At 36.3% G+C, this 63956-nt stretch overlaps 1 protein-coding gene across 1 annotated transcript; it reads right to left on the bottom strand.

Annotated features, from left to right (window-relative positions):
• Positions 1-4621: 4621 nt before the first annotated feature.
• Positions 4622-47770, bottom strand: LOC114616626 (cadherin-8-like; the record flags this gene model as incomplete). The annotated part of the gene is made up of 5 exons (XM_028762052.1): positions 4622-4831; positions 9523-9812; positions 16106-16293; positions 20006-20173; positions 47651-47770. Coding segments are annotated over 5 exons (976 nt in total), but the record flags the coding sequence as incomplete, so codon positions are not given.
• Positions 47771-63956: the final 16186 nt, after the last annotated feature.

Below are 63956 nucleotides of genomic sequence, written 5' to 3' on the forward strand. Positions count from 1 at the left end.
TCTCTCTCTCTCTCTCTCTCTCTCTCTCTCTCTCTCTCTCTCTCTCTCTCTCTCTCTCTGACACTAATAGTTTATCCTTCCATTTGTTTTCTCTGATTGTTTCCTTTCAAAACTCTGATTTTTAACATATCTTATATCTCAATGCTCATCTTCTGGACAGTCTATTGTGTGACAGATTGGTTACTGGGAAGAAGAACATGTTCAATTCCCAGAGTTAATACAATAAAGCATAAATAAAACACTAATGAAGTTGCCACTACATAAAGGCTAAATGTCCTTAACAAAATATCACAATGTCTCTTGCTGAATGCATACTATCTTACCAGTGAATGCATTCAAGTGTTTACTGAATTTACTACGGAAAGAGTACTCAGCATGAAAATTGTTTCATGCTTTTAGGTAGACAAATGCAAGAATAATCAGTGCATTTATCAAAATCATAGAAAAGATGAGAATATGACAAAGGTGATCATCAGGCTGAGTCCCACAAAGTGCTTAGAATAGATATAACTGAGGTCAGGAGAAAGGGTAAAGCAGGAAAGAGATCAAGGTTTCCATATCATGAAACCAAGTTATGAAGGAAAGCCTCATTGTTAACCAGTTACCTCCACAGCATTCTTCTTTCATGGTTCATATAGCAATTGTGAGTTTTCTCCACAGCTAAATAAGGAGGGCAGCTTTGGAGGTAAAGTGGGACCACAGTGCATAGCACACTTGCCACAAACACAGGAAGTCTTGACATTGAATCCCAAGAAGTCATGTAAAGCTGTGTAGTCTTCCTACTGTGTGTTGATGAGTGATGATAGGACAATCCTAAGGGCTTGTGGGCTGGTAACTCAGGTGTACTTAGCAGTGAACAGGCGACATGCTGCTTCAAACAAGATAGAAGGTAAAAACCAATGAAAGACGTTGTTTTGTTGAGATACCAGGGTCCCCCTCTGTACACCTGGCTGTCCTACAACTCTCTATTTAGATCAGGTTTGCCCTGAACTCACAGAATATGTCTGCCTCTGCCTCCTAAGTGTTGATGCTGAGTGTTCTTTCTTTATGCATGCCAAGGCATTCAGGTGGGACCAAAGGGAAGTAGCAACCCAAGGCTCCATGGCAATTCCGATTCTCATCACATGTATCTGTGCTCATTCAAAACTAACTTAATTTATTATAAAAGTTTAAGGAAATATTTTATGGATCTTAGCTGAAAAGCATTACTGAGGGCCATGGTATTTATTTATTTAATTGGAATCATGTGAAGCTAACTCCATGTGTGCTAGTATGGTAGTCTGTCAAGTTCTTTAGAGTAGGTGTTTTCAGGCTTGCCATCCAGACTGTCTTGGTTATACTCTATAGTTTTAGTCAAAGACTTCAATAATGCTCATAATTATTCTTCCTTTAATGGATTTATTAGCTATAAAATCACGGAGGGACTAGTCATGTAAAAAGACGATACATAGCTTGTCAAACCAAGTATTATATTGATAATCCTTAGGGAATGATGACCTAGAACACAGAGGATCTTAAAGAGCTCAAGTGGCCTCCCTTCAACATGGCAAGTGCTGTACTCTGAATGCTCTGCAGAGTTCACCAGTGGCCTGCACTGTGTCTCTCATCATTGGTGGAAAACCCCCATCTCCTTTCCAAATGAACTTTATGGGAGATCCTAGAGCACAAAAAGTTGAGTTCAAACCCATTTGCCCACAGTCCATGTGTTATTTAGAACACACGAGAGAACGGCTGTCCTTGGAGAAAGGTAATGTGGCTGGATTTTTCAAATTTAGCAGGAACAAATGTGCTTTTGTAGTACAAAAAAAAAATGCTTTGTTCCACGCTAGTCTGCAGTCTCTCTCTGGAAAATGTACAGGAGGGTACAATATGAGCTGACTGCAAGTGAAGATGCTATTTAGAGCCACACATAATGAAATAAACCCCTTAGTTATGAATCAGTTATTATATTTCACTGAACTCCAACTGTTTCCTTCTCACTGCTTAATTTCATTCTCACTTTTGTTATTATGCCCAAAGAAAACATTTTAACATTTTTTTGCATGCACTTTGAGAATCAAAAATTCCATCTACAAGTTTGCTGCTTTTTGAGTCTAATTTCTCCACAGGTTGCTCTGGCTGCTTTAATAAATAATACTGTCTGAATTCTTCTAGTCCCAGAGTTCTGTTTATTTATTATTCTCTAGGGGGAAAATGTCTCTTGTTGGGGGAGGAGCAGAGAAAAGAAAAAAAAAAACAAAGCAATAAACAGAGTCCACTTTCCAAGTTAGTGCAAGGGCCTCTAAAAGATGACATAGTTGCAGTTAACTTCATTAAACAGCTATAGTTGCTTCCACTCAGATTATATTCAGAATCTATTCTTTCCCCTTGACTTTAAAGCACTGACTTTATCATAGCAACATAGCTTAAATTAAAGGACAGCTAAGTTAAAAGCTAACTATGTATTGCTTGGTTTTCCTGTGGTTATTCAGTCAGATTTCTTACTATAGAACACAAATACCAAACCATGGGACGTATCTATTGGTTTGGTTGGTTTAGTTTGTTTTTGGAGGAGAGCTTATGTATTGAAATAGAGGGGGTAGATTATATAGCTGAAGTCATGGGCCACAGTAGGAGAAAGACATGGATGGAGGTGCTATAGAAGAGATAGGGGTCTTCCAAGGAATGGATCTATATAAGAAAACTTCCTTGAAAATGTAAGCTCAAGTTTTACAATAAGGAGGACAAACTTCAGTGTGAATGGGAGACTAAATATTGTTATAAGTGTAAATGAATGTGTGACTGGGCATAGATAACACCGTTTGAGGAATTGGTTCCAGCCAGTGTAAACAGGAATTGAGAGGCTTTGAAATGGTACTGAAAGAATTGGCGCTTTAACTGAGGAGACAATGAAACTTGTCTTTGGGAAGTGAATTTAGACATCAAATAAATCAAGTTTTAAATATTTCAAAAGATTAGATCCTTGGCCCCAGACCATGGTACATTTAAGAGAGGAATGAAAGATGGTGCAGCCTCTTGGAGAAAAATCATGGGATTCCCTCAAAACCTTAAAAAACAAACTACAATGCAATCTTGAGGTACCACTTCCTGTTATTTATCTGATAAAATTGAAGAAAGCATCTCAAAGACATATAACCAAATTCAGTGAGACATTATTCAGTTTTTAGGAGTGGAATCATGTATATTGATACTGGTGATGGATGAGTAAAGTACAATATATAATTATAATGGAATATTATTCATTCTGAAAAACAATGGACATGATAAATTATATAAAAAATGTAGGTAGCCCTCACAGACATTGCAATAAATGAGATAAGCCCATCACAAAAGGAAAAGACTGCATTGTTTGCTTATTTAAAGTATCTAAGATAATTAAACTACCCTAAAGAGATGATGATAGCCGTAGGAAATAGGAAACAAGGAACTGCTGATGAACAAGCAGGATTTCAGTTACATGTGGCTGTGTTCACAGGCTTCAGCACTGATCTGTGCTCTAGACAATACATGAGGGGTGTATTACACTAATCCAGGTACATGTACATGCAAACACACATACACACACACTGTGTGTCTTTTTTTGTGTCTGTCTCTGTCTCTCATATTATCCTCTGTCTCTGTGTGTGTCTGTCTGTCTGTCTATGTCTCTTTGTTCCCCGGATCTCTGATTCTGTGTCTCTGTCTCTGCCTCTGTCTCTTTCTGTCCCTGTCTCGGTCTATGTCTCTGTCTTTCTCTTTCACACACACACACACACACACACACACACACACACACACACACACACACGATGGGGTGTTATTGCAAGATTGACGAACAAATCAGCGACTGTAGACTATTATTTCAAATTAATGAGATGTTTTGTATTGTCAGAAATGCTTCCCTTTCAGTATCACTGGTAATGCGGAGAGTGAGAAGTGTTTTTATGGAAAGAGCTCATTAGCAGCCAGCCTGGTTACCAAAAGGAGGTCCAAGGATGCCATCACACCAGGAGCAAATAGCAGTGTGCTGATCTTGTGTTGAGTGGACACTTACGTTCAGGCTAGGAATCAGGACAACAAAATATGTGGTCACTGTGATCTGGAGTCAATCACGTATTCTCTTACTAAATGGTCACTGGTATGACTTTTATTTTAAACAGCTTGTGTAATTTTATTCAAGGTGAATATTCTGAAAGGAGCAGAAAGCTGCTACACAAAAAAGCAAAACAAACAAAAAACAGTCTCCTTTCTCTTCAAAACCGCTGTGACTCCCAATGTATATTTTAAATAAATTTATTATAGAAGAATGGGGAATAAATGAAAGCTTATACATAAGGTTTGTATAAAAATGTCCACTTATTTTTAAAACTCACTCTATGTTAGAAACCTTTTCATCTTAAATGTAATAATTCTTTACATTTTACATAGTTTTAGTGAGTTTGTCACTAAATATGGCATTAGCAAGCATCAGTTGTCATTGTTAAATTCTCATGCAAGTATCTGAGACTAAGCAGGCCACTCATGAACTTAGTGGTTAGTGATTGGAAACTCTGGTTTAGACCCTGCGCCATAATGATCTGACACAGTCTCACATCCTCACACCTTGAGTTTCAGCTTTCCTTCCTCAAAATTAAAGCCTTACCACTTCTCAGCACTTTGGAATAATGTTAGATTCATGAATAAGCCTCCCATATTCATCTTCCAGAACACACTGCAGCTCACAGCCAGTAGTAACATAGTATAGAAAGTAGCAAGGCAGATGCGTGGGGGCCGTCCCACACAGACTTGGCTGAACACCAGAGACGAGTTATTTTCTGCTTCCCTTGTAGACTCCTTGGATCTGGTGAGGCAACTTCGATAATGACGAATAAGTTAAAACTTACAGCTGCAGCGATCATAGATAAAGACAGGAACTACATCATATGGGGAGGGGGGAAGAGTATCGAAATAGCCAAGTGAGAGAACTCAGTCTAGAATGTCCCCAGTGGCTACTTCTCAGTTGAGGCAGGCACTACCAGGAGGCAGAAATGAAACTTTCACTATGCAAGGCCCTATCTAAGTTAATTTGCCTGTGACAAAGGAGTGAACAAGAGGGAGGGTTTCCCACCTCAGTTAATCCTTTCTGAAAAGCACCCCATAGACACCCAGAGAATTCTCATGGTGGTTCTAGTTATGAAGTTGACAATGAAGATCACACATCTGTTCACATGAAGCATGAATTTGTCCTCAGCACCTTCCTACATTAAATGAGGATGCTGATTAGACATATCCTCTCAGAAAAAAAAATGTTATCAGCGTAAACTAGCATATTGACACAGGCCTTAAGAAATTGATCACATTAGTGACAATGTATAAACCAGCAGCATGAGGAAATTAGAACGGATGACATTATTTGCATTATTCATACTCTTCAAAATATCACTTAACCAAGACAAACAACAAAATAAAATAAGCCAAAAACTATCATGTCATTCCACATAGATTTACACAACTTTACTAGAAATCTCTTCTCATGTACCAAATATTTAATTTCCATTGAATTTTTAAAATTGGTGTGGGGAGTCGAAGAGTTGGCCCAGTAGTATCGAGAACCTCTTATAGATTACTCTAATTTAATTCCTCATTCTCATATGGTTGCTCACAACCATCTGTAACTTTCAATCTAAGGAGTCCAATGTCCTCCTAGATTTCTGTGTGCACTAGTAACATACGTGGTGCACTAATATACATTCAGGCAAAACACACATACAGGTAATGTAAGTAAATCTCTAAAACATTAAAATGTGTTACGTCTTTCCCCTTATGAGCTAGTAATGCTAATATATATGTCATCTAAGAAAGGAACTTCATCTGCTCAATACCCTATGAGGAAAATCACATCTTATACAATGAGGAAAGAGAGAGAACTCTAATGTAGACAGCTATGCTGACAAAATAAACAGTAATATGATTTTTTTTGCATAGGCTGGCTATGTTGAGAAACATAATCTTTAAATGCATTGTCAGAAATAACTCGATATTACTGCCCAACATGTAATAGAGAAGAAAGAAGCAACTCTTTAATTAATGTTCCCAGGAAGAAGACATCGTGATCACAGATTTTAAATGTCTTTTTTGTGTTCATTTTCCCCAGACTGGAATATGGAGACATACAGATGTGAATATAGATCTAAATCTAGGTATAAGTATTTCAAAATGCAGGGTATTTCTGAGTAGGAGCAGCATTCAAAAATGAAATCTAACAGAAAGTCAATGAGCCAGCAAATGACTGCATGCTTTAACATGGCAGATGCCACAATAGCTGACTATTTTTTTTTTTTTTGCTGGATGGCAAAGCAAATATTATCCTGCAAGATGGATACATTCTTGTCAGCATATGAAATACAATAGCTCTAAAGAGAAAATAATGCACAGCTATTGGTTGCCCAGAGATTCCCTGTAGTTTCACGTCCGCTAGATCTATTTTGAAAGAAAAAGTTGTGCTAAACCCATCTGGTAGACTTATAATACCTATCCACTGACCTGGTTGGTCAGAGAATTTAATTTTTACATCAAATTAACCATTTGTGTACAGACATGGGGAAGCTACTCTGTGAGCCATCTGGCATAGGAGGGCTGCAGAAATGCAGAGATGATATTGAAAGGGTGGGTAAAAGCACTGGTTCACTGTAGTGTCACCTCCATAGGCCAATCTACCTGCCAGCCAGGACTGTGTGGGGCCCACATTATCTCTGACATATCAAAGTCTACCATACATGCTTTCAAACAGTATCTTTTTCTTCTTTGTAAGAGACTAGAGATGCTGAAGAACTCACACTTGCCTGGCATATATTAGAAGCAATGATATGTCTGTCACCAAATCACACTTGATCTGTCCATCTTTTCCCAGTCCCTCCCTATAGCTGGACTGAAAAATGGCACAGTTTAAAGCTGGAGAGTTGCTACCCTAGAGTCCCCAGCTTCTTTTGAACAGTCATTAATGTCACTTTCCAGTGGTAATAATAGATATGGCTATAATAAGTTACAGTGAGACTCACAGACTGACTACTTAGGGGCTGCAGTTACTTCAATAAAACTGGTTTCCCACCAGTACAATGGAGAGATTTTAAAATCCGTACAATGAGAGAGGTAGTGAGCTTGGTTTATCCCGAGTTCTGCAATTCAGCTGTTAATTTCATTTTGAGTCACTAAGTTCCTCAAACCTAATCTTGATTAAGAACATGCCATTCCATAGTGATACCATTGCCATTGGTGTGATGGCCACTATATTTGGAATACATATATGGACAATGAGAAACATAGATATGCGTGTGTTTTAATGTATATTTTTCTATGTCTATGTGTGTTTGTGTCTGTGTGTCTGTCTGTGTGTGATCATATGCATATCCTTTATTCCTTAGGGATCATAGTTTATTATAGTTGCGAGCATTTATTTGTTGTTGCTTGTAATAATTGAAATGCCATCACATCACGGTATAAAATTATTGTCATAATGAGGCTTCAGCTGCAGCCATTTCACTCACCCCCTTCATTTTATAACTCATGCATGGGCTTATGAGTAAAGTAAAAATATTTCCTAACAGAGAACGTGGGAGAAACATGAAAACAAGGTCACATATTCTTGCAATAAATACAACTGTGCTCATGCCTGTTTGATCCCACCATAGACACTGTACAACTTCACAGTGTAGCCAGGAAATGGATGCCAGTGAAAGTGTCTTATTTTGGATTCTTCTAATTTTTACATTTCACATTTGACTTTCTCACAGATAAAATTCTCTCAACCTGATGAAGAACATCCTGCATGTCTTGGCTTCTAGGCCATCAGGTCATTAGTCAAATCTTCACCCAGAATGTTAACTTCTTAGTTGTTATCTCTAGAAACTTTTCTGTTTTATCCTCAAGGGGTGATTTTGGTCCAACATTCTGTCATTTGCAGAAATGATTGTTCTGAAAAGTTTCACCTCAATTTCATAGCTTTGTCAGTGTGCAAGTATTGGGAACTTAACATATTTTTAATTTCATAAGAAAATATTGATGAAAAATAATATATTGAGTAATTATTCAAATTGTGCTTTCTTTTCAAATTTCACATGCAAGTCTGTGTTTATATTATTTCCCACCCTCCCATTAACACTCCAACTCCTCATGTTTCCTCAGCTACTCAAATTAATTACCTCTTCTTCTACAATTATTATTGTTTTATATATATATATATATATATATATATATATATATATATATATGTGTGTGTGTGTGTGTGTGTGTGTGTGTGTATGCAACTACAAATTACAAACAATCATAAATGGTTTCTTGCCTCCAAAGTCTATATTTCTTAAGATGTACAGTAGCTGAAGGACATGAAAATTCTAAGGCATAAGAATATAATGACAAAAGCATATGGAACAGCTTATAGCATCTATTTAAGAAATGAAACAGTGCTATAAATGTTAAAATGTATACACATACAAGATCCAGAAAATTACTTTTCTAGAGTTTATCAGAAAAAAAAAACAATCATTGCAAAGATGACAGCCCTAGATAACTATAGCTTAGAAATTGAAATGTTTAGTATTTGTATAACCCCTCTATTTCTATCTGTGTCTCTCTCTGTCTCTATGTCTCTGTCTCTGTCTCTCTCTCTCTCTCTCTCACACACACACACACACACACACATACACACATACACACACACGAAAACACATGCACACATATTTATCAGGCCATATTTAAAATCCAATGTCAAGCACATCATCAGCCCACAGTTCATCCCTGGAGACTAGCACAAAACATAATGGGTATTGGGTATGATTTTCCAAGAAACTTATTTAGCTTAATTACCTACCCTCTCCTTTGTTGACTTCTAAATGAGAAAAAAATGTCTATAAATCAACATAAAAGGTAGAAACAGATTTGACCATCATTTCTTACAGCAAGAAAAAAAATAACATGAAGTGATTAGCTATCATCCTAGGAAAAAATTCTGAGCAAAAATATTATAAACACAAGACATTTTCAAAATGACACCGAAATTTTTTTTTTTTGATAAAAGAAACTGGTCTAGATATGCTGACTTATCAGAAATTCTCAGAAACTGAGAATAAGGTAATTTCAAAGCCACATTCAGAAACAAGATAGGGACATCCGAATGCAGTGACACAGTGGTCTCATACTTCTGAATTCTAAAGTCTAATTCACTGTATATGTCAGAAGCGACAAAATAAAAGTGGCAATGCTCATGCAATACTAAAAATATAAAATATATAAAGCATGAAATGTAAAAGATTCTTCCCAAAGAGAAACATTTGTAATTTTTCTTCTCCTTCAAGCTTTCCAAGAGCTGGAATAAGTTGACTTATTTTGATTTTCCTATTCCTAGGCATTGTCTGTGGCTTAGTAGACTGTGGGTGTACACCAGAGATGAGAGAGAGAGAGAGAGAGAGAGAGAGAGAGAGAGGAACAGAGGATAAAATAATCGACAGTCCTTCATCACGAGGGCAGAGTTCCAATGCTCCTTCTCTTGTCCAGTGAAGCAACACTTACTGCAGGTAAGTGAAAATTTTAAGGTAAATGAAATACCTTATTGGACTGGAAGTGATATCAGGGTCACGAGCTGTCACTTGGCCAATCACAGAGTTCAAAGCAGCATTTTCATGAACTTCGAGGAGGTAAGTCGGAGAGGAGAAGACCGGAGGTTCATCAGCATCCTCTACAACAATTTTGACTGTCGCTGTATCCTTAAAGGGTCCCCTGCCACTGAAACGTGGGTCAATGTGGATATTGGCTGCCTCCACCTTCAGAGTATAGGATTTTTTTGTCTCAAAGTCCAGAGGCTGTTAAAAAAAATGACAAAGATGAATTCTTCTCACTAAAGCACCGCAGCAAGACCAAATGAGTATAATGTAGATGGATGGAAGTTATTCTCATTTAAGCCAGTTTGTGACTCTTAATGGGCTACATTCCCCCTAGATTCAACCTGTAAAATTTACAGGCATTCACTGATACCTGTTTATTATACAAGCTCAGAAAGTCTAAACTCCTATTGTACTGTTGTGTTTTGCTCATTTCACTCGGAATTCACAAAAATATTTACAGTCATGAATTGTAACATCAAATTTTCACTTCAGAGTCATAATAAAATTTTACAAGCGATGACATGACCAGCACGCTAAACATTTGGTTAACCAAGCTCCTGCTGGTGGCAGATAAGGCAGCACTGAATACAGTCTCTCTCTCTGGGAACAATATTTTATCGTTTCTGCATAGTGTGTGAAATGGAAAGACTAGAAATGATCATTGTTTCACCCAAAGAGACATTACAAAGCATGATTTAGCACTAAACCTAACAAAGAATGTTTTATATAATTTCCCAAACATTTCTACTCTGATTGTGTGACTAAAATGGGGTTTATTTCTTCTTAGAACATTCTTAGGTCTCTGTCAAAAGTGCTGTGCTATGGAGCAGGTAATCAGATAAAGTGATATGCTTGCACATGCAAACCTATTTTTGTTTACATTCGGGAAAAATTGTGAAAGCAAATAAATAGACTTAACTAGGTCTGACTTTGCACAGCAACCACTTAAAAATTGAAATCACACCATTTCTCTGTTCCTGATGTTATTTCTGAGAGAGTCATCATTCATTCCTTAACAGTCCACAAGATTTTTGTCAGTGACTGGTGTAAATTGAGCAAGGTAAGTGGCTATATTCCCCTCACATACATCAGAAAACATCTAGGGAAATTCTTGGCAAGTTATAAGAGTCCAGATTTTAAAAATGTAAGTCTGTCAAGATTCAAATAGATAGTTTATATATGCATCACAATTTCTCAGAAGAAACAGAATTTTAAATCTGCAATGCAGATTTTTAGAAAATGGAAGCTGAAACAAAAGCTAGCACAGGAGCAATTGTGCAAGATTAAATATATATTCTTATTTCAATCTTCAATGTTGGCTTTTATATTTGAATTCAGATATAATGGGAATTAGCTTTTCTCCTCAATATTTTCTGATAAACAGTGCTTATGTACTTCCCTGCTGATTATGAAATAGTAATGTGTATGCATTAAGATTGGAAGAAATAATTTACGATGGGATGAAATTTTACAAATCATCCACACTGTAATAGTTTTGTTATTCTAGGCACTTCACAAAATATATTTAAAATATGTTCTGTGTAATATACTAATATTGTTTTTAATTGACAAATAATAATTTTAATTTGATAGTAATTTAAGAGTATTAGTCGACATATGTATAATTTAAGGTACAATAATAGGCTAGCTAGTATATAAAGAGAGAACTTGATCAACTCAGCTGACATATCCTTTACCTTACTCCCTTATCAGTTTTGGTGGAAATTAAGATTGTACTGACTGGTTTGTGTGTCAACTTGACATAAGCTGGTGTTATCACAGAGAAAGGAGCCTCCCTAGAGGAAATGCCTCCATGAGATCCAGCTGTAAGGCATTTTCTCAATTAATGATTAGGGGTGAGAGGGCCCGTTGTGGGTGGTGCCATTCCTGGGGTGGTAGTCCTGGGTTCTATAAGAAAGCAAACTGAGTAAGCCAGGGGAAGCAAGCCAGTAAGCAGCATCCCCATGACCTCTACATCCAAGCCTCTACTCCTGCCTCCAAGTTGCTGCCTCATGTGATGTGCTCTGAATTCCTTTGACGATGAACAGAAATGTGGAAGTGTAAACAGAATAAACCGTTTCCTCCCCAACTTGCTTCTTCGTCATGATGTTTTGGGCATGAATATAAACACCGACTAAGACAGAGAGTCAATTCTTCATTTTTAATAGCTGTGTAGTATTCCATTGTCTAAGTATACAACAATTTTCTTTATGTTATCTGTGGCAGAAAGACATCTATGTTGTTTCCATATTCTGGCTATTATGAATAAATTTCCTATGAACATAGTTAAGTAAGTCCCCTTATAGGATGGTGGAACATATTTTTGGTTATATGTCCAGGAGTGGTATAGCTGGGTCTTGAGGTAGAGCTAGTCTCAGTTTTCTCACAAAGTGCCAAATTGATTTCCAAGTGGTTATATAAGTTTGCACTCCCACCTTGCTCCATATCCTTACCAGCATATGCTATCACTTGAGATTTTGTTTCAGCCATTCTGATGGGTATAAAATGGAATCTCAAAGCTTATTTGGATTTCCCTGATGTCTAAGTATATTGCATATTTCTTTCAGTGCTTCTCTGCCATTAGAAATTCCTCTGTTATGAGTTCTCTGTTTAGCTTTGTACCACAAAGAAATGCAGACCTAAAGACATGTATGATGTATACTCATTTATAAGTGGATATTAGCTATAAAGTGTAGGATATCCATATTGCAATCAAAAGACCTAGAGCAGTTAAGTAACAAGGAAGGATCAAGGGGGGGGATATTTGAATCTCACTTAGAAAGAGATATAAAATATACCTGAGAAGTGGATGGAGCAGGGAACTGGCTGGGAGAGCAGGTTGAAAGAGGAACAGAGGTAGGAATTAGGTATGCGGAGAACAGGGAAAGAGAGAGCTAGGAGACTGAATAGAGATCAGTGGAGGGGGCATATCTGGAACAAACTGAAAACCTGGAACTGCCATACTCCCGGGAGTCTATGGTAGTGACCGTAGCTGAGACTCCTAACGGCTGGGGATATGAAGCCTACAGTTATCACTTCCTGTAGCCACACGGGACTTGCAGTGGAGGGAGGGGGACACAAACCCAACAACAAAACCTTTAGTTCAAAATGTGTCTCGCCTACAAGTTGTTCAGGGATAAAGATGGAGCAGAGATTGAGGGAATGGTAAATGAATAAATGGCCCAACTTGAGACTCATCCCATGCAAGAAATTCAACCCCTGATACTATTAATGATACTCTGATATGCTTGCAGACATGAGGAGCATAACTGTCTTATGAGAAGCTTCATCTATAGGCCTATTGAAAACATGCAGAAACCCAGAGCCAAACATCAAATGGCGCTCGGAGATACTTGAGGAAGAATGGGGAACAGAACTGAGAAAGTTAAAGCAGTTAAGGACATCACAAGAAGACCTATACAGTCAACTAAGCTGTGTCCATGGGGTTTCAGAGAGTCTGAAGCACCAACCACATGCATCCATGGGCTGGACCTATAGATCCTAAACATATGTAGCAGATGTGCAGCTTGGTCTTCATGTGAGTCCCCTGACCATTGGAGTAAGGCTGTCTCTGACTCTGTTGCCTATAATTGAAACCTTTCTCCTCGCTGAACTGCCTTGTCTGGCCTCAGTGGAAGAGTGTGGGCTTAATCCTGCTGCTAGTTGATGTGCCAGGGCTGTTTAGTACCCTTGGGGGACCTCACCTTGGAGGCAAATGGGAGGGTGATATTGGAAATGGGGTGTAAAGGTGGGACTTGGAGGAAAGTAACAAAAAGGACTTCAATCAAGATATAAAAAAATAAATTAAATAATTAATGAGAAAAAGTCCTCACCTTCAAAATTAAACAAATAAAATTCGATTCTTGTGGAAATGCTCTGGCCATAATGTTGCACGAACTATCACTAAATCTTGTCCAGTTCTGTATTTTGAAGTCATTGATCAATATCTTCTCTTTCCCATCACCTCAGGCTCTTACAAAGCCGAATATCAAAAAAAACCCTCTGTAGGCATTCTCCTCATAGTTTCTAGATTCTTTCATAAAACGATATTGTAGACCACTCTGCCCAAATGGGTAAATAGGTTCTGTTTACCTTACTCCATGTTTTGCTTCAGTTTGAAAAAAAAAGCAGTTCCCCACAGACATTTTTGGTTGTTGTTTGTTTGTTTGTCAGGAATTGTCAGCCAAGCTTAACTATAGTGTGTCCAAATATCCTCTAGTGTCCTTAGGATTTTATCAGTTAATAAACAGTAGCCTAGTGGCCTGTTGAAATGTGATCCCTTAAAGACAGACTCTAAAAACAACTTTTGTGTTTCAAGGCACTAAGTTCATGGCATATGCCTCCAGGTTTATAAATATTAGTGGACAGAATCACAATGAACAACTAATTGTCTCAATTTATAAAACCACCAAATGGGAACAATGGGTATCAGTTAAAGACAATAAACATGTCATTAGAAAATTTTAGGCAAAAAAAATTTGGTTGTGGGTTAGTCAGTAATTGACTTAAACATAATTACATAGCCAATGGTGGTCTTTAAATAATTTTTGACTCTTGGCTAAAAGCTCTGAACTTGGATTCCGGCACCAGAATAATGTTGCTCACTGAAGAATTACAATAAATGCAGCCATTTGTTCCCAACATTGTTTGTAAGAATTTCATTTAAAAATAGCCAGAAAATTCTAGGTTTCCATTGTTAATTCCTCTTCAATATAAAATTTAGAGCAGTACCATTCCACACGTATTATTCAGCGGCCAAAGATAGAATTCCATGGTCTTGCTCATGATTAACAAGCAGATCCCACTGAGCAACATCTCTAGCTGACTTAGATTATCATACAACATGATAGAACAACATTGCAGGTTTAACACTGTGTCAATTTAATGCTAATAAAGACAGCAGCATAAAAATTACTGGTTCCCAATAGAGTGTATTATCACTTATTATTCATCAATCAGAAAATCTATTTAAAATAGCACTTGTATGAAAGATGTGAAGAATAATATTGAACAAAGTATCATGGCATCCACAGTGATGCATCTAGCGTGAGTAAAAGTTTGTATCACTCTTTATGACCTCTTTGCTGCATGCTTTATATGAAGATAGAGATCATGATGAAGAACACAAATTGAAAACCATATAGAGTGATTCACATATATCATCAAAACAATGCAAAAACAACAACAGGAAAAAAGAGACTCAATCTCCAAAATGGGTCAAATCTTCATTTTCCTTAGAAGGTTGTCTTCCTGTCTAAACCTCTTCATGTCTAAACCTCTTCTGTTGGGAGCCAACTCCTAGCCGAAAGTGGCTATCATCTTTGCAGCCATCTCAGGCCATAGACCCTGACAAGAGACTTGTTTTCAACAGCCCGAAACAGCTGAGCACACTCTGATAAACATCTTGTTTTTCTCACATATCTTGTTTTGCTGTTTAGTGCCACCAGCTGCAAGGCGCACGTGACATCCACGCTGCTGAGTGCACGTGGTCTCCTCACTGCTAGCTAGGTGCACGTGATATCCACGCTGCAAGGCACATGACATAGTGCCTTCAGCTGTGCTTGTCCACGAGGGCAAGGCACGTGGTAAAGGGTATAAATACCCAGGATTTCCTTCCAATAAACGAGACTTGATCAGACTCCCTGTCTTGTCTCCATTCTTCGCGTCTCCGTCCCCACTCTCTCTCTTGCTAGGCCCTGACCTGTGGACCGGAGCAGCAGAACGGGCGGTTACACTCTTCAACAAGGACAGCATGAGATTTATTTTCCACAAGGCTTGGACTTTTGACATGTTTAAAGTAATCAGTGGTAGGAGAGTTACTCTCCATATTGAGCTTCACAGCTACATAGGATGCTGGAATCTGAGCATCTTGCTTGTCACTGAGTTTCTATTTAAGCATAATTTTTAAGAAGCCCAGGGAAAATGCCAATGTATTTAGAGGGAAATCTAAAGGAACTAGATCAGAAATATGAGAGTTACACAGAAAATATCAAGAATTTATTGAACTTGTTACTCCTGGGGTTCGATTGACACATGAATTCCACTGAGAATTCATTTAAACTGAAGGTAATTGTACCCTGGAGTAATTTCATGAGTCAGTAGTAACTGTCTATCCATCTTTTCTCTCCATTGGTTGAGAGTTCCCTTCAGGGCAATGACTTCAGTGCCCTATGTAAAGACTGAGTGACCATTTTTGTGTTTGTTTTTTCCCCTAGAGAACAACTCACTGAATCATAAATGTGGAGATAAGTAGTGGGACGCTAGCTACAGAATGGTGGCTGTTTACCGGGGGGACATCTGAAACGTGATGTGGCCCTAAGAGACTGGCAATCCTGAATAGTTCTGTTACATATACATTTCAACCCACTATTCACCTTAAAGCTAAATATCTACCAATTATAGGTTCTATCTGTCTACTCAGCTCTCAGAGATTTCAAAAGTAGTGTTTTTCAAAGATATTTAGAAAATAAGGAAAATACTCCTTAGCTTACCTTTCTTAGTCTTATAACACCATCCTGGGCCTGGGTATCAGAAGTGATTTCAAATAGTGCTGTCCCATCTCCATCAATGATGTCATAGGATGATTGTGCATTTTCACCAATATCCTGATCATTAGCTTTAACCCTTCCTATCGCAGTGCCAAGGACCACATCTTCTGGTACTGAGAAGTGATACAAGCCTTTAAAAAGATGAAGAACACTGAGTATTATAGAAACACTATCCATTCACTAACTAATTTAGCAAGATTAATTGGACATTTTCTATATTCTGAAAGTCTCTAGAGATACTACCAGGGTAATAGTAGAAATGAAAAAAAAAACTCTTCTATAAAATGTATACTGATTTAAACAAATATAAAACAAGCATTTCCCAGAAGTATTGAGTCCTCTTCATCATTCTTCATAGACAGAGAACTTACTTATTTGCTGTATGGTTATTAAGTATTTGTTTGGAGAAACTCTACCAGAATATTAGTGTGTCTATGAGAATTTCCTTTCCTAAATTCTGTAAAATCACATTGCCTGCCTGTGGGAATATTCATTGTTGCCCCACATAAAATATTAAGCTAATTTCAGCATAGAGAGATGCAATGTGTAATGTGTTGAAAGTCACTTTTGAACTTACTTTTATATTTACAAACTTGTAGACCGCTTTTGATAAAATCCAATTACTAAACTTCTGCCATGCCCTGCAGCAAGCTATCCAGATACATGAAATACTCCTCTTGTCACTAAATTCTTCATTGCTCTAAAGACTAGAATCCTACCTTCAAAACTCCCTAGGCAAAATACAATTACAATGTGTTTTCATTCTCCTGTGGGGACAGTAAAGCATGTCTAATCAGTGGCATTTGTCCTATTTTTTATTCCAATGTCTTCATTGTGATGTTGGTTGCAGTTATCTTCATTGGTATAGTGGAGTCGTGTGGTACTGGAACACTCTCCCTGGCCATTAACACATTACTGCTCATCTGCCCTACATCTGTCTAGCTGTTCCTATATTTCTTTGCCTCGGGGTTTTATCTCGCCTTCAGATTCTATTTCATCCATTGCATGTCAGGCTGGAGGAACTGTTCAAGCATTGATTCATGCCATGGAAACAGTCATCAAAGACTCACAGGAGTTAGTTTATGAAATAGTAGTAGACTTTTCCCCCTCTCTGGTAGGATAACTTTGAGTTGTTACTATTTTTTTTATATTTCCAACAGATCAGACATTTCTCAGTAGGCTAAAGATACACTCAGCCATGGTATTAAGTGTTTATATCCTGCACACCTCTGGATTTCTAGCCTGCCTTTTTTACTTCCCTGCTTGTGCTCCTTGTGGGAGTTAAATTACATATAATAAGATTCTTGTCTCAGAGCCTGCTTCACGCAAACCCAAAGTCAGATAACCAGGAAGACCGAGTCTACAGCAATCACAACAAAATGGAAAAAAAAAAAAGAAATCTACAGAACACTACCTAATGTTAGTTTAAGACCAAACACTGAATCCCTGGATAAGCATGATATGCTTATCCAATTGAATTTGATTGGTTTATTTGATGAGCAGACTTCCTTAAGTTCTCATTGTTAAAAACAAAGCAAAATTATTTCTTGAGATTGGAATTCCAAGAAAATTGTGTATTAGCACAAATGTAATAAAGTAGGCAAAGACAATCTTCCTGCTCAACACAAGCCTCCCAGTAATCACAAAATTTATATTCCAGGTAAAATTGGAGGATATTCTCTTGGTGTGCTTACAAAATAAATAATCAGTCATTGGACCTCATCTTCCTGTCAATCCTACATCATGGTGCCTTGAAAAGCTAAGTAAATGCAACATTCCTTTATCCACTGCCATTTTGAGTTTTCTTGTCTACTCTATATGGGAAAGCACAGTTAACAATTATTACTTTTGCAAAGGGAAATTGCTTTAGAAGCCCACCTACAACTGTTGAATTGAAATAATCCCCTTTCAGTAAAAGATAAGTTGCATATTAATGAGTGAGAGTAGCAGGAAGCCAAGTAAAAAAAGATAGAATAGATAGAAAAGATAGAATAGATTATTTCAATATAAATCCTTAAAAGCTTCATAATTCAAAGAAGGGTAGATATAAAAGTGTACATCTCTAGGTAAAGATATATTTCTATACTTTCTGCCTTGGAATTTTTATGAATGAATTCTCAATTGCTTATCAAATGTGTCATTTCAGACCTCCACCCTGCCCCACCTCTCTCTCCTTGCCTTTTCTAGTTCCTCTCAATCTTTTCAAGAAATAGTTTTCATGTGGTGTTTTCTAAGCTAGGAGGAAGCTCCAGCAGGTGGTTAGCTGCTGATATCAGAAATATGATAATCTATCTCCTTAAATTCGTAAAACAGCACCTTCTTAGGCTTCCATAATTCCAACACCTAAGTATTTAGAGGCTATCTATGTACTTTACTCTGCTTATGCCTGTACCAACTTTATATCCCAGTACTTCTAACATCTTTGAAAATAATGTTTGCAAACTTATTGTTGTTGAGCTGTAATATGGTGAAGAAATCAGAAATCTTTAAATACTTATTTATCTGTTTATTTATTATTTCTCCTGAGAAAATCAGTGAATTCACCTATAAGTAAAGACATTTTAATAACTTCTTAATGATTTTAGACTAAACATCATGGTATGTAACATGGTAGACTAACTCAGTAGCTGCTTATTTGTCTGTAGCCTCATTTTCCAGGGCCTTCCAGTAAATCTAAGTCACTGGTTTTCTGAGTTTCAATGGCAGCAAAAGCTTTATCATTTTTGTATTGTATGTATTTAACAATACAAAAAATGTTATATACATGCATGTGTATGTGTATACACGCATACAATTTCCTAATTAGTGAATATATATATATATATATATATATTACATACATAAATATATATTGTACGTGCATGTACAAATTTAGGGCAATGCTCATAATACAAGCATGTACGCATATAAGGCCATATTAGTTACAATATCTATAACATGGAAATAATTTTGTACCTATCAATGAAATATTAAACAAATAAATAATGGTGCATATGACTACAGCATCTGTGTATTTTTTCTAACATAAATGAATGTCTTTTCATTGATAACACGGTTGAACATAGAGGAAATTACATTAAATCAAAAAAGCTAGACAGAAAAACAGTATCATCTAACTTACTCCTGTTCAGAATCTTTAAACGTGGATATGTGTAGGTAATATGCAAACATAGTATTATGGATATATGTCTTTGGCTACAGATTTTAGCCTCAGTGTCTATAATCCCTCTGTTGACTTATTCATTACATCCTGTTCCATGTATTTCCATGCATCCTTCATTTCTCAATTCAAGAATCATTCTGCTATATCTGAAAAACTTTAATGAATTACTCCCCCACATAATATTACTTGGTAAATGCTCTTAAGATGTGTGTCCTGCGAGGATGAAGATGTAAGGAAATAGTGATCATCTCCAAGGACCACTAATTGTGGTTACCTGAATTCTGTCGAGATTGCTGAAGCTGAACCTACCCTTAGTAGGGAATCAATGATTATTGCTCTCTCTCCCACCATCAAGAAGGAGAGTGTCTGTACGGAAATACCTTTAATGTATAGTTTCCTTTCCTACTTGAGACTTAGTTTATTTTCGACAACAATGAGATTACTAATGGATCAATATCTGAGCTGAATTTTCATCACACAAGTTATTTCTTATTCTATTACCTATTACCATTGATATTTGGGGTTTTCTACTTGTCATTAAAGTTATGAAAATGGATAGAAATTACTGTTAGGTAAAACTTGGAAGTAAGCAATCTCTGACTGTTATCAGGTTCTGCAAAGCTAAGGAAAATTATAGTTAAAATGGACATGATTCTTGGCTAGTGCAGGAAATCACTTACTCTGAGCAAATTTTGGAGGATTGTCATTAACATCAGTAAGGGTCACTGTGAGTGTTGTGGTTCCAGACAGACCACCAGAGTGTCCACCCATATCTTTGGCTTGAATTACGACCAAGTATTCCTCCTTGGCTTCTCTGTCCATGTTAGGAAGGGCAGTTTTTATAATAGCTGAAAGAAACAAAATAGAAGAATGAACATTAGTAGAACATTCATTAGGAAATGAACATGTCACACACAAACACATAGATCCACAGGCACACATATGCATATAGCAAGTGCTACTAGGAGAAGACTTTTGATTCTGTTGATATTTATTCTGTTGATTTGTCTGCAAAACTAATGTTGAGTCTGAATGTAGACTTAAGCATTCATAGATAATCTTCAGAAACACCTTTTGTAAGGTAGAGGAAAACTTGTAAAACTATACTTTGGAAAAGGAACTGCCTGCCCACACTAAAGTATAAATCACAACATAGCCTCATCTACCCAGGAAAAGCCTGGAAGTGAAAGAATCCTGCCATTTATCATACACACCAATTCCCCTAGAAGACGAGTAGATCAACAAAGAGCTCGGAGGCTCTAAGATCAAAGATGAATTATTCTTTGGCTGACAAATTCATTAATAAAGTGAACAAAATGAATGAATTATTAGAATCAACTTCACAGGAGTAAAACACCAAAGAGAAGTAAAGCCGACAAGTATTTAAATCCGAAGGTAATGTTATTCATTTATATTTTGTTTTAACAGTTCACTTGTATAATCTTTTCTACTATAAAAGTAACAATTGAATTAGAAAGCTGAGAAGATAAAGAAAGGAAGATAAAAGAAAAAAGGAGGCGAAAACACATTAGTACTATGTGGGGCAAGTAGAACCCTGTCACCAGCAAAAACTGAGAAGGTTCAGGAGATTCAGAAACCCTAGCAAATTCTCATATCTGAGAGTGGTAGGTGTTTCATCTACTCCTCAACTGGTTCCTGTCCTGGAACACATGACAAAGATACACCATGGAGAGGACTGTGACAGTCAGTCATGTAGGACAAACTCTGAAGCTCATCTACATGCAAATGAGACATCCCTCATATTTCATACCAAGCCAATAGAAAGCATCTGCTTTTAGATCCAACCCACCCCAAAATGTATATAAGACCCTATACACCAGGAATAAAACACAGGAGTTATTTCCTCAAGGACCATATGAGAGTGTCTGTCTTATAGGGCTGTAACACTATGGGGAAAAGAATTCTTTCTGGAAGCTTTTGTCTCTGCTTGAGCCTACCACAGTCACTTCCAGCTCAGTGGCACCAACCTTGACTCCTACCCTGCATGGACTCCAGAGCAGCAGAGGCCTTGGAAGAGACAGGGCAGCTTGCTTTGATCTGACTTCCCTTCTTCAGAGAGCCCAACTCTTTCGCCACTTCATGTGGATCTCCACAGATAGTGTCTGACACACAGATGGGCACGGCTAAGTTCTTTGTGGAGATCTTAAAGGTTATTGAAGGTATGTCTATTTACTAGTAACTTTTCTATTCTCTTAAATATTCACAACCTGCTTGTATTCCCCTGAGTTTGATTTAAAAAATCTTTACATAGCCCTCTGTCCATTCATATGCATTTGGTCATTGACAAGTATTGTACATGTTCTATACAAATTGAAGTTTATCATGCATTTAGTATTTACCTGTATCTATGCTTATAAACATGCAATCACAATTGTACATGGAATACTAGCATTTTATCACATTTCATCGTTTTCACACAGTGAATGTAATTTACAGGTACACAGATGTTCATATGAATGTACCATGTTAGTTCACAGTCTGACAGTAACACATATCCAGACTATCAAGTTCTCTCACCTTTCCAGAACCTAATAGTCTTGACATCATGGTCATGTTGATAACCATAATACATCTTTTGCTCTTTTCCCTTTCATAACCTTTTCCTCTTCCTCCTCCTCCTCATCTTTCTGCAGCTGTTATTTTGTGTTTTTCCCCTGATAGGAACACCCAAGATCTCTATCCTTCTAGGCAAGTACTAATACAGTACCCAATACTCAGCTTGGTACTACGCTTTTCTGTTGCCTGTACATTTGTGTCAAAGAAATGTTAAGTTCCACAAACAAAATAGTAATGACATGGGTTTCATTTCTTTTCCCTACTTTACAAATATTGCTATAGAAAAATCTCTGTCTGATATCTCATTGTCTTTTTTACTCGCTCAAGGATAAGTTTGTTGATGGTACTTGCTTTGAAGACCAGTGTTCTCCAGGAACCAAGTTACCTTTTGTCATCAAATATAGTGAATATATTGTCACTTTCTAATCCAATGGCAAAAGACATTGCCAAAATGCCATTGTTTTCCAGAGAGAAAGTTCAGAAGTACTTGCTTTGTAGTTATGAGGCTGGGTCACTGAGAACCAGAGCATGTATGTACATACCAATACAGTGAAAATACTGCCTTATGTGAATAGATGAATAATATCAAACTGGAAAGTTTTATGTCTAGCAGCTTTGCTCTTTATCTTCTTTTTAAAGATGTTGGGAGTAACATTCCAGATTGCTAAAGCAAGTGGGAATTCCCTGTAAGGTTACTTCAGGACACACAATACAAATAATTGGCTTTGGTTCAGATTGCTGAAGCCCACTGCCTCCAATCTTAACCCCAGTACTAGTAGTAATTCATTACAAGATCCAAGATAGAATTTCTAGAACTTTCTTTTTAGCTACCCTGTGGCTATAAAGGCAGTGTAGTAGAAACTGCTAGTGCCTTTTATCTACCAAGTTTTTCTCTTTGTGTTGGGACCTAGCTATAAATGTTACTTGAGATTTTTATTCCTACTCAAAGGACAGGGCATTTCACTTCCACAGCGTTGTGAGACATTGATAAACTCCTAAAATAGAAGACTGAAATTGCATTAACAGTCTCTGCTTTTTTGGCCCACATTTTCATCACAAAATCAGCAGCTTTGGGAGGATTAAAGACAAAGAATCTTTCTTAGGAAAAAAGAAAATATTGTGCTATCGTTTAATATATCATTTAACATAAAGTAGAAAAATGAGTAATTAGAACAGGCTGTATTTCTTTACATATTTGTAGCTCAACGTGTTGGACATGTGAACACTAAAAAAGACTTAAATCATCATTTCACTGGCAATTCTTGTCAGGTTCCAGCATTGATTATAATAAGGGAAATAAGAGCTTCCTACCACCATTGTTAGACAAAGTAATATAAAAATGCTTCTGTGTAGCCAAAACGCAAAGTACATACCCCTTTTTATCATATTGACCAAAGAACGTTAGTGCTTTTGCATTCACTTATGTGCTAATAGTCAAACATTTGCTGTGCTCAGTTGCATATTCAAGAGGTCATATATATTTAAGATTATATTGCAACTTGGAAACAAATTATAAAGTTATAATTTTTTCAAAATGATGTTTGACAATTTTTTTTTAATTTTTTTATTTCCGGGCCAGCTAGTTACGCTCTTTGATGTGATTTTTTTTCCCTTGAATATTTCTTCTAGTTGGCATGCGAGGTAGTGGGTTCAGTTATGATGTTTTCATATATGTCTACTACTTTATTTTGCACTTACAATTTCCTTTGTTCCTTGCCCTACCCTACAGCTGTTATACTTCTTACTGTCCCCTACTTCTCACAGATGGTTCATCCTTTGCTTACTTGTCATGATGTATTTAAGAAATAGTTTCATAATAAATAAAAGATAATTTTTTCTCACTCTAAACATTCTAGGACCTCTGTGAATTAATATAATAATTTTATTGAACTTTGCTCCTAATTTTTATAAATTTTAGATAAGTATCATTTCTTACAATTTAGTTTTAGACTCTTCTGCAGTTTTCTAACCTTGTTTAAATCGCAAGACATCCCCAGGGTAAACTCTTCTCCTTGAAAAAATGAAGAACCCTAACATCTCAAACGTTTGAGAAAGGTCAAGAATAATTGGGTTTTTAATTGAAGAAAACAAGTCGGTAGTTAAAGCTAGGATATAAAATACCCCCTGTATATTCATGTGTTATGTTCCTGGTTCCAGATGGTTTTACTCTTTTGAGAAGTGGTAAAAACTATAGCAGTTGGGAAGTAGTAGGGCACTACGCTTTCCACTGAAGCTTATATATGGGCTAAACGTCCTTCCTCTTTCTATACTCTCAGTTCTCATTGAGAACAGTCTCCTTCTATCCATGCTTCTGGCCTGAAACCATTCATATATTTGGCCAAGTAATCATTTAATGAACCTTCTGAAACATGTACCAAAGTTAGTGATTCTCCCTTTTGAGTTGTTTCTGTCATGTATCTGATCAACAGAATAGAAATTTAAGTAATACATGGGTCCTGAGCCAATCTGTAACATCACGTTTAAAGTTCACAGTCGAGGCTGAAACTAGTATCTTTTAAAAGAAATTCCCAAGAACTCAATTTAAGAAATCTAATCTAATCAGAAAATGAATGAGAACATTTGTTCTTCATGAATTAATTCAATGCATACTTGGAACTGACACTGGGGAGTATAGGTAGGGAAGGTAAGGGATTTGACGGAACCCTGGCAAAGGGAAAAAAGTGAAAAGGGGATCCTCTCCCTTTTCAGTCTGCACTGATCACCTTCCTATGAATAGACCCATGTGCCTCTTTCTCTGGTATTTAAAAGACGTAGTTTTACCTTTGCTTTATTCAATCAAATAGAGATTTCCCTAGTGTAAAATTTCAGAGTAAAGAATCTCAGACTGGCCTAAGTTCCTCCCAATGTTAAACAGCTGGGTTTTATGGCTAAGCACTGAGGGAGTGCTTCTGATTAGAATCCTGTCTCAGACATCTCAGAAATAAAAACTTATATGCGCTTCCCCCCTTCCATTGTCTTTAACATTATCATTGGAGAAGCATTTTGTATCCATCTCGACAACATCTTTTTATAATTTCTGTGATCTCACCAGATTGAGAGGCTTCATGAGAAAGGCAAGGAGATGCTGATTAAGTCTTTTGTCATATTGAAGGCTGATTACTGTAATTCACTCGTCGCGGGTCTCCCAGATTGTGCCGCACAGAGATTGCAGTGGATAGAAAACGCTGCGCTAGACTCCTCTTCTGAATGTGTCTTGTTGAACACATTATCTCAGTTATGAAACCCCTACCTTTGTTATCCCCAGAAGCCCTTGCTGATTCAATGTGCAATTATTGTCTCACTGTCTCTGAAAGAGGGTCTGTCACATAGGAGAGCAAATGGTACAGATTCCTGAAAGATAGGGTCCTGCTGGAGGTCCTGTATCGCACTGTTTCTTCTTGCTGGGTATGTGATTGGTGCTACATGCTACTAGTTATGAAGGTCAAAAATATACAAGGGGAGATGCATCCTACTTGCCTACCATAGCACTCAAAACTGTTTTCATGAGAGTGTTAAATCTGCACAAAGAAATCATGAAGAAAGGGGACACTGACACAAATAACTTAGAAACTGAGTCAGCCAGCATAGTTTTTAAAAGAAGCTGCATATCTCTTTCTTTGTAAGCAATAGCTTCCAGAAAATAGATTGGCAGATAGATGATAGATGGATAGATAGAGTGACAAATAGATAATAGATTCATAGATAGATTCAGAGAGAGAGAGAGAGAGAGAGAGCGAGAGAGAGAGAGAGAGAAAGAGAGAGAGAGAGAATAGAAGATAAAAAGACAACAGGCAGTTAAATAGGTAGACATAATCACTTAGATCTTTCTTTTTCATTCATTCATTCATTCATTTGCTTTGTATCTAGACTACAGCTTCCTCTCCCTCCTTTCTTCCCATTCACACCCTCTGACCTCCCCTCCTTTCATGCCCACTCCCTTTCTCTTCACAGAAGTGGAAGCTTCCCATGGTTATCCACCCACCTTGCAGTAGGACAGGTGCACCTTATCCTATTGAGGCTAGACAAGGCAGCTCAGTTAAGAGAAAGGGAACAAAAGACAGGCAACAGAGGCAGTGACAGCCCCTGCTCTTGCTTTTAGGGAACTCACGTGAAGACCAAGCTACACATCTGTTACTTGCATGTATGGGACAGTATGTCTGTCCCATCCATGCTCTCTCGTTGGTAGTTTAATCTCTGGGAGTCCTTATAGGCCCCGATTAGCTGACTTGGTGGGTTTCATTTGGTGTCATTAACCTCTCTGTCTTCTTCAATCATTTTTTCTCCTTCTTCCACAAGGTTCCATGACCTCTGCATAAGATTTGGCTGTGGTTATCTGCATTTGATTCTATCAACTGCATAGATTTGATCTTATAACTCTATATTTATTGACACTAGTTCTGCATTTATAGATTCAATAATTGTGAGTTAAAATATATTTTAATTGGGTGTGTAATGAATGCTTAGAGACTTTATTTCTTTAGTACCTAAGCTGTACAATATAACCTCTATTCACATAGCATTTACCTTGCAAATTGTTTATAAGTAATCTAGTGGGAGAGTATGCATATGAGGATGATCTTTGGTAGATTTTGTTATGTATGTACAGTAAGCTGGGTAGTGAGAAATATTAAATGTATCTAATACAATATGAAAAAGTAACAAAAATATTAAAAATCAAAGAAGTCAAATGAATCAGGAATCAAAAATTTACTTTACATTGTTTAACTCAGATTTTTGAAACTAACAAGTATCTAAGAATATTACAAATGATTCAAACTTTTCAATCTTCTTGTATTTGTATTTTCATATTTTGTAAGACATAACTATAGAAGTAAAATTATTTAAATATCAATACTAGATAAACGTTAAATCAGTGGTAAAGGCATATAGTATCATGCCATCATTAACAACTCCATTATAAAAATTCTTTAGCAACATAAAAAATGTATATAAAAAATTCCCAGATTTCCTTAGACATAATATATGCCATGTTTGATGTATTTTATAATATGCATATAAAATTTGCCACTGAAATACACACAAAGTTAGCTTGATCTGTTCTGTGAAGGTGCTTTAGAGAACTGAGCCCTGCTTCTCAGTACTCTAAGATAGACAACAGAACTTCATGCTTTAGAGAATGGGCTCAGGTACGAATGCAGGAGCGTTTGTTATGAAAGAATTATGTGTTATGTGACCTTGGAAAGATAACTTCCCTCAAATCTGCATATCACTCATACAGAATATTGTATATTTTCAAGTAAGAGCTTAGGTTTTGGTATTATAACATGAGCTATAAAAACCAAATTTTTCCCTGAAACATTGAACACACACAAACATACCTGCACATACACACACACACACACACACACACACACACACATGCACACACACATACTTACACAGACAGATATAGGTAAGGTATGTATAGTGTGCACTTTTAACAATAAACATGCAACACATTACAAATACACTTTTAAATTCACACATATTATTGTTTGTATTTTACAAATGTAAACTTAAATATATAAAAATTTAACTTTAACTAATTATTCTGGGATTGTCATGAATAATAACTCTTAATTAACAAAATAAGACACCTCAAGGTATAAATGTGCCCTGTTAATGTTAAAAACAAATAAATAACAGAAGGATTTTTCTCAATCAAATTTTCGCAAATTCCATGTTCCTAAACATGAGTCTGTGTAATTCTCCTCACAGCCTATGGCTCTTAGACTCTGTTCTTGTAATTTTTTGAGAACTGGCACAAATTTTAGTGTATCAACAAGTGTTTATGGATAATGCAGCAAGTCCATTTTTTCACCTTTACTGTACCTCTTAAAGTGCATTAATCTTTTCACAGTCTGCTCTGATGTTTCATCAGTAAGAAGTCCTTTCCAGGTAGAACTAATTGCTTTCTTCCTTTTTATCTTATCCATGTTTGCTAGGAACTTTCTTACAGCAATTAATTTTCTGTTTTGTCTCCATTTCATTACCGCTTTTACTATTTCAATCTGTCCTGAGAGCAAATTACCATATGCAAAGCCACATCTCATTCACCTTCATCTGCCTAACACATAACAAAATCCCTGTCGCAGAATAGGTCTTTAGTAATTGTAAGAGAGAAGAAATTAATACAAAGAGGAAGAAAATGTAGGAAGGAAGAGAAAGCCAAACGAGGACTATCAACTTGAAAAAATGCCTGGAGATTCATTTATGAATATGCAAACTTTGACACATACTAATCATCCTATCTCCAGAGACCAGAAATATTCATGCTGCTAGAATGTCACTAAGTGTCTCCGAGGTCAAACACTTGACCTTGTCATTCCATGAGAACACAGTCACAGCTTCAGTTTGTGTGACCATTCAAGATGAAAGAGAGTGAGATGTAGACTGTGACACTATTTTTCTCTTTGTTTTTCTAGACACCTTTAACTATTTCTTGACTGGCATTAATTACTGGCTATTAATTATCCATGTCCGTGTATATGGTGTGGTGTTACAGTACTGCATATGTGCTCAGCCATCCTCAACTTGGAGACTGGTACTATACAATGGGTTACATATCATAGTAATACTTTTAAAAATTAATTACTTGGGCATGAATTTATGAAAAAAACATGTTGAGATATATACACTTTATTAACAGTTATTTTAATCCCTACATTTTAATCCCATGGATGTTTATCTATCTTACAAAAAAAACATAGTTATAACATTCAAAAATCTCCATCTGCAGCTTATAAAAACAACAATTAACTTTTTTAGAATTTGAACATTTACTGTCTTCTGGATCTTAAAAATTTGGTATGGGATACAGCTGGAGGAAAAGTCTTTAGCAAGGTTGTACCTTCTGTGGCTGAACAAGAAGCTTCATCTCAGGCTCTAATCCTCTGATTATGAAGCATGAACAAAATAATATACTTGTTTTTTGGCAAAAACATCTTCACAGTATTCTCAGCAGGATATTTATCTAACCATCCCTTCCTAAGCCACCGAAGCATTGCAATGAACTGAATATGTGTCTCTTTTTTGTAATCTTTGACCCTCTCTACCACGTGTCACTGAGTTTGAACGTTTGGGAGAGAGCATCAAGCTAGAAATCTTTAAATAAAACTAATGAGAATCATTTAAGTATCCTGGTGTATAAAATTGCATTCCACCATGTAAAATTCCAACGTTATCATGCAGTATATCCTTCGATAAGAAGGATATGAAGCCATGGCTTCTTAGTCATCCTGCTGTGTAGATAATAGCAATGTCTGAGTCCACATTGAATAGCAAACAAAATCCTAGCAAATGAATTAACAAACACAACACATTATATAGTGTTAAATACAGCAAGCATCATGAGTTTATGGTATGGTTTGTCTCTCTCATAGATGTTTGAATTCTCTGTTAAATAAATCTACACTCACTACAATCTCCAATATCAACTCATGACTAGCCAATGACTAGCCAATTGCTGATGCTACTTAAATGGCTAATTTGGAGTTATATGGAGATACTAGCAATTACTCCTATTCAGAATTAACGTGAAAATTTCTTTACTCCTAAATTAAAACATTTCTACGGACTTGTCAATCAAGTAGAGTGATTTTTTAAAGACCATAATAGCTTCATTCTTTCCTTAAGCCATGAGTTCAATAATGAGTTGTAGATTAAATAGGTAAGGTGTACTTCATAAAATCAAATTGAAAGATGCTATGAACTGGATGCTTTCTCCTAGACATTCTGAATGTACACTGATAAGAACAGCAGGAGTGTACACAAGTTAAAAAAAAAGCATTTTTTGGACTCCCTTACAAATAGGTGAACCCATGATTAAAACATGAATCTTGAGTACATTTGGTGACTATTTTCAACTCTTATATAAACAGTTTCCATCTTCCTGGGAATTGGAAATAGAATAAATATCAAGTATGGACAGGAGGCAGGTATGAATGGGAAGAGGAAGAATCTGGATTGGAGATTGGAGGAAGAAAAAACTGGAGGGGACTACCAGAACTTGGATGCATTTCTAGAGCAAGGTAGAAACCTAGTACAATGGAATCCTCATAGAATCTATGAAGGTGACACTAGTGAAGATTCCTAGTAATGGGGCACATGAAACCTGAACCGATCATCTTCTCTAACTAGGCAAGGGCTCCAGTGAAGAGACTGTGACACAAATACAACCACAAAACATCCAACTTACAGATTCTCATGCCCGAATGATGTGCTAGGACCAAAGTCTAGAATAATTGTCATCAGAGTGATGAGACAGATTTTATCCGGCAATATCCAGCAATCTTGTTGCCTGCGTTCTCTTTTACTGGCAAGTCCATTCCTTCCCTGGCATTACAGCCTGCTTCTTCAGGACTCTGGCATATACTGAAGACCAAATGAGACAGCCAGCCTTGCGGACTGAGAAACGACTGCAGTCTTGGACCTTTCTGTGGTTGACAGCCATTGTTAGCCAATACATATATACATGCATATATACATATGTACATACATACATATATATATACATAAATACATACACCTGCATATTATATAATATACATACATATATACATATTAGATTTATACATATAAATATTATAAGCATTCTCTTTATTTAGAGAACCCTGATTAATATAGATTTTTGTCCCAAGACCAGGGTTTTCCTGGGCCAGACCTGACTGTGTTATTTTAGGAAGGATCTTGGAAGGAATTTTGGACATTGAGGTATAAAAGCCATTGAGTGCTGAGAGCTAAGCAGACAGTTTTGTAGGAGCTTAGAAGATAAGAATGTTCAGGAAAATGCGAATAATGGAGGCCTGGCATGTCAAATTTCAGAAGGAAGAAAATACATGATGGGGATATTTATAGGTAGAGTTTGTGGTGTCTGGTCAGCTGGAGCTGGAGCATTGGATGTGATTAACAAAAGACCAGAACCATTAAAGTGAAATTTTTGCCTTTCTGGGATAATCAATGCACTTCAGCTGGACCTGAGAAATAGTGGTGCTTAAGGAAACACCAACATCATTGAGGAGAAATCTTCTGGGAAATGTTTTCTGAGAGTCTGTGCACAGAAGCTCCGTTTCAGATGTAACCATGGTTGTACCTCATTTTGCAGTCACACATGGTAGTATAAGATTTGTCAAATTGGTACTGGTTTGAAGGAAGGAAAAGCTTATCAAAGCAGCCAGTCTTAGTATAGTGAGAGGCCAGCAGAGTGCAGTGAAGAAGGTAAATGCTCACTAGCAGTTGAGGATCCAGAGTTGAAAAGGTCAGGAGAGAGCCCATGAGAAGCTATTGGTGAAAACTTAGCCCAGTTTTAGTAAAAGGCCATAGCATTTTGGATATGTCAGTATCATCAGGTGACTGTCAAGAACAGCCCCAGCCCTGTGGTGAAAACTACATGAACATAGAAGACATGCTCTGTGTGCACAGAGAGCAAGTATGAAAAGTGACAGGGGCCTTTTGGGGGAGCCCAGAAAATTATGAGTGTGTTCTATATATTGGACATTAATTTGATCATAGTGTGGGGTTGTAGCTTTACTTCATTGAGATTGTGTGGCTGCACCATGGTTTTACTCTTAAAGAAAGAAAATATTTAACTTACTTTGGATTTTATAGGAGCCCATAATTGAGAGAATTGAATTTTTAAAGCAGATCTTGGATTTTTAAAGGAGACTTAGGATTTTCAGAGACTGAACTTTTAAAGTAGTTGAGTTTATAAAACCTGTTGGACTTGCAATATGTTTTATATTTGTGAAAGTTATTAAAGATCTTTGAGTAAATCACCAAAGAAGAAGAGGAAGAGGAGCAAGGGGAGAAGAGGAGGAGGAAGAGGAGGAGGAGGAAGAGGAGGAGGAGGAAGAGGAGGAGGAGGAGGAGGAGGAGGAGGGGGAGGAAGAGGAGGAGAAGAAGAAGAAGAAGAAGAAAAAGAAGAAGAAGAAGAAGAAGAAGAAGAAGAAGAAGAAGAAGAAGAAGAAGAAGAAGAAGAAGAAGAAGAACAACAACAACAGCAACAGCAACAACAACAAACCAAAGAGGTAGAAGAAGATGAAGTGAAAATAATTTAGGTCCTAAACTATTTTATGTTCATGGTTTCTAGGGGTCAATTATCCTGTCTAAATGTATTTTAACTGGAGATAGTCCAGAGTCATTTGAATTCTTGAAGCATAAAGAAGACTCAAGAAGTTTCTTTAGGAGGCAAGAAACTCGGAATTTAAGCATGCTCCAGTAAATATAATAAAAAACAGAGTGGACTTCTTTTTTTCTTTTTCTTCTGGTGGGTGAGGTCACAAGGACTGGATAAGAGACATAGAAGGTCTGGAAAGTGAGTGTGATTGGGGTGCATGAAGAAAAATTTCCAAAGAATCAATGAAAATATTATTTTGAGAAAGGAAAAGGAAAGAAACAAAATGCTCCAAAAAATTGGCCTGTAATCAAGCCTGTAGTACATTTTAATGCTGTGTGATTATGGGGGAAATCCCATCCCATTGTGGGTGGAGTCACTCGTGGTCTTGGATTATATAACATGGCAGGCTTAATAAGTAATAGAGAACAAGCAAATAAGCACCAATCTTACATGGCCTTTGCATCAGTTCTTGCCTCCAGTTTACAGCCCTATTTGATTTCCTGGATGAACTTCTTTCAGTGATGTTACTACATACAATGTGGAAGTGCAAGCCCTCTCCAATGTGCTTTTGGTTATGGTGTTTCTTTTTAGCAATAGTAACCCTAACTAAGACAAACACTCTTCTGAGATCTTCTAAAATTGCACCTAACAATTCTTAAAGTAAAGTAAATACTTAAAACAGATGTTTACCAACTTGTTAGTCTCATGGTTGAAAGGAATTATATTAGTCAGACACTCCACAATGTATTGAACAGAGCCTGCCAATCCAGACAAGTGGGACATGTCGTTTTAAGAACCAAAATTTGGTATCTCACATTGGTGTTGATTTTTGCCTTCCTTTTTAACTTACACTGTTATAAATCACAAGGGAACATTCTTAACATCCATGAACTCTAATTTTTATTCCAGTTATATGAAGATAGCCATTTAAGGTATAGTTCCTTTTTAATGATGAGAGGAAAATTAAACATGCAAAATATAAAACTAGTAATTGAAAAAATAGCAATTAGCCCATCAATACCTTAATGAGCTCATGTTACAATATACATGAAATTTCCAAAAGAATAACAAATTGGGGAAACAATCTGATTCCACTGTTTTTTCACAGGACTGCAGATAGAGAGGTTTTTACAAGGGTGTTTGTTTCTAATTGAAGCTTTAAGAAAGGTGTCATAGGTGAGCTAATCACTTGCCATGATTGCCCTCAGTAAGAAATTAGGGATAGGAATGAGCTAAAAGTACTGTGCTGTTCCACTCTACTCTTCTGGTTCTAGACCATACTAAGTGGAATTACATGCTAGATTCAGTCAAATTTTCATGACCTGATTCTTTACAATCCAGAAGCACCCTGACCTAAAATAATCTCCTCGCCACTCTGTTCATTTCCAGGAGCCTTTTGTTGTATTCTCCAATCTCTGCTCTGAAACCCTCCACACTCTTCTTTAAGAGTACAAGGTCCCATTTGTCCTGCATAGTGACTTTCCTCCTCCTCTTTCCATTGTCCTTCAGAATAGAATTGCCTAATCCACTTCTCAACATACCTTTTTTATGACAATGATGCTGCATTATGCCCACTTAGTCAGATCTGTGTCTTTCTGAAGGACATCCTTAGTTTTTGTATAACTGCACCATCCCTCCTTTTCCCTCTTCCCTCTCATCACTGGGTTTAATTATTGCATTTTTTCTTTATTTTGTATGATTTTAAAATAATGTCGGTACTCGATATTGGGTGTCTTTTATCTCCCATGTATTGGGAGTGAAAGGACAGCAACAAAAATGCCAGTTCTATTTCAAACAGAAGAGAGGGAGACGTATGATTGAAAACTCACAAGGAAGAACCTCATTTTACATGTGTCTATTGAGCACCTACTTCACATCAAACATTGCCTCATATACTAAGGAGGCAGTGATAAAAAGAGGCAAGGGGGCTCTCTACATAAATTTACTATCTTTGAGAAAGCAGTAGAGCATATTACAACTAATAGCACTCCATGAAGCAGGGTTACTGGCCTCCATAGTCATTGGATTCTGTTATGAACCTTTTCATTTGTTATATTGTGCTACTTAACTAGCAGAAAAATGGAGATGTTTACATGATATATGTATGTATATAAGTATATCCTGTAAATGACAATTATTATCAGTTGTTTCAGTTACATAAACAAATTTTTACTATGATTTTTTAGGTTATTTCCTGGATATTACTTTTCAGCTAAGATTATCACACATGTCAAAGAGCCAAATATATGGGAATGGATCCATGTCCTTCCAGGACTAGTATAATCAGACTTGTCAAATACAAGGGATGGAGCTTGGCCTTCCTGAAGGAAGCCAGAGGCAAAATTAGGAAAAAGAAGAAGAGGAAGAAGAAGAGGAAGAAGAAGAGGAAGAAGAAGAGGAAGAAGAAGAGGAAGAAGAAGAGGAAGAAGAAGAAGGAGAAGGAGAAGGAGAAGGAGAAGGAGAAGGAGAAGGAGAAGGAGAAGGAGAAGGAGAAGGAGAAGGAGAAGAAGAAGAAGAAGAAGAAGAAGAAGAAGAAGAAGAAGAAGAAGAAGAAGAAGAAGAAGAAGAGGAAGAAGTGGTGATACATGCGGTAGCTAGTAGCATTAAACTATAAAAGGAATTAGGAAGGACAAGAACATATAGGTTTAAGGGTCCCTTAGGGGACAACAGCAAACCTATCAGACTGCCTTTTCTTCAAATACATTAAGTAGGTCATAAATTACATTGAAATTAAATTTGTAATAAATAGGTCATATTACTTTTATTTGTCTGGTTTCTTTTTTTGTAAAAGTAGACTAGTTCTAGCTCGGTGATTCCTATCAATCATTCCACTCGCCACACCCTATCCTCTTTCTACTGTCATACAAACATTTACTTTTGAGACTTTGTTCTAAGGAATCTACATGAAGATAAATGTTTTAGGAATTCAGGTTTGGTGTGTGAGGCTAAGACAAAATTAACAAGGAAGCCCACTCTTCTCTTAATGCCAGTTTGCTTAAGTTCAATACATCCTAACTAATCACATTCCCTTTTGTCAAAATAATATTTGTTCAAAAATCTTACATGAGATTTATCTGCAACAAATTCCTTCAAGTTGGTGAGCACGCTAGTTCTGAAAAGCTTTTGGTTGTTTGTTTTAATAATAATAATTAAAAAATATGGGGTTTATAAATTTATATGTTCTGGGTTTGTCCACAGAATACAGAAAATCTAAGCCAACTATTTCTGAGAAACTTGTTGTCACTTCTTGTTTTATATTGTGCAAATCTGCATAAAATATTCCCTCTCAGGGGAATCTCTGTGTCTTTGCATGATTGCTTCATAAAGGAGAGCCCATGTAATACAAAAAAAGCAACAATGATCAACAAAAGCATGCATGTTCACAAATACAAAATTTCTCTTTAGAACTTGTTTGAACTTATTTGACTGTGCATATAGAGAATAAAGCTTGACATCAACTATCTTTTATAATTTCCTCCACATGATGCTCGTCAACTTGGAGAAACTGCTGGCGAGTATATGCCTGGAATCCTCCTGGATCTACCTTCTCTGTGCTAGCATAAGAGAAGCACACTGACGTTGTAAAAAAGTTGGCCTTTTACATGTTTGTTGGAGAATGAACTCAGAGTCCTGTGCTTCTGTACTAAGCACTTGACCAACAGGGAAATCTACACCACTCTGCCCACTTATGTTTTAGTCATGATTTCTGTGACCTTTGTTTCAAAATTGACAAAGGAATTAAATGAAAAAAAAAATGGGTATGAGTATACTGAAAAGATAATTTTCCTACCCTCCTAAGTACAACATGATATATGTACTCAAAGTACCTCTCTACCAAACAATGTTGGAATCCATATTTTCTATCTAAATTCTAATACTTCCCCCAACCAATGAACACAGGGATGTGAACACAAGTATATTCTCTCTCCCTCTCTCTCTCTCTCTCCCTCTCCCTCTCTGCGTGTGTGTATGTCTTTCTTTTTTTACCAATCTACCACAAATATGTACATTTCATTGAACCACACAGAAAACGCCAAAAGTATGTGATAGATACAGGAAGATTACAGAGATGACTAGCTACTGCAAATTTCCTTTAAAGGAACTTTTATCCATTTTTTCCCTGGGATAATTGGCAAGCATCACCCCTAAAGAATTCAAATGTAAGACAATGCCTTTGATTCTGGATAACTCTGTACATGATTCTTTTCATAGCTGCTTATCTAAACATTTGATGTTCTCAAACTCTGATGGTTTTGTTGGTGGTTTATTTAGAGGCACAAAATGTTTTAAGTCTTATAATCTTTGCAGATGCAAATGGCCTGCTATGTCAAGGGGAAACTCAGGGTTAATTTATAGTGTAATGGCCCTCATATACAAAACAAACGATCTAGGGAAGAAAGCAGGGAACTGGCAAATGAGCTAAGGTTTTCCTTTACTTAGTGATTCATCATCATGCGCTAAGTCTGTAAAAGCCTGCAAATTTAACTCTAATTTCTTAGATGTGGAAAAGACAGAAAGTCATGTTACTTTTATCTGCCCACTTTAGTTCTTCATACTTGTGTGACTTTGGACTGTGTGATTTAAATCCATGATACTGAGAGAATATCTTACTGTGATAAGGAATGATGACTCAGAGGGAAAAAAAAAAGGATTAGGTCAGAGGACTATGCCAGCCCAAGCTCAAACACTACAAAGACAGTCATTGCTGAGTTGAAATCCAAACTATCCTATTTGAACACTGGGAGCATATATCACAACACGCTATCACAGCATCAATCCCACCTGATTGTTTTCCATATGTAATTTTTTTCTTAATTTCAAATCTGCTTTGCTGGCCCAACACTGTCAAATTTGGTCTCTGAGACTTTAAAGATCCTCTTACCACCTTCCTACTACAAAGCAAATGACTATTGCCTTGCCTACTTCCCTTTGCAGTTTAACATCATTATCTTCTTAGTGAGTGATTTCCGCTCTTCTGTATTTCAAAAGCATAGCCCTAAACTCAGAATGTCATCATCCAGTCTTTCCTAGATGCATACTGCAGACAGTGTGACTCTACCAAAGTCACATCTTCTCACTGATTCTCTCATCATTTGTAGAAAGAGCACTACAATCGCTTTCTTCTTCTTGCCAGCCTGCACAAAATAATATCCCCCACCCCTCTGCTGACATCCCAGCTCTTCCCTATCCAATCATCAAAGGCTTTTCTCAACTGCCTTCTACTTGTAGAGGAAGAAACAAGAGCCTAATTGACTTTTCTATTGATGCTGACTCAGTTTGGATAATGCCTGACATATACAACCATGCAAAATTGTACACTTTTCAATGTTGACAAAGAACATTTTCTTCTTTTAAAAAAGTTGCTGTGTGTTTAACCCTTCCAAAAGTCAAGCTGAAATTTAATTGCAGTTACAACAGTATTTAGAGGTGCGGTGTTTAAGAAATGATTAGTCCACGAGGGCTTTGCCCTCCTAAATGGATTAACTATTATCACAGTTGTTTCTTTCTTAAAGAGAGACAATTTTGGCCCCCATTTGCCTTTCACCCTCACCTTTGATTTTTATTGCTATGTGAGATGCTCATGATGTAGCCACATATACCCTTGCCTCAGAAAATTGATCTTGGATTACACAGTCTTCTGTAGTGTGAGGAAAAGGCTACTCTTTATACATTGCCAGGTACATATGGCATTCTGTCATAGCAGCACAGATGGACTAAGACAGAAATTCCATATAAAAATGAATCCATCTAATGCTCACTTCCAGACCTCTTCTGAGGAGAAAAAGAGGTTTAAGCTAATATTTCCCACTTTATCACCTTTTGTGATTGAAAACTCTGGGCAGATAATACTGAAGAGTTTGAGCGACATTGCCCTACTTAACAGGGAGCTACAGGGCGTAATTAATTTATGCATGTGAAACATTCTGAATACCTCAGAATTAAATTACTGATGTGCTTATTCTCTCTCTTATATAAATATTTGCACAAGTGAAAATTCAGTACCTTGACATTTATTGAAATGGTTGCATCGAAAAGGGAGGTAAATTGACTCCCATACAGGTGTTACATCAGTCAGAGAAGAAGACAGCCCACACAAATGGAGAAGAAAATATGCAGAGTCAAGAAGTACTCAGGATGACTGGGTAAGACATCACTTAGAAATACCACTTCCCTCTCAGCTGAAGCAGTAGGTGAAGTAAAGACTTTATACTCTGGTTCACTGTGTTATGGATATCTTACCAAATTAATAAGGTAATCTGTATGAGAAAGATGAAGAAGGACTGGAAATTCACCTAAGTGTGTAGAGTGCTTGCCTATCATGATCAGGATACTGAGTTCAATCCCTAGCATCGTATCAACTATGGTGGCCTCGACAGCCCTTGGGAGGTGGAAGAAGGATCATCATAAACTGGAAGTCACCCTAAGCTACATAATAAATTAATAGGCAACTTACAGTAGAGATCTATGAAAATTGCTAAAGATAAATAAAACATAGTTTGCAAGATGAGTCCTTTCTAAAGCGAATAGTCAATATTTTTATGCCAGTGTGTGCAATACTGAAAGATGTAGTATCCAAGTTTGTGATCTGAGTTCAGACATTAAGATTAATTTTGAAAACTACAAGATCTCAAAGAGTAGAGGGGAACCTATGTGTTATGTACTCTGACTACTCCATTGGAATAATTTTAGGGCCCTGAAATATAACTATAGTCACTCAAACCTTAAGAAATAAAAAAAAAATGGGATCATGTACATTTGGGATACCTCATACCTCAAAGATACTATGGAATGTAGATTCAGAAGTAAAGCGTCACTCTGTTTCCAAGATTCACAGTGACTAACTCACATATTGCTTTTGTTCCTATCAATAATATCAAATCATATTAATCATATTGACAGTCTCTGAAATCCATTCTCTCAAATATAGCAATCCCATGGAGTCTCAGCATTGTTCTAGTAAAGGACTTATTTGGAACACAAACAAGCATATCCATCCTTCTGTCTTTTCAATTACTTTAGGTGAAAATCAGAAATAACTAGTTTCCATAGTGTTGGAAGTCCATGGTAAGTTTTGAGGTGACAGATATAAGGCAAATTTTGATTTCAAATGTGATTTTCCCCTGAATATATTTTCACATCTCATAGAAAATTATGTCATCTCTAAATAGATTATACTGTGCTTATTCTAATATTTAATTGTTGCAATTTTTTAGAATGAGGAAATAGAACAAGAAGGAGGATAGAGACATGACCTTTTAACTATTGGATAATAACTCTCGAAGTTACAAGGTAAAGATAAGCACTGAGCCTTACTGAATTTGTAAATATTTTTTCAGTGTTTATTATGAATAGTCCTTGAGCCAGACTATTACTGTTTTAAGATTCTTGAACTTGTGAATTTTTAAATCTAGCAAGATTTGATTGCTAAAGGTGTTAATTTTTGTACTCAGTCACATCTGAATTCAACTCTTCTATGTGAATTCTAAAGAGAGAGAATCCTCATTTGTGAAGAAAAGTTTTTGAGGCCACTTATTTCCTTGACCCCATTTGGCAAAACAGGACCTGAGGACCCGCCAAGATTCACTCCAGCCTGTGCAATTACCAAGTGCTTTATCTACTTTTGCTGCCCAAGGTCTGGCACATACCGCTTTCTATTTTTCCTATTTCTGTCTGGAGCATTTAACTTATACTCTGTTGAGAATGAAAGCAGGGAAACAAAACTTGAATTCCATTCTATTGTTCAATATGACCCTGCAAAACTATGTTCATTGCTATTAAGCCATCTCACATTTCTCCTTCTAGGTGATTCATAAGTGTCAGGACAAAGATGGCTGCTACAGTAGACCATATGACTGCAGTAATATTAAAATTAATAGGATGAAAAGGAAAAATCTTCATCTCTCTCTCTCTCTCTCTCTCTCTCTCTCTCTCTCTCTCTCTCTGTATGTGTGTGTGGGTGTCTGTGTGTGTGTGTTTCAAGGACTATAACTCCTGTTAACCCTTTAAAGATCAAACCTCAAATTCATTGAGTTACAAATTTCTGGGTCTTGTGTTCATATAAACTGAAAGTATGTAATAAAGAAATCATATTTACCATTCTGAATGATGAATTAAATGAATTCAATGTTAACCACAAATTCTTAACATCATACAGGTACATAGTTGTTTTAAAAATAACTTTTCATTCTACTTATTTAATAATTTTGGATAGGGAGTTGTGGGATGGTTCAGTGTTTTCTGTAAAAGCATCAAGACATGAGTTCAGATCCTTCCTGTTAAATATCCATGCAAAAATGCAGGATGTGCCTGCATATGTCTATAACCATAGGACTGGAAATAGAGCTGGTGGCATTGAGAGACTCACTATGAATTAGTCTCTTGCAGGCCCAGTTGAAGCACAGTGATTTCTAGGTTCCATGAGAGGCTCTGTCTAAAGTAAGTAAGAGATGGACCGATTGAGGAGGGCATTGAATTTTATCCTATGACTTCCAAGTCCACAGATAAATCACCAGAACATACAGGGATACAAACATATACATACATACATACATACATACATACATACACATATACATACATATGTATACATATACATACTTAAACATTTTATACACAGTTTTAAGTAGAAATATCTCATTATTTCTGTATAAGTACAAATTTCATACCTATGAGGAGAATAAATTGCAGTTATTATACCCAGAAGGTTCTTCTGAACTACACAAGTTGAAAGTATTTTTAAAGAATGAAGGAGTCATTCTGTTGATAGTCACCATTTTTTGGAAGTAACCTCAGTTTGGGATTCCCCAAAAGAACAGATCCCTAAATCAGCAGTTTCTAGATACAACTAAATGGTTTAGACTAAGTTACTCAAAGATGTTCTGTTAATTTTCTATTTTCTGTTCACAATGTTCAACTCCATCATACAAATAATAATAATGGCAACAGTGAATTGTTCATCTTATCATTTTATTATTTTCTTTTAACATTTGGTCTATACAGAAAATATGTATACAAACCTCATTATCTAGGATGACATCTGTAAAGGTCTGTGACCTCTAGATGACGTCTCAGTCTATATCCCACCATGTTTCTGACAGTGGAGGAGATAAATATGCATGTATTACTTATTTGAAAGGCAATAATAATTGAAATGTGATTATTGAAGTCTTTAGAGCACCTACTTTCTTTTTCTCTACTGCCTGGTCTCAGATTCTTTGCCTCCCCTTAATCCTTCCACACGGTTTTGCAAATCAGGAAACAACTATAAATTTTAGAGCCACAAATGGCATTATTTCCTCTAGTCACCATTGACTATATGAATAAATTATATGAAATTATCTTTTTGAGAGGTGTGCTTGTGGGGGACCTGTTTAGCCTTGACTGGCCTGAAACACGTTCTTGGTCAGTCTCCCTCATGAACCCAAAGATTCAGGCCTGCATCATAATATAATGCCCGCTGAGTTGGTATTTGGGCAAGACCTTATCAGCAGTTTTCTAAGCATAAATCTGTCACCTGTTACACTGGCATCAAGTTTTTAGAATGCTTTCTCTGAGAACTTTAAGAAGACACTCTGTTTTTTCCTTTTATATACAAGTGTGTGTAGGTAGCAAACCACTCCATTCATATACAATGAACCTTACTTCTTGTTCCCTATGTTTGTGTGTATGTGCATTGTGTTGTATAATATGCTATATGGGATGTATTCTAATTTAATATCTTCTAATTATATAATATAAGTTTAATGTGTAATCAGTATTGGTTATACACAATGCCTCCCTAGGAGTGCCTAGAGCATGATTTAGCCCATGAAGGAAGAGTAAATATCAATTAATGTGAACTAAGAAGTCATTCCTAGCCTTTTATGCATAGTCCAGCAAGTTTGGCCTGCTTGAAAATCTCTGAATATTCCTTTTCAAAGACACACACGAAGCTGGTCCTGTCTGCAGCTATGTTAACATATACAGTCCTGATTAAAAAGAGACCCTGTGCCCTGTATGTTTGTAATTTATCACTTTGACTCTGAAGGCATTAAACTGCCTCAATTCTGTTACAGCATTCCGTGAAGAATCCATTATTATCTTGATTTTTCTAAAAGGGAGCCATTCATTAAATGGTTCCCACCCCCCTCAGGAGTATTTTTTACTCTGCTCCTTTTTTTTTACAGGTTCCACTGAGACAAATCTTATTTGTGTCCAATGAAGAAAGATGGTCTTAGTTTTAAGAAGAAGAAGAAAAAAGAAAAAAACGGTCAATGAATTAAGTTGGTTTATTTTTAAGCAGGTCATTTTTCATACTCTAGCTTGCCTGGAGCAAAGCTTGGACTGTCCTGAAACTTCACCCCAGTTTCCCCAGATAATTAAACATTTACTATTTACTCGCCCAGCATTTCATTTACACGTTCTGTCTTCAGTTGCTTAGGACTCACTGCAACTGTTTTCTCACTGCTGGCTTCAGATTAGAGCTTCTAAAGGAAACACTGCTTTACTCCATGGCTATGCTCAAAATGTTACAAGCAAACATATGGCATTGGGGGTGGTGGAGAGAGAAAAGGAAAAAAAAGACAATATTTTTAGACTCCAAATAAGCTATTTTGAGCCTTTTGAAGTACCATAATAAAAGCTATTCAAAAAAAATGATGGTGCATTTTACAATTGTTTCCACTCACGTCTTATCCAACAGGATACTCTCTCCCTCCTATGCCTACTTATAAAGGAAATCTGGACCTACTTTCAAGTTTAGTAGGTCCCTTTCCAAGCCATGAACCTCCACTAATATGTAATATATCACATGGATGGAAGTCAGGTGGTGGATTTCGAGAATTCAAATCTGGGCTGCAGATTCATACCAGTTCACTTTCGATATGGCTTCAAACACCTTGATCAAGAAATGGCATTAAGCCCCACAGTTTTTTTTTTGTTGGTGATGCTCAAATGATTTTAATATCTTTCTCAAAACAATGTGTGGAATAAATGAACATATTTTTAATGAGGTGAGTGGACATATGCATGGTACCATGTCAAAAATGCAATAAATGTTAAAGAATGACTTTGCATATGCTTGTTTTCATTTACCTCTTATTACGATTAGAATATTTTTATCTATTAACTCCTTCCTTATGAGCAATTTTTTTCATGTGCAAGATGAAGACAGAAGCATTTCCATCTGCCACGTTTTTTAAAGTGCAGACAAAGAGGAAGTTGATTTGGATGAGAGGGGAAGAGTGGAGGGAAGGGAGAACCATAATCAGGATATATTATATGAGGATAAAAACCATCTTCAATAATAGGAAAAATAAATAAAGTTCAATACAATCTAGAATGTCAAAAAGTACATTGGGTTCCTCTGCATTGTTAATGCTATCATTATTAGTAAGAGACCTGACAGTAATTATCCCATTGACCTCCAGAAGAGGTAGATCTCCTTATAATTATTTCTTTACTTCTCTTGACTCTAAACTTTTCTATGTTCTTTAAGTGAATTTGAGCAAGGATATTCTGTGATTTTAAGTTTTTTATTGTTTTTAGAATAGAAATAATGAATATTAATGACCTAGGCATTGAAGGTATAGATATGGAAATGACAGGAATGTTAATAATTCTAAATAAATATCAAACAAAATATGATTGACATTAAAAGTGTTCACTTGTGAAAGAACACAGAAAATAAATTATATTTGAGTTTGAAAGATATAAACTATATCCTCTGTAGAGTCTGCATCGTCTGACTTCTGTAATTTTTGGTCCAGTTACTCTTTTAGTGCTAACAAATTCGCTCGCTCTCTCTCTCTCTCTCTCTCTCTCTCTCTCTCTCTCTCTCTCTCTTCCTCTCTCTCTCGATAATTCCAGAATTGTGCTTAGGTCAAAGGCTAGAAGATACATGAACCAACACAACAAAAAGTCTTCATTTGTCTCAATCTTGGCCCTTCTAATATGAGAAACTATTTAAAATATGTAAAGTTAGTGAATACAGTAATTACCGAATTATTCAAGCCAAAAAAAGGAATTAAAGAACAAATTTTGTGTCTTTTGGTGATCATGATACCTGGAATAAGGGAAGAGCCTTTCTGACAGATCATCCAATATGACAACACAACATAATTCCATTATGTGAGAATAATAATAAGCACAGGAAAGCAGAATTTATCTGTTCCAAAATCAAAAGTTCTCCTCTTACCTTTCTTGCAAGGACAAGATGAGATAAAGGTTATTTTCTGCTTCTTATACTTTGAAATTTTTTAACCTATTGAAAATGCCCTCATACAAAGAATTTGCTGACAGTTATCAAGGGACAATCTACATTCCATAAAGATCCTTAACATAGCTGTATTGCACAACCTGTTGAGTGAGAGGTTCTCTGTCTAATTATTGATCACTTTACCCACAGGTCTGATCTTTGCTGGTATGCCCAGGTCCTTGTGAAAGCGAAAAGTCTGACCCCGTATAACTGATAACATTTTAGGATTGAATTCTGCTGTGTCACTTTCTGAAATCGAGAAACCAAATATGTGCAGAGACATTTCTTTGAGAAGGCTGTTCTAGTTTAGTTTTCTGTTGTGGAGGTAAAATATTGATGTATACAAAATTGGAAAGGAAAGGGTTTATTTCATTTTACAATTCCCAGATCATAATCCATCATAAAAGAAAGTCAGGGCAGAATTTCAAGGCATGAACCTGAAGTCAGAAAACGTGGATGAATGTTGCTTATTGACTTGCTTGCAGGCTCATGTTTACCTGCCTTTCTTTTACAGCCTAGGTCCACCTGTCTAGGGATGCTACCACTCACAGTTGGCTTAGCTCTCCTATGTCAATCAGCAGTCAAAAACACCCCCAAAGACAGGCCTGCAGGCAATTCTTCAACTGAATTTTCCTCTTCCTAGATGTGTCAAGGTGACAACAAAAGCTAAGTATGACAAATGCCTTAAGAGGTATAAGAAGTCTCTGCTCATTCCTGAACATTTCTTTAAGGTTTCTAGAATTTTAAATCTGGGTAAATATTTGAAAACATTCTTGATGCTCTTTATGCATGGGCACTACCAATTACCCAACATTTGTTGACCCTGCATGTTACTACTCAGCATTACACTCAATGCTTTCATAAGGCAGGACTTTGCTCTTCAATTGTAGTAAGAAAGTTCTAGATAAATAAAAGCCCATAGCTCAACGTAAGGTATATGCTAGAGAATGGACATTTATGTGCAATATGAGATGCCTTAGACTCCCCAAGGATCTCTATGGATTCATCCAAAATGGAGTCAGAAATGTCTTGCCTAGTCTTTACTTCCTTTCTGTTTTCTCTTTTCTAGTTGATGGGAGTCTGACATGAAGAACTTTTCTGCCAATCTAGCTGGCTTGATTTCATTAGTTTGATTTTGTGGTCATAACCCTGTTATACAGTATTTATGCCTAACTCCATTTAATTGTCTTTTTTCAGAGGATCCAAGTGATCCACGTCTTCTTTTCACCAGCAAAGCTATTTCTGTGAATGGTCCTTTTGGATTTCAATTTGTCTGGCTCTGGCCTTAACTTACAGAGAAGCTGCAGACTATTATAAGCTGAGACTAGCCTTTATAATATGTTTTTACAACCCTATGATTAATTCAGTAGCTGTATATAGTGAATTATCAATGGGAGCTCTTGGCTTCATATCTTTTTTTTTTAATATGCTGGAAATGATGCACAAAAATTCCCAAATGAGCAAGAGGTAAGAACCAGGAAATGACACTATTTATCTTAGTTTTGCAGCCAAGACAATTCTCTCTTATATTGGCCCTTTTAACAAAACTGTTCCCTATCACAAGTGAACTTCAATGTTACTGGGTATAGTGGTGGCTCACACCTATAATTCTAGTACTTGGGAAGTGAAGGCAAGAAGATTAGAAGTTCTAGGCTGGCATCCAAAACCTAAGGTCTTATCAATAAGCTTGGGCTATGTGAGACCTTGTAAAACAAGGAAAGGAAAGAAAAAAAACAAGAGAAAAAAGGAAGGAAGGAAGGAAGGAAGGAAGAAAGATAGGAAGGAAGGAAGGAAGGAAGGAAGGAAGGAAGGAAGGAAGGAAGGGAGGGAGGGAGGGAGGGAGGGGGGGAGGGAGGGAGGGAGGAAGAAAGAAGAAAAGAAGGGAGGGAGAGAGGGAGGGAGGGAGGAAGGAAAGGAGGGAGGGAGAAAGGGAGAAGGGAAGAAAAGAAAGGAAAGAAGGTAGGAGCGTAAAAGGAAAAGGCAGAGGGAGTAAAAGATGAAGGGAAGAAATCATAGAAATATAACATTTTTATAGTGGTTATGAAAATGGAGACATAGATATGAATCTCAGCTTCTCCCAGATCTACCACTAGACTTTTGACAGGGTTGTAGTGTTATAGAGAACATCTAGACTTGCCCCTCCTTTTCTTAAATAATATTTTATTCCATTTTATCCAGGATTATTTAAAGGTTCAAATAAGATAAACGATATGAAAGACTTCCTTCTTCCCTGGTTAGGCTTCTAACCATGGCATCCTAATTTAACGCACTTTACAAGTGCTTTCCTATTTCCAAATTTATGTTTACTACTGTAGCTGTGACCTATTTATGTATAAGTGTACTTCATTTACATACATATTGTGCTCTTTGAATTTATTTTGAAGAGCACAAAGAAAAATTTAATTTTTAATTTGATTAATGACTGGCATAATGGCAACTCATGGAATATCTCTCAGTAGTGGTAAAAATTTATGAACCAAAGAAAAAATAACACAGGTAGGCTGAATGATTCTGAACGGTAAAGCGAAGACAGAAACCACAGGGTAGAAAAGAAAGACACATGCAGTAGAAAGTATTTTTTATCAACAACTGCTCTTAATAACAACATTGACACCAATAAAATATAATAATGTTATGTATGCTATAATAAAACCCCATGACATAATACAGCCTGTCAGAATAAATTTAATCTTAGGCTCCAGTAAAGCATTTAAGAATGGATATCTTCATTTCCAAAATGTATTGTTCAATGAGGATCTTTTCTATATTGCCTTTTTTCTTTAAAGAAAAAAATCAATGTCTATGTGTGTATTTATTTGTTTCTTTGTTTTTGAAGGAAAGTGTTTTATATGTGCCCAATTAGACCTGGTCAAATTAGTTGAGTTTGACCTGATGCATAAACAATCTTTATGAAGGAACAAATGCTGAGATATAAAAAAGGACTCCAGTGGTAGATGTAATGATAGAGACATCACAGTGCATTAAATGGTCATTGTGTCACTAATACACAAAGGCAATGTTTATACTCAAGTCATACATAGAATGGTAAACTGAAACCTAGAAAGTGGCTTGTCACTCAACACAAAGCAAATAAGGTACTGAATCTGTACTTAATATGATATTGAACTTGCCTGATATAAGCACTTTTTCTTCCTTTATGCCATTATAAAAAGTGGTACCAGCCCATCTGTTTAAAGGGAGATAGCCAACCTCGGGTTTATAATTCATTTTAATCAGCATCAATAATTGCAGGCTAGCCATGTACCTCACAGTATGCAGTTGAACATTATTGGTAGAGTGAGTGGAATATTTAGCCAGAACATTTCATAAACCAGTTCCTAATAACTGTTTCCCTGAAGCAAAACACGTTAAATAGAACTTAAAATTTAAGCCACAAACCTGTTTCTGGCTCAATGGAAAAATACGGCTGTCCCTCCAAGATACTGTAAACCAACTTTGCACTGTTTCCATAAACCGGGTCGTCAGCATCAGTGGCAGTTACATTAGTGACAGACGTACCTAATTTAAAGAAGAGAGAGAGAGAGGGAGACAGAGTGAGTGAGTGAAAACAGTAAGAAAAACCATGTTATTCTTTGTCAGGTGCTACATTTTGTCAAGTATATCCTACATGAACTCATAGGAAATAAAGAACTCCCAAAATACAGAGGCACAGTTTTGTTAGAACTTCAAGAGCAAGTATTTTATAAGAAACAGTACTTCCAGGTTGAAATAGTGGATTAAGATAGCATTTTTAGTCTCTATTATTTAAGATGCCTTTGTAGTTTTCATCATAAGGATATCTATTAGACTTGTGTGAGCTTAAGGAATGTGCAAAGGAACCATATCAAAGAAATATGAAACAAAAGGTTAATAATATAATACAGCATGTAGCACTTGAGTTTTGCTGAGGTACAACTGAATGTACCTTGAAAAGTTGTCTGCTGTAAAATCCAGCACATAAATATCAAAGGAATATTTTATTCTATCACACTTAATTTCTCAGAATATAAAATAAGAGAGGAACGACCAATTAATTAGCAAGCTCAGGTAATTAGACCCATGCATAACAGAACAAAAACCTCTTCCCACATTAATCCCCTGTGTTTTATAACAACTGCACACATAGAGCTTTCCTGAATGGCAGTGTATAAGCTAGTGAAAAATTCATGTACTAAAGAGGCAGAGAGTTTTGTGGTGGGACAAAAGAGAAGGTAACAGACAAACTGATTCAGCAACTCAAGTGAATACAGGAGCAGCATGTATGTGCCCCTCTTTTGGTGTAGCTCAAACAGAATGGTCATGGACAGGATTTCAAGACAGATTACATTGAAACTAAATACTAACAAAATGTCAAGTTTGGCATAGACATGTGCATAGAGGTAATCCCAAGAAAGAACTCAAGAAATAGTAAAGGCATAGAAGATTGTGGAATAGCTTTATGACTTCTGAAACTTGGAGACCAACAGGAATCTGATGTGATTGGAATTATATATGAGGGCAAGCCCAATGTTATTGTCCTTCCTCCATTAAAAGTCATTCACAGAGTATTTAACATGTTTATTAATAAAGTGGCTAAATGAAAGCATATATTCGAATTACCTGGTGATTTATTGAAAATGCTAATGTCACAGATAATTCACAGGAAATGTGTTAATAAAAGAATACTTGTGTAATTTTTACTGCAGGGTGTCCTTCATTAACCGCTGAAGGTAAGTGTTGGAAACAAGACAAAGCAAGAGTATACAAGTTGTCATGAAACCATGACAATGACTCAAGTAGATCACATGAGGGTATAAAGCAGGGTTTGAGAGCTAGAGTGCTCATGGAGAAATGGGGCCAGACATTCACTCTGTAAAACCAAAGAAGGGGAAAATGAGATGGTCCCAGAGAATGGAACTTTGGCCTTGGGCAAGGCTGCTGTGTTTATATAAGGGTAACTACAAACTGGTGGGTTATCAGCCTTACAGAGCCAATTGATAATGCTCCTAGCATATAGGAGAAGAGGGTTTTAATCCTGAAGGCGATATATTATGCATCTGAATAGTCTATTTTCACTGTGGTTTAAATAGAATTGAGTCCTTGAAAGATCTTATCAATCAAAATGTTTTTGAGATGCTTTCAATTGCAGTCAGTGTTCAGGAAAAAAAATGTAATGACATTTGTTGAGCAGTTGATAGTTGTATAATAGAAATTTATCCTCAGAATGATGTTTCATCAGTTTTAAAGACTACAGAGCAACAACGAGTCTTGAATGTCACTTATATAAAGCACTCTATGATAAATTGGGAACAGTCCATTTGGGGTGTGTGTGTGTGTGTGTGTGTGTGCGTGTGCATGTGTGTGTGTGGGGCTGGCTTTCCCAAGTGATGTATCTATGTTGCTGGGGAAAGTTGAACAGATAGAAGGCCAATAATGACAATTACTTGAATATAGTTTAACTTGGAAACAATTGGAAGAAAAGTTTTATGTGAGGGGAAGGTAGGGAGCTAAAGTGCCAAAATAATTTTAGACAAGATGACGTGAAAAGTCTGATATCAAATATAGGGCTATAGATGTGAGCTAGGATCAAATGATGGGAAGCATTTGAATGAAAGAATATGTGTATTATATGCACCATGTCTGAAGATTGTCATTTCAGTTCCAGGTCAATTCCTGATGAGCCACATCTGCTTTCAATGCTGCCAGAATAACTTGGAGGCAAGGAAACTGATTAGGAGAACAGATCACTTATGAGGTTACAGCAGTAGTCCTATTAAGACCACTGAGACAGGATGACATAAAGTGGACGCACCTTTCAATTTCCTTATTTGTATCTGTGTGCTAAAATGGTAACCTGATGATTCAGTGAGTGCATGCTCATCACAGCTTGGATGTGTTTCATCTTAAATTGAGCTGTTAATAGTGAAAATGATAGTATCAAGTAATCTGGCCTGTTTTTGTTTGTTTGAAGACAGGGTTTTGCTGTGTAGCTAGGCATTTGCACAGTGGTCAGACCTTCAGTCTCCTTTCTCGACAGTTGCATTGGATTCCTGTATAAAATTGAATGGGAGAGCTTGGTCATTTTGGCTCTTCCACCCTCATCCATCTTCCTGTGGGACATCACGTTCTTACTGCCAGAAGAGGCAACATACTTTCTCTAAACACACAGAACATTATCTCCAAGTGTGAGAGAATTGAATTATATTACTATTGTAAAATACCACTCTATAGTATTTTGTGAGAGTGCAAATACTTTATAAGAAAGATATTATACAGTAACTATTTCTGTAGGGTACAAAATTAGCCTCCAAAATTGAAGAAATATACTGAACAGGAAAAAAAAACATACTCCAAGAATAATTTAAAGGATTGACAGAAATCAGAATGAAGATGAGTTTGAAACTCTGCACTGAAAAACACTGGAGAACTTTCCCTTGCTTTGGTGTCTAGTATCTCTCCTTTTCTTAGCAAGTGAGTTTTCTTCCCAGTGAGATGTAATACACTAACATGAAAACTTATTCATGTTTAATGGTCACTATGATATTGTGTTAGTGAGTCCAGTCACTACTAAAACATGGGGAAACAGAGGAAACAATCAAAGATTTTCTTCGAACACAGAAACCATATTCTGCAGTGACTCAAATTAAGGAATGTCTTTGAAAAATTTACTCAAATATAGGATTGAATTAAGCAGTACCTTGGAATCTTTTGTACACAAAATGAGCTAACTTGTTCTGAAAGACAAACACATATCTTTAGGCAAGCCATTTATCTTGATATAGTCTCAGATTAATTATATATGATATATGTATATGTATTATATATATAACATAAACATATACATATTTATGTATGCATGTATACATCTATAAATGTATACATATAAATATGGTTTATATAATACAGTATTACATATTATATAATATATTGTATAATGTATCATATGTAATATATTATGTCATATATTATATAACTAATACAATGGAGGGTTGAACAAATAATGTTTGTAGATAAGCCATAAATTATAACATACTAAGCCTGGGAGTAATAGCCATTCCTCTACGCTAGTTTACTACATTCCAAAAATGGTTCCCTAAGCATCAACTTATAATAGTAGGAAACAGACAGTAGAAGAGTATGCTGTTAGATCTTCTCAGACAGTTCTGATGTGAAGCAATGTTTCAAAATATATGTGAAGAAAAGTTTTTCACAACTGAAATTGCATATCTTTTTTCAGCACATTAATTTCTGTATGACTATTTGAATAATAAAACCTTATTCAGATTTGTTTCTAAAATGTAGCTTACTTAAATCTATTCATTTAGGGAAACAAGCCATGCAGACCATTTCTCACAGAGAAGAAGGTAAGAATGTGTCCTTGGCAGTTTGTCCCCAAACTAGTCTCCATGACTTCAGCTTCTCTGTCTATTGTCATGTGATGTCATTTCATTGTGAGAGGTTTCCCATCACAGTACTGTTACATGAGGAAAGACTTAGCAACTTCATGGTTCAGCTATTCATAGGCTAAGAAAATCATTTTTATTTGGCAGATTTTAAAAAGTGTTATGTACAACTTTGCTGAAAAACTACAATGTTGGAGGGGCGATCACAAAGACTTGAATCAGAACACGACTTTTATTTTCTATCTATGATTCTTTTCAAATCCTGCACATTTAGCTAAATATTTGAACTTTCTAACCCTTGGCATCCTTGTTTGTATTAACAAAGTTGGTAGCAATTTTTATACTGCAGACATGGTCAGATAATTCAGTATAATAATCCATGAACACAATGGAAAATTTTCATTTATACTATTTCTAGAGGCTTTGTGTCCTTGTTTAAATGATTCTTATTTGTACACATGTAAAACTGAATACAAATTGTTTTACAATATTAAAGATATAATAAATGAGTAGGTACATTGCTAATTCTCAGCTGATCATTACTCAATTGATACAGGAATCTATGTCAGCCATAATAAATATATATATATATATATATATATATATATATATAAAACAATAAGCTCATATGAAGGAAGTGATTTCACTATTAAAGTTGACAAAGAAAGATACAACAGCATGTAACCTCACATTCATCAGCACATGACCTCTGTCTAATCTATTTCCCATCAGTTTCTGCTTCAGGATAAATTGCTCTTGGGTCAGAAAGAGAAAAGTGTTTAATGTAGTGAGCACAAAGCCAGGCATCAGGCAACTTGCCAATACAAGTTTTCTGATGCTACTTGAATAGAAGACGCTCTCGAGATAACACTTATCCCAGATGGATGTGTAGATGCTCTCCTGGTTTGGGAATCATAACAGTGCTTAGATGAGCTTTTGCTTACATACTCATCCCAGATATGTCTGCTCAGTGTCCGCCTTCCAGAAATCCATATCCATGGATCATAGACACTTGGAAAATGTCTAATCTGTCAGGGATGTTTTTTCTTCATAGTGATTCAATACTGTTGATGCACCTGTACATTGCAATGGAATTATGGGGAGGTTTTGCGGATGCATTTGTCAAGTGATTACCCAGAAAATGGATGCTTTGAAGTTAATCTAGCAGCAGAAAAGATTTCAAGTCAGGCTGCTGTGTAGGCTTCTCTATGGAAATACATGCAGAATGCAGAGCACGGAGGCAAATTGAAAAGTGTAAACCTTGCAGGATAATGTTTCTTCAAAGCAGCAAGTGTTACTGTGTGATAAATAGGACCCTGAGTAATACCCGGGAAATACAACAACCAGGATTCTCTGTTTGTGTTTTCATTTGGAACAGTTTTTGTCCTTTTGTCAAGGATACAAGAGACTCATTTAGCTAGTGACTATAAATTTGACACTGTGCCATTTCTCCAAGAAAGCCCCTATTATAATCCAACTGGATGCTGATCCTAATTATAATAATATAGCTGTTGTCTCTCCAGCTGTTGTCAACAAAAATGATCCCACCACTGCAATCCAGCCTTCTAGTATCAAGTCAAGTGTGAACACACCAGTCCAAGGTGATTTCTGTTTTTAGCAAACCCATTTTTCCGCATTTAGATTCTTAGTTAAACGAAATGTGGCAATATGTTGTATGGATCTTAATTAATAGAGAGCCCGCAGTATCAGCCACAATTTTCCCACTTGAAACTTCCCTCCTATTATCTTCAGAACTCACATAGTTTCTTCCAATCATGACAGCAAACACTACAAGCCAAATTAACCATCAAAGACGTTACTCTGTCAGGTTAGAGGTTCTGGTTTGCTGACAAACTAAGATGAAAAGCCTTCGGGAAAATAAGATGTTGGGCTTTAGGTAGCATAGCTCTGCTAGCTTGGCTATATTTTTTTTTATGAGCAAGTCAGCACACCAATTCTGCACATTATTCAGAAAGAAAAATGCTGGTGCTGACACCCTGAGCAAGAAAACAAAGGTTTGGTGCAGCGTGAGAATGCACACACTGGAAAAGCTAAGGCTATTATGATGAGAGGAACACAGACCCCATTTGCAAGGAGTCATTTGCATGCAATACATTCTTAGTGAATAAGCATTGCTATAGCCAGTGGAGAAATAAAAACGCAGAACCTTTGCAATAGCTGAAATCCAAAGAGGCGTGCACCGCTGGCCTCCTCCTATCGTCTTCAAACTTTTCATTTTAATTTCCAGCTCCCTGTTCCAAGTTCAGTAGGAACAATCCACAGACAGAGGGCTCAGGTACATCATCTGAAAAAGCCTTACTTAAACATTCATACACATCGCAAAGATCACAAGCCTACTAGGTCATAGCAGTGATGGGATTCTTCTCATTAGTTTAATAAAAATAAACCCTTGGCTCAACTTTTCTCCTTATTAATTTTTCCAAGTACTGTGCAACACAACACAATAGATACATGGGCACAAGGGTCTCCATGACAACATGGCTTGTTTGTTGTGGAACAACAGTGCCATAATTTCACATGACCTGCATAACTTGTTGGCATTTAAATTAACAGTTACTACATGCTGAAGCATGATGTCTTGAATGTTTTCAACATGTCATATCCAGTCCATTACTTTGTAGCCTTGTTAAACAATTCTTTAAGGCAGTCAAGTACTCCACTGGCAAATAATTATATAAGGTTTGTGCTGTTCCATCTGTTTACTTCTTAGTTTTTATTTATTTATTTATTTATTTTTTACTTACAGCTTAACAAAACTCTTGTATAATTAAGGTAAAAACTGAAAAATCCAATCAGCCAACCCATATCACTATTCCATTTCTGTAATACCATATTCATCAACATTTACTTCTCCAGACAGACATTAAGCAAGTGCTCCCAGTGGGAAGCATGCCCTAAGACCTACTGGTACGTCTCAGTTGCACTATCTAATTGTAGAAGACATGTGTCAAATATCCAAATCTCCAAGGCTGACTTGGGGGTGGTGATTTTGCAGGCGAAGGAAGATTATACATGGACCTGGAAAACATAGTGCTTTTTTATAGATTAACCCTATATATACAGATCTCTTTGACTGTTGAGTTCTGAAAGCAGGAAGCTAAACCACATAAACATTCAACTTCAGGCCTGGTGAATAGCAAATTACAGTCTTTCTTTACTTGATAATCCAATTTTGCCATCAGTCAAACCCAGCTGACATGGGTGTTGAGTTCTAACTTGGACTCCTTTATTTAAACACACAAAACATCAAACTCCCAGGGGTTTGCCCCCCTCTCTTATAATATGCATTGCTCTCTTAGTGTTGTCCTTCCTAAGCTATCGCTCAGCCTACAGTGAAATGGGTCTGCCTAATTTCATGTGCTCCAAAATGATTTTAGTATACTAGTGGGCAAGTTTCTTAACAGGGTTAACGTGAGGAACAGTACCAAAATGTATTATGCCATTCCATTCTTTCTGGCTCCATGATTTGAGGCGTCATCTAAGGAAATAAATCCAGCTTCCACACTTTTTTTTTCTGGAGCACATAGATATAGATATATGCAAGAGTGTAACAAGGAAATAGCCAAACTACTTAACATTGTATTTAAAATGAGCCAGAAATGTTCATACATGATTAAAATGCCTTAGAAAATGTAGTATATGGACAATAAGTATATGGACAATTCTTGCTCACCCCATACATCATTCAGGATTGACTGAGAGCACTGGAAAGGATCATGTGGAAATGTGTCATTGTAAAAATCTCATCCATGTTTACTATGCAGAGGGAGAAAGTGCCTCCTGCAACACTTGCAGACAAGGCTTGCTATCCTGGTGGTCTAGGCTGTACATTTGCAAACAGATAATGAGGGCAACTGGAGGCCTGGTTGGGAAAACTAATAAGCTGACTGGTCTACAGTAACATGTGCATAAATAAACTCTTTCTGAGTTCCGATGACTTCTCCAACCGTACAGAAAAGAAAGTGTGTATTTTTATTCCACATGCAGCCTTTTTCTAGCAACAGAGTTTTCTCCTAATCAGTTTCCTAAGAAATAGTATCCTATAAATACTAGAGAACTAAGCCAGTATTATATGTGCTTTAAAATATCAGGTATATCTATCCGATCTTGTATAATTATGCTACACATGGTATTGAGATGTACATTTAGGTGGAATACTAGATGGGAAAGTTTATTTCTGTTTTATTATATGAATTCATTAATTTGTTTCCTCTGATGGAGATTTCTGAATAGCATGTACAATATGTGACATATTGAGTAGAATGTTATGGTCCAGGAAAGGATAGGAGAGTTGGAATTTCTAGTAAAACTATGTGTGAAGATGGCAATACAGATGATATTTATTCATTGTAGAAAACTATAAGCTTTGATTATATACTTATTAAAAATGTTATTCAGAATAACACTGGCTTTATAAGCATGAAGACATGAGTTCAGATTCCCAGCTTCCATGTAAAATTCTGGACACAATGCCACATACCCATTCCTCAAGTGTGAGCAGGTAGATTCAAGCAGATCCCAGGGGATTGCTGACCCTCTACGATCACAAAATTGGTTAGCTAGAAGTTAAGTGAGGGACCATGTGCATACATATGTGAATGTGAAACACACAAATACACATGTATACACACACAGGCATACAAACACACATACATGGGCTCATACGCAGACACAGATTCCAGATTGAGCATATGCTACATCCTTAAACTGACACATTCATCAAACAAGAGTTTCTTTTTAACATCTGTGATTCAGTTTTCTAACACCCAATATAAGACTGAGACATGAGATCTAGCACATTTGATAAATGCACTTGCTTCCAAGCATGAGGTCCTGACTTCATTGCTGGTATCCACAAAACGGGAGAAGGCAAAGGACTCTCACAAGTTGTCCTGTTATATCCACATGGGCACCGTGACACAAAGCAACACAGATGGCATCCTTGACCTCAAACACACATAATTAAATAATGTTTGAGAAAAAATATCTTAAGAGAAAGGACACTATGTTCTTGATTGTCTTACTGTGGGCCTCCATAAAGGGAGGATAACCATTATGGTCAGGGATAAGGATATTAGGATATTCATTGGGCCAAGATCTTGTGTTCTCTGCAACATGATACTTTCTGTTTGATAAAAGGTGAGCTAAGGCTATTACACATGAAGATAAAACACACCCATCCTAGTGGCTGTTTATTTCTATTCTTTAAGAATAAGCTCACTTCTCTACTGAGAAGCCAGGACTTGTATAAATGATGACAGTGCACTGTCAGCTTTCTTTTTTGAAGGGAAAGACAAAATCCTGTCAAATTTCAGAGCTGCCTAAGTGAAAAGCCACCGAGCCAGTGGAGCAAGGAGGATGAAAGATCCAAACAAAGTGGTATTCTTTTGATGTCATTAGGATGCTTTTGGTTTCAGAGGGAGTATTTTTAAAATAATGTTTACTAACAGAGTATTACTCTGTGCATACTGGTGTCCACAATATAGCCAGCAAGTGGCAGGTTATCCCCTATTCCAGACTTTCACCATCTTTTTGTTGCTGTCCTGTGATATATCAACCCTTTATTTTAGCAGCTTAGAAACTATCACTAGGAGAAAACTCTTGCTTTCTCTAGAGGGCAAGTAGTGAGAGCATGACTGTTTTAAGCAGTAGCTACAAAATGGTATCATAGAATATTGTAGGTGAACCAAGTATTGAAGAGTCTAGGAGGCTAAATAAAATGAAGCGGGTAAATGAATGGTTTTAAGATAAGGAGGTCTTGATCATAACATTAGGCTAATTTTATATTGAAAGAATAGGATAATCCTGTCTCCAAGTTCATAGTAGTTGCAAATTAGGGGCAATCTCCTGTGTTAAATGAATCATTTTGGAGCTTGTTTGGGAGAAATTAGAAAAAAAAATAGCCATTTAAAAGGAAAAATATCAGAACTTTAATCTTTTGAATCATGTTTCTTTACCTAAACAGTTGGTCTGGCAAATCTATTCCTATCATTCTTCAACAGAAAACTACAACGTTTTGAAGACATGCTTGATTCCTATGTTGAAATGTCCCCCCCCCCCACCGAGGTCTCACAATGCTTTATTTGACTTTCAGGTGATTTTTAATTTATATAGAAATTTTTATGCAAACAAACTTTTCTTTTATATGCTACAAGCTTCTTTTTAAAATTTATTTATTGTTTTCCAAATCGTTAATTTTTATTTATTCACACAGTGGTTATAAACACAAAAAGCTGTAAACAGGCAGCTTTTGTGGAAATTGACCAGCTTGAATAGTCATAGACCGTGTAAGTAGGTAGCCTTGGCAGACAATACCAACATAGATAAGGACAAGTGAATCATAGGCAGAGTCATAGTGACCTGTCCCCTGAACCTTCACCCAGCTACAAACTTCTTAACAGTGCTTTGTCCCGCCTCCATAAGAAAGACTCTACCTCCTATGACTGTATATTTTTTTTGTCCTGTTGGGTTGACCTCTCCTGGAGGTCTTCTCTTTTCTAAAGAAACAGAAGATCAATGAATATGGAGAAGAGGAAAGGTAAAAAGAAGCTGCAAGGGGTGAAAGAGACAGGGAAAATTGTATTTGGAATGCATTATATGAGAGAATAATCTATTTTAAATAAAAATAAGAAGAAAGAATATTTAAATGTTTTTTAAACAACAGTATTCTTCTTTATTTTTTACAAAATAAAAACACATTTCTGAAAAATATAACCTTTCATTTAGTCCATGCTTCAAACATGACTCTATGTTGTCCTAGTTACCTTTGCAAAGTAGAATGCCTAACAAATAAATGCCTAATCAATAACTTTCATTACCTTGGAAACAAACATGTTACAATTGGTGTGGTAGTCTCAGTGTACCTAGGTATGTGTAAGACCTGACTTCAGAACAAACGTTGATACTTGCAAGCATGCTCTCTAAAATACAACGTATACACTTCAGTTTTCTGATTTTAAATCTTTGAATTCGGGGGAAATAACCTGGAAGTTTCTGTTTGTCCTCTATCATCTGAAAATATATCTTGTACAAAAACATCTCTTTAGTGAATATGAATAAGACTTAATAGATAGGCCATTTATTGGCAAATTAATACAGTGATGTCATGCATGACATTATGTGTTGATACCCTTGTTTCGTGTTACTGTCATTTTAATCTTACTAGTTAATAATGGTAGACATTTTCTCTACTCTTATTCATATGAGAGTAGGGAGGAGCTATTTTCAGGTTGGGTTCAGATATTGTTGCAAAGCAAAGCTAATGTGATCTCAAACTCTCACTTAAGTTCATGGGTAGCTCCCATTGAGAGATAATGGAGAGAAGATTTAGCAAACTGAGAGTAGGGGTCTGGCCTGGGTCTTTATCAGTAGGAAATTTTATGTGATGAGACTGGGGGTGTTGTAAAGATGGAGAAATGGGTTATCATGGCTCACAGACTTCACAATCCTGCATCAATGGGTATAATAACACCGAAAAAGATAATTTATAACTGTTCAAGTGTAAAATTGAGAGTCAAGGGCAAGGTTATCATGGGTTAAGTAGAGCAGCAACAAAGACAATATCTTATGCAGAGTAAGCATGAAGTTCATTGAAAACAGGACTAAGAGGATCCTCAGGAATATAAATCAACAAAATAATCTAATAGTCAAGGGCAGTACCGTTGGTCAATGATGATATGGGGGATGCCGGGCGGTGGTGGCGCACGCCTTTAATCCCAGCACTTGGGAGGCAGAGACAGGCGGATTTCTGGGTTCGAGGCCAGCCTGGTCTACAGAGTGAGTTCCAGGACAGCCAGGGCTACACAGAGAAACCCTGTCTCGAAAAACAAAAAAAAAAAAAAAAAAAAGATGATATGGGGGGTAGACAATTAGTCCAGCGCTATCTTTCCTGTTGTGAGAATTTGAATTATATCAAGAATTTTTCTATGTTAATATTCTGGTTGATTTTTGTCAACTTGACATAGATTAGAGTTATGTGAGAAGTGGAAACTCAGTTGAGAAAATACTTTGAATAGGTTGTTCATAAGTCTAAGTTGGCATTTTAATGATTAGTGATTTGAGCAGTAGGGTGCCATCCCTGGTCAGGTGGTCCTGGGTTGTACACACAAAGCTGGATCAGAAAGGCAGTACGTATCACTCCAGAATCTTCTTTGCTTCAATTGCAGCCTGCAGGTTCCTGCCTTCAGTTCCAGCTCTTACTCCCATTACTGATGGAGTATGAAGAAGATATGTTAGATGAAATAAACCCTTTCCTCCCAAAGTGACTACTGATCACAGTGTCTTCTCTCAGCAGTAGAAACCTAGCTAATGACATGGCATAGGACTGAAATCTATTTATTGGTCTGAAATTTCAGATATTTATATCAATTATAAAACCTGGGAATAGATCTTCAGGTAAGGGCAGTTAAAAGTAGTATTTCTAAAATATCAAGCCACCATGCAACTGAAACTAATGAAATTAACACATTATGCTAAGATTAGAATAAAAACACAGCAACATGTAAGGCACTCAGTCATCTCTCTATATTTTGGAAGATATACATTATCTCTATCTCTATCTATCTATCTATATATACCTATATATCTTCCAACACACACACACATATCCAACATATACACTTTTCCAACATATATTCAATATATGTATATATATGATAAAAAGTGATTATTACTACAACCAGTTAAATGTTTCTAAAATATGCTGCTGTAAATAACACAGAAAATGTTATTTAAACACACTTTTTAACCAACATAATATTTATTGGCATACTTATTGCTCAGTCTTATTTTAATGAGTCAGTCCTTTGGATATTCAAGGGAAGAATGTCAAGATTAACAAAGATCAAAAGAAACCTAGTTAATTCACATAGCAAATTAACTCTGGAATTTTCTTTGTTTCATATGAATAAATATTTTTGTGATGGTCTTGCTGCTTTGTGGTAAAGGACATTCTATTAATGTTTGAGAAAGTAAAAATGCAAATGTTTTGAGATAATGCCTCATGTACCCTAAACTGGCTTCAAATCTGCTGTATAACAAAGGATGCAATTGAACTTCTGATCCCTTCCTCCAGAAGGAACTAACAAGGTTATTATGGTGGATCCTTTTGAAGAACAAAGTTTGTGAAGTTGTTCTTTTCTTACTGTTGACTGTGATAGCTCAGAAAGTCATTATGGAAACCAGATCTGGAAAGACTGCAAGGCAGTGACTGCATCTTGGATGTTGTGCTTCAGATGGTAAGAAAGAAATGTCTCTTGTTTAATAGTCTTAGTTTCCTAATATTCCACAGCAACAGCCTGAGCTGTTAGTATTTATTTTAGCCATGGCCCATGTGATGGTGTGAGAATCTTTCACACAAATACAGCTGTATAGGACCAAATCAATATTTCTGAAAATATGTCAATATATTTAGGCAATATTTGTCTTTTAATATAAGTATTGTTAAATGAAATATTTTTTATCACAGAATCATAATTTTCAATTGGGAAGAATTAGAAGAAAAGACACTTGGTCCTCCATCCCATTTCTGGTTGTAATATGGATGATGGTATTGCTGTCTCCAACTAGTGCTACAAAATAAACATTTCCTCAGTGATTTTTTTTGTACTCTGGACATAGCTAATAATTAGAAACTACTATCTCAAATTGATAAGATAATAGACTAAAAACACTAGACAAATGCATTGGTGTATATGGGTATTAAGTGAATAGTACTTTTGGCTGGTTCCATTTTTCCTCTCAAGCTTAATGCTCTAACATGAAATATTGGCAACTCATCTGAAATACTAAATGACAGCCATATACCTTAATTTCAACTACATAACACACACATGTCTAAGTCTCACAGATAATCTTTGTCTAATCTTTGTCTGGTCCTCACAAAGAAGCTCTGGAAAAGAGACTTCATATCAAAAGAAACATACAAATCAATAGACTAGGTTTGAAGGAAAGAAAAAGCAACACATTCTTAGCAGCTTGATCAAACCCAGTCTACTCAAATCATTCTTGAGTACTGGGATGCATTAGTTTCTGTTTTCTTTTCCATAGATTGTCTTAACAAGATGATGAATCGAAAGGATATTTTAAAAGTACATATAAAGCAATAAAATGTTATCATATTGAACAAGAAAGCCAGAGAATATGAAGAAACTATGCTATAAGAAAACAGTGAGACCTTGATAGGTGAATATTTAGATTCTGAGAAATTGCACTGGAAATTCTGTCTGCCCTAATTAAAATCTTGGCAAGAACAAAAGAATATGTGAAAGGCTAAGCTATGGGTCACAGAGAGAGAGTGACACAGACATATACAAATGATTAAGCAAGGTACTCCTAACATTCAGGCTTCATTTTTGTAATTGGGAGGGTAGAAGGGGGAGGGATAGAGAAAGTGAGCTGTATGAGAGAAACAGACTGGCCAACGTGTTGTGTGTTTAGCCCTGAAGATGTCTTTTATAAATTAATAAAACGTTAGCAAGAAAGCAGAATGCATACTTAATTTATTATGTTCTTTTTATGTATTCCCTTCTTTATCTTAATCTCCATGCCTCAGTCCCTTTCCATTCTATAAATCTTCATCCGTTATTGTAGCTACCAATTATTCTTGGTCACATCAAAGATGCCAATGTATCTTCCCTAATATGTGGGGAACACACAATCTACAAGCAGAGAAGTATATAGCAAGAACTTCATATTCTGGAATCCTGAAATCTTTCTATGATTAAGATCACGTTTTGTGCCAAGATGACTACCAGGAAAAAACTGGAGATCAGGTGAGCAGTTTGTAAATAAAATCTTCTTTATGAAGTAATATCATGTGTGTTTCAACTTTAAAGGTAAGATATATGATTTCTAAATACTGAATTTATAAAGAAAATGTGTGGATGTGTGTGCTGTTGTAAAGGTATATGAGGGATATGTTTAACAGCAATTGAAGCACTTGATCTTGCTTAAATAAACATTTAAAGTTAGAGCTTTGTTCAAAACATAACCTAATGTTCACAAACATAACTGTTATACACATTTGCAATTAGCACTCTTAAAATGTTTAAAGTATAATTGTGACACCATGTTGAGAGTACAGAATAAGCATTTCAAACGCACAGATTTGAAATGAAAAAAAAATGCTCCAAAATTCTGAACATTTTGAAAACAATTTCACAGAAGTTTTGTACAGTTGACTTCCTGTGAAAGATGATAATCATACTAAAGATACACAACAAAATTTGTAAACATATCTTCATGTTTTATATATAATATAAATTATATATACATATATAACATTTATATAATTTATATAATTATACGTCTTTTGACCCAAAGTGTTTTAAACAAGGGAAAACTAACCTATAGTAAATTCAAAGAATCTTTATGAAAATAAATGAAAGCAAAATGTTGGCACTGTTAAATCATACAAGACATGGCAAGTGAGATGTGTGTCAATGGATAAGTTTGACCCCAAAGCCATGTAATACTGATTTTAAGAAACACATCTGCAGCCACAATGGATAAATCTGGATAACAAGCTCCTGCATATATGATTAAAGAACATCTTGAAGAGGAATGGAAAGATTTTAAGGAATAGAATGCCAGTAATTCTATTATAAAATAGTTCTTTGTAGCAATGGCTGAATACACAAGACCAGAGGAATGGTAATATAAATGGACACATTAACGTGGAAGGAAACAAGTTATGCGATGTCCTAACCCCTTGAAAAAGTACAGGAAACTAATGTTTCTCAGCAGAAAAATTAGTCACTCCCAAGGAAGAATCCTTTCTTGATTGTCCAATTCAGAATGGTTAGTCTTGAAAACACAAACACACATTCTACAGACAATGGACTCAGTAGGTCAGATTTATATATTTGTGCATACGTACGTGTATGTTTGTGTGTACAAAACCTATCAGAGAAAGAGCTCATGACATGAGAGGAAGGAGAAGTAACCACAAGGAACCAGAGGAGTCGGGTAGAAGTGAAGAAGCAGGAAAGTGGTATCATCCCATAAATCAACAATATAGATGCTAAGGTGGAGCAGAAGAGCTATGGAGGCCTTAATTCTGGACTACAGGCAGTTAAGGAATGCTGACAGCATACCAGAAAAACACCTTCCTAAGGAAGAGTATACAACTTGCTTAACCAATGCCGAATGATTAGCCCTAAAAAAATATGTACATAAAAGTAATACTATAGAGACTTTGAAGACTCTCAGTCTTTCATAGATAGATAGATGGATGGATAGATGGATGGATGGATGGATAGATAGATAGATAGATAGATAGATAGATAGATAGATAGATAGAT

The sequence above is a fragment of the Grammomys surdaster genome, unplaced genomic scaffold (genome assembly GCF_004785775.1).
Source record: "Grammomys surdaster isolate TR1022 unplaced genomic scaffold, NIH_TR_1.0 332729, whole genome shotgun sequence".
Taxonomy (NCBI): Eukaryota; Metazoa; Chordata; class Mammalia; order Rodentia; family Muridae; genus Grammomys; species Grammomys surdaster.